The sequence below is a fragment of the Chionomys nivalis genome, chromosome 19 (assembly GCF_950005125.1).
Source record: "Chionomys nivalis chromosome 19, mChiNiv1.1, whole genome shotgun sequence".
Taxonomy (NCBI): domain Eukaryota; kingdom Metazoa; phylum Chordata; class Mammalia; order Rodentia; family Cricetidae; genus Chionomys; species Chionomys nivalis.
In genome coordinates this window covers 53,427,695-53,499,161 of record NC_080104.1, presented here as the reverse complement: position 1 = coordinate 53,499,161, position 71,467 = coordinate 53,427,695, and the positions used below count along the sequence as shown (strand labels likewise).

Genomic DNA, 71,467 nt, shown 5'->3' with positions numbered 1-71,467 from the left:
GCGGGCCTCAAACTCACAGAGATCCACCTGCCTCTGCCTCCCAAGTGCTGGTGATTAAAAGCGTGCGCCACCACTGCCTGGCCCCTACAGGCGGGTTTCCACTTTTCTGGCCACCCCAAATAAAGGAGGGAGGCTGAAGGAGCAGGGACATCTCAAGCTGAACAACTGTACTTCTTGAGAAATCAAGTTCAAGCTCAGACTCAGTATCCTTGGCCATTATATCGAGTTCATTTTTCTCCTCCAAATGTCCACCACCCCTGACTCATCACCTGAGAACTGGTATTTACCAAACAAAAGAAAACTAAATGTCCTCCTTGTCCCGGGACTCTCCCTGGCACACTCAGGATCAATCTCTGATGCTGAAAAGAAGTGTTACTGCTTGCTACCTACATGCAACTGTCCCTGATAGTTCTGGTATTCCTCTCTGTGTTCATAGTTACTGTCAGCATGCAGGCATTTACCCTGGCCTGCTCTCAGGGACCTAGTCATCAACCACAGCCAAGATGTGAGGAGCTACCCCAGTCACCAAGCAGAGCAACTCTCCCTACGCGTATGCACTATATGCCCTCATAAAAGGCAAGCCCCTCCTGTCCCTCTCTCTCTTTTCCTTCTGAGCTCATTCAGAGTCACCGCTCCCCCTAATAAGCCTCCCACCTGCCCAGGGATGACACCACCCACAATGGGCCCTCCCCCGTCAATCACTAGTTAAGAAAATGCCCAGCAGGTTTTCCTACAGCCTGGCCTTATGGGGGCATTTTCTCACCTGAGGCTCCCTCCTCGGATGCCTTTAGATTGTCACACTGACATGAAATCAGCCAACACAGCTGACCCCTTGTCAACTTGTCACACAAACACATCATTGTTGAGACACAACCCTTCCTTTCTTGTTCATCCCCGAGATCTCACATTAGAAATATAAGTTACTTTAAAAATCACGCAGTCTTTAAAAATTCAGACACATTAAAAATTCAGTCTCTCTAAAGGACCCAATCTCTTTTAAAGTCCAACGTCTTTTAAAATCCAAAGTCTCTGCAAAATCAAAACTGAATTAACTACTTTCTAACTTAAAGAGGGAAGAAGTTTAGGAAGTTCAGGGCACAGACAGCCACAAAGCAAAACCAAACATTAAAAGTATAACTAACTCAGTGTCCAATACCTGGATTCACTCCCGGTTTTCTGTGCTCCTTCTAGGAGCTTGGGTTCCTTCTCCAGCTCTGCCCTCTGCAGCACACACAGCTTGTCCTCCAGGCTCTGGCTGTTGCTGCTGTTCTTGGTGGCCATCCCATGGTGCTGGGATCTTCCGCAGCCAGGCTGCGCTCTTACCAGTAGCCTCTCATAGGCTCTCCTCATGGTGTCAGCCCTCAATGTCTATGCATGACCCCTTCAGTCCTGAGTCTTCACCTGCCCCTGAGGCTGCATCTTCACCAGTGGGCTCTTAGAGTTCCAAGCCTCAGCTGCTTTCCACGACCCCTTCATGCCTTCCAAACCAGTATCACCTGGGTGACTCTTACACTCACAAGTCCAGCTGCCGGCCCGAGGTACAGTCTTGGTCTTCTATGGAATACAGCATCTGTGTGCTGACTCTGCGGAAACACTGAAGATTTTAGTTCGATGATGCTGGTCGCTTCTGGATCGTTGCTAATTTCTCAGTTCCAGACGGCCATCAGACAGCAGCCAGCATCCCAGTAAAGCAAAGGTTCACTTCGGTAGCTTCAGTGTCTTGTTGATCACAGGTGAATCTTCAGCCCCAGCTAACCAGAACCACAGAATCTTAATTCAAAATAACAAATGGCCCTGATCGAGTCTTTAAGCTTCCCTCTGAAACTTCTCAAGCCAAACCTCTGTCATCTGCAGTGCCTCAACATTCTTATCTTCAAAGATCCAACAGAAGAGCTCACCAAACACTAAACACGCAATGGCTTTTTTTTTTTGTTTGTTTTGTTTTTTGTTTTTTGTGTTTTTCGAGACAGGGTTTCTCTGTGGTTTTGGAGCCTGTCCTGGAACTAGCTCTTGTAGACCAGGCTGGTCTCGAACTCAGAGATCCGCCTGCCTCTGCCTCCCGAGTGCTGGGATTAAAGGCATGTGCCACCACCGCCCGGCGCAATGGCTTTTTTTGCACAAAGTTCCAAAGTCCTTCCACAGTACTCCCCAAAACAACACGGACAGGTCTGCCACAGCCACACCTCACTATCCTCGTCCCAACTCGTCTTAGCCAGAGTTTCTATCGTTGTGATGAAACTCCATGACCCAAGTAACTTGGGGAGGAAAGGATTGATCTGGCTTAAACTTCCACATCACTGTCATTGAAGGGAGTCAGGACAGGAGCTCAAACAGGGCAGGAATCTGGAGGCAGGAGCTGATACAGAGGTCATGGAGGGGTGCTGCTTACTGGCTTGCTCAACCTGCTTTCTTATAGAACCCAAGACCACCAGCCCATGGGTGGCCCCACCTCCAATCTCTAATTAAGAAATTACAGGCTTGCCTGCAGCCTGATATTATTTTACAGACGTATTTCTCATTCGAGGCTCCCTCCTCTCAGATGGCTTTAGCTTGTGTCAAGTTGACATAAAACTACCCAGCCCGCTCCATCTAATTGCTGCTGGGTCGTTTGAGTTTTTCTTTTCGATTCAGAAGACTTGGGGTCCATTTCTGTGCTAGCTCAGCAAACCCTTGCCTTTCTTCAGTCACACGAACTCTCAGTATGCATCTGTCTCAGTCCCTCTCTTTGTATGGGGGATCAAACCAAGGACTCGGACACGGCAGGAACCACTCCAATACTGGGCCACACCTCCAGGGCCTGATGTTGTAAGACAGGATCTCCTTATACCACCCAAGCTGCCCTCAGCTCTGGATGGCCAGTCTCTATCTCCTGATTGTTGGGATTACAGGCAAGCACCCCTACATCAGGTTTTAGGTATACAGCCCCCCCTTTTCTAAAACTAAATTTCTCAGGAAAGTTCAGTTTCAAAGAATTAGTTTCACTATAATGTTTTTCAAACAAAATTTCCTTTAGTCATATCTCTCCCTCCCATTTTTACCCACCCCGGCTGCCCTTCCACCGCCAGCGGCCTCTGTTCTTTTCATTCACAGATGGCTTTTTTGCCTGCTCCCTATTTCTCAACCCCTCACTCCACTCTGGAGCCTCCTACCTACCGATCTGGTTTCTAGTCTCTGCTTTTCCTCACAATCCTTCATTTGCATGCAACAGGAACAAGAAACGAAGACACAGACACTGAAGGTTAGCATCCCCACGTGAGGAAGGCAATACAAGTCTCATCTGAGAAGCACTTATCTCACGCATATGACACTTTCCAGTTTGATCCATTTCCTGCAAATTCTGTTTCTCTTTACAGCTGATATTCTATTGTGTATGGATGACCCAGTTTCATTATCTAGTCTTCTATTGGTGGACATCTAGGCGGGTTTCTGGCTATTGTGAACAGAGCAGCAAGGAACCACACTGTAAGTGTCTCTGAAGTAGGCTAGAGAAGCCTTTGGGTACAAGCAATGACACAGCTGGGCTCGATGGTAGTTCTACTTTCCATTTTCTGGGGGAATCATCACACTGATCCCTGTAGTGGTTACACTAGGTCACACTCCCACCAGCAGTGAACAAGGATCCCACTTCCCCTAGTCCCACCACCTTTGCTGTTATTTCTTTATTTTTATTTTTTTTTAAATATTTATTTATTATGTGTACAGTATTCTGCTTGCAGCACCAGAAGAGGGCCCCAGATCTCACTACAAATGGTTGGGGGTCCCCATGTGGTTGCTGGGAATTGAACTCAGGACCTTTGGAAGAGCAGTCAGTGCTCTTAACCTCTGAGCCATCTCTCCAGCCCCTGCTGTTATTTCTTGATCCTATCTACTGGGGGTGGGGGAGGGCGGGAGAGATGGAATCTCTAAGGGGTTTTCATTTGAATTTCGCTGATGGCTAAGGCTACTTAACATTTTGAAAAATATTGGCCATTTGTGTTTCTTCTTTTGAGAGCTGTCTGTTCATTCCATTAGTCACTTATTGATTGGCAGGTATGTGTGTATACACACACACACATACATCCTAGAATTAACTCCTTGTCTGGAGCATACATGGCAAAGACTTTTTTTTCTTGTTCAAGAGGCTGTCTGGGGGCTGGAGAGATGACTCAGTGGTTAAGAGCACTGGCTGCTCTTCCAGAGCTCCTAAATTCAATTCCCAGCAATCACATGGTGGCTCACAACCACCTGCAATGAGATCTAGGCGCCCTCTTCTGGTCTGCAGGCAGAAATGCAGGCAGGACACTGTATACATAATAAACTTGAAAAAAAAAGGCTGTTTATTCTGCTGATAGTTCTCATTGATGTGCAAAAACTTTTCAGTTTCATGCACCCCATTTGTTGATTTTTAGGTCTATGTGCTGTGCTGTTGGCATTCTCCGGAAAGTTCTCACCTACACCTGTAATTTCCAGGTCATTCCTTATGCTCATTGCTTCTTCCCCCCCCCTTTTTTTTTTTGATTTTTCGAGACAGAGTTTCTCCGTAGCTTTTGGTTCCTGTCCTGGAACTAGCTCTTGTAGGCCAGGCTGGCCTCGAACTCACAGAGATTCGCCTGTTTCTGCCTCCCGAGTGCTGGGATTAAAGGCGTGCGCCACCACCGCCCGGCTTTTTTATTTTTTTCTTTCCCCCTTTCTTGTGCACACCCCTGGTTCAGCATTTCAGGTTTTAAATGAAGGCTTATTAGTTTAAAAGGATTGGCCTAATGGACAGTTCGTTCCATAGGTGTGCTATGGATTAATCAGCTTGCAAAAGTTCGTGATGGGATAAGATCAGGTTTAGTGTCAGGCTGGTGTTTGGGTTTTAGAAGTCACAGAGTAACTAATGTTTCCCAAATATAGTGCCTGGTGTGGTACCAGGTGTGGGACCCAGCGACATTCTCAGACCATGAACTGAGACCACCCAGGCACCACCCATGAACAGACCATCCAAAGGAAATTCCTAACGTTCCAACCATTGTAGATAGGATCATCTGCCAGCACACACCCATCACTTTTCACCAGGACACCCTAGACAAATGTTAGCCAATCAGGGGTCCTGAACCTTAGAAATCCCTCACCCCAACCTCTGCTATTATAAAATCCCCACCCCAGCTGAGCTCGGGGCTCTCTGATCATGCCAATGCCTTGGACACAAGGAGAGTCCAAATTTGAACTTGAGTAAGAACAAAGGCTCTTTGTTTTCACAGACAGGACTTGGTCTCCTAGTTGGATTTGTGGGGACTCCGCGATCTGGGTGTAACACCAGGCAGGCAAGCCCCAAAGCTCGTGAAACAGACGCTGTCCATCCTCGCTGTCCATCCTCGTTTCTCAGCTAAGGAAGAGAAGCTGGGGCTTGCACTCTCCTTCCGGGCCCAGGAAACCGCGGTCCTAAACCTGCTCCGGAATAAGCATGTCACCATTGGTGCTGGCAGCCCGGGGAGGTGGTAGATGCTGGCAGCCACAGTCTCCAAGGCAGACAAGGCTCCCCAGAGACTCTTCGCTGCAAATGCATGAGCTGTTTTAAGGAAGACAACGATGAAAGGAAAACAAAGACGCTGAAAACAAAAATGTCCTTGGTGACCGTCAGCTCTTGACTTTCAGAGCATCAAGAGTGACTCAAGCGTCCCCAGGGAGTAAAATCTCCCATGCTGCTTCCAGTTCTTGTTGTCCGTTTGAAGACTTCTTTCCTGTCCAAATAAATATTCCAGCATAAATTTCCAAAGGAGAGTTAAAATAGAGGTTGGGAGAGGTCAGAGTAGGATTCTGTTCTGAGCTAGTCCTGTGTGTGTGCAAGATTTGGGCAGAGGGAAGGAGTGTGTGTGTGTTTGTGGTGTTATATATGTTGCTCCTTGTCTGCCGCATACCCCTGCATTTGAAATTCTCCTTCTGTGGCAGCTTCTACAGCTTTCCAGTCAGACCGAGTTTCCTGAATGCACAGGGGAAAAGATTTTTTTTTTATATTATTTATTTATTTATTAAGTATACAATATTCTGTCTGCATATATGCCTGCAGGCCAGAAGAGGGCACCAGATCTCATTACAGATGGTTGTGAGCCACCATGTGGTTGCTGGGAATTGAACTCAGGACCTTCGGAAGAGCAGGCAATGCTCTTAACCGCTGAGCCATCTCGCCAGCCCCGGGAAAAGATTTTTGAAGAGGCCTGCTACATTTAAGAATCCCAACCCAGGGCTGGGAGTGTGGCTTGGAAGTAGAATGTGGCCTCAGCGTGTGGGAAGCCTGTCAGAGCTGAAACTAGAAAGACAAACCTCTCCTGCTCTCTGTCATTTATCAGACAAAGAGGAACTGGGGGCATCCTTGGCCTGCACAGAAGTCAGGCTGGGGTGTGAAGGAGGCCTCAGGGATAGTGAACTGGGAGTCTACAGCAGGAGGCGGCCTACTTCGACGGGTCAAGGGAGGGAGTGTGATCGGTGAGCGACTTGGTGTTTGGAATTACTGTGCTTGAAGTGCCTGCAGCCAGCATAGAGGAGAGAGCAGTGGCTCCAGGAAGCATTTCCGAACCAGAATCAGGGGGCTACGCTGAGCCTGAGAGCTGAGCTGGCTGTGATGACAAAGAGGGGCCAGAGAAAATGTGGGCACACAGGATGGAGGCGAAGAACTCCAACATCAAAGGAGTTGATTTACCCCCATTTACCCCTCAGAAGGCTGACTTTCCTGTGGTGATGTCCAGAGCCTTGTCCTTTGCTGTTCGCTCCCACGGGCCAGCTTCATGCCTGCTGCTGGGTGGGTGCTGGCTTGGTGGGGTGCAAGTGTAAACATTTACCCAAATTTGTGGTTCAACATCAGCCGCTGGAGGACTATTTCCCTTCTACCACACAGACCACAGGTCAGGCAGCAGCTACCTCCTGGGGCCTGCTGCATGCCCAGGCCTGGGGTAAAACCCCAGGGGCACAGTTCATGGCCCAGGGCCAGGAAGACCTTACCATCTAAAGGCAAAACGATTATGAAATACCAAGAACACATCAAAAAATAACCTGACAGGCGTTACCTAATAATAATATTTCTCTCCTACTTGAAGCCGCTCTCTTAAAGACATTTCTTTCAAAATCACAGCCCTGTCAGCCCAAGCCCCCTGTCTCCACCCCCTGCCAGGAGCTCTCCCTGACAGCTGTGAGCTGGGCTCCGCCCCTGACAATCAGCCTGCTTTTCACACAGGCAAGGCTCCCTTTCCTCTGCAGGTTAGAAATAGCTGCGGTGCCCACACCTGGCCTCCCCTCACTGTGACTGCCTCACAGAGTCCTCCCACCCTCGGGTGGAGGGGCCCCTCTGGTGGGTCTCAGACCCTGGGAAGGGTGGAAACAGTCTCACAGCTTCCCGGGAGCTACAGGCTGAGGACATGCGGACACCCGTGTCACAGGGGTGTGCTGGTTTCCCAAAGGCTATGGGCTCAGGAGCCAGGCTGCCCTTCCAGAGCGTCCTGTGGTCTCAGTCCAGGAAGATGGCAGGTGCAGCAAGCCCAGCTTGCGGGTGGACATCTCTCTCTCTCTCTACCGCACCCCACAGGGTCTGCCTTCTGAGCACCACTGTCCTGCTGTGCTAATCTCTCCTTCTGTCCTGAGTTCCCTGTGAGTCCATTGCTGCCCCCACCTCTGCCTTCCTGAGACTGCACTGGATCACTCCCAGCTCCCTCCCCGCAGACAGTCATTCCTTTAGGCCTGAGGGGAGAGGGGGGCAGACTGCTCCATACTGCCTTTGGGCACACCAAAGGCTGACTTGGGGGATGCTGTGGGACCCTGTAGCAGGCTGAATATGTGTGTCGTCCACCCCAAGGTCACATATTGAAATCCTATCCTTCAAGGGGCCTTTGGATGTAATTTAGCGGCACGAGTATTTTGGCTCTCACAAATGGTGTTTGTGAAGGAGAATTCATTTATTAACTATTATTCTGTTACTAGTCTCTGACCTGTCCTTTTCCAAGCTGTTCTTTCCCTCAGCTCACCTTATAAACCGGGATCACAGATCTGCTGCACACACACCGCAAACAGCACGTGGAGATTATCCTCCTCAGTATCACCTGGGTAGGGAAACACGTAAAGCAAATGGAGACCCCTTCCTGAGCACGGATAGTTTCCCTGAGACAGACAGAATGCCCCCAGAGATGCGGCCACCGCCTCCCTTTCTTTGGCAGGCCTCTGTGCCTCTCCTACCGCCAAGACAGAAGTAGAAGACTTACAGAGGCTCATTTGGGTTTTGGAGGCCGAACGTTTCTCACGGGTGTATTGCTCTGCCTCATATGCCAAGCGGCTTGAAAATCTTCTAGTTTTGAGTGGGGACCAGACAGGAGAAGGCTCTGCCATAGGCCCAGGCTGATGTCCAGGCTGCTCTTCCACTTGGGACATAGGAGCCACAGATCCAGTGGCGTTTGAAGTATCAGCGGCAGACAGGGTCGTGCAGGGATCGGAGGAAGCCCTGAGCCAGTGAAGTCCTGAGTGAATGTGTTGTTGACCTGGGCATTAAGGACAAGAGCCTCATCCCTATGGGATTGAGGGGGTCCAAGTCACAGGACCCCAGTGTTTTCCAATCCTTGTCATTACTTTAACTGCAGACACCCTTCCAGGGGGAAACTTAAACACTGTAAGTTAACTAGTGATGAGTCCTTGTTCTTGACTTTAGACGATTCTAGCCCCATAGCTGAACTGGAGATTCTATCTCTGAGCTCATTCTTTTTTAATCTAACAATGCTAGCACTATCCAGTCAATATCACTGAATTTCTTAATTTTCCAGAAATATCTAAAGCTTTAATATAGAATCATTAAATCCCTTGTCTGTCATAAGCGGTGAATCAGGAGTCCCAAGTCATTTATCTTATATAATCCATTAAAGAGTTCACCGTGCAGACAAGGTCTGCTCTGTTCCCAGGAGAAACTTTTCTACCATAGGCATAGTCAAATTAGAGTTAGCTCCCCCCGAAAAACTACTGGGTCTAATAGAAATATTGATCCTTACAATTCTATCCCTTAAGGACCACTCTTGGTATCAAAAAATCTGAATCAAGGTTCTCCGGAGGAGTTGAATCAATAATTGTGTGTGTGTGTGTGTGTACACGGGCTTGTGCATGCTTGCGTGTGCTAGATTAGTTCACACAGTACAGGCTGGGTAGTCTAACAATGGCTGTTTTTACATCAGAAAAGCAAAGACACTGGTAGCTGCTTTGTTCCCTAAGCTGCCTCACTAGCCCCAGTCTGGTGCAGCAGGCCCAGAGCATCCCTGGTGAGTCATTGATATTGAGTACTTGTGTTGGAAAGTCAAAGAAGCTGGCTTCGGAGGTCAGGATGCCAATAGAGGAGGCCCACAGAGGTGATGGACACACACTTACTCTAAATGAAGACAGCAAGGCATGGGCATACATTCCTTTTCTCTTGGACCTCTTTCTATCCGGCCACCAGAGTGGGTTTCTGTTCTTCAAAATTAATCCTCTCTGGAAATGCCCTCACAGACCTGCCTAGACATTTGTCTCATAGATGCCGCCTCTAAACACCGCCAAGTTCACAATCAAGCCAAACATGCATTAGTGTGCAAGTAAAAAAACCTAAGTTATTTTGAAGGGTTCCTTATACTCTCTGGTTACAATTTACTCCATGGTTACAATTCCTTTTCTTTTCTTTCTTTTTTTTTAAAAAATATTTATTTATTTATTATGTATACAATATTCTGTCTGTGTGTATGCCTGAAGGCCAGAAGAGGGCGCCAGACCTCTTTACAGATGGTTGTGAGCCACCATGTGGTTGCTGGGAATTGAACTCAGGACCTTTGGAAGAGCAGTCAGTGCTCTTAACCACTGAGCCATCTCTCCAGCCCCCCCCTTTGCTTTTCAAAGTTCCACATGGACTCTTGCATCCACCTCTCTATTTTTAGTGCTCTCGTTTAGGCTTTTCTCGCATCTCACTGCGGCCATTGCTGCAGGCCAGGAGTCCCCCCTTCCAGTCGGTTACCCCGCTTAGTCTCTGCTCAGAACATGTAGCGGTCAACAGCTATGAGACAGTTCAAGTACTAACTACCCAGAGTACCATTCACATCTCTAGCTCCCAGTGGAACCCAAGTAGCCTCCAATTAGATAACCTTGTCCTTGTTAAGTATTGTACCTGGTTGACTACGACTGTATGTTAAATATGTGTCTTAGTTAGGGTTTCTATTGCGGTGATGAAGCACCATGACCAAAGGCAACTTAGGGAGGAAAGGGTTGATTTGGCTTGCACTTCCCTATCACAGTTTATCTAAGGAGCACAGGGCAGGAACTCAAGCAGGGCAGGAACCTGGAGGCAGGAGCTGATGTAGAGGCCACGGAGGGGAGCTGCTTACTGGCTTCATCTCCTTGGCTTGCTCAGCCTGCTTTCTTATAGTACTGGGATCAGTAGCCCAGAGGTGGTCCCACCCACGGTGGTCTGGGCCCTCCCCTATCAATCACTAATTTAGAAAATGCCCTACAGGCTCGCCTACAGCTCTGTTTTATGGAGTCACTTTCTCAGTTGAGGTTCCCTCAGTAGCGTGTGTCAGGCTGACATAAAACAAACAAGCTCACTATGCATAAAGGAATCTTTCTTACTAAGTGGATCAATAAACACCAAGGACCAAGCCATTCAGAAGAGGGGATATGAAATATGACATATGAAAGAAACACAGGACACTCACTGTCCTCTGGGAACTTACGCTCTTATTGGAGAGAAAAGCTGAGGATGACAATGTGTTACATACCCAGAGACATAGAATCTCAACCCTGGAGGCTCTCAGAGAAGACTGAGGTGAGTCTAAGGGGGACTGGCGGAGGTTCCACAGAGGAGACATGATCCAGTCCACAAGAATGAGTGGAATCAGAGAGAGCAGCAGCTAAACAGCAGGACGCTTCAGATGTAAACGGCACCAAGTGCCAAGTACCTGCACTAACCTAGGGAGAAGGGGGGTTGGCCTAATGGGAATGGAAGATTGTATTGGGGGATCCACTGGAAGAGTGAGAGGGGGCCAGATAACAGACAACTTTCTCTAAAAGTCAGGAAAACTGAGCTTTCCCCAAATAAGGAAGCAGTCACTTGTTTGAATATTATAACACGTCAAACTGATATATTTGAAAAAGAACACAAGAATTTCAACTTATAAAGCTAAGACAATTAAATGATGATTTGATGTAGAAACAGCTACACTATCTCTCTCTCTCTCTCTTTTTTTTTGGTTTTTCGAGACAGGGTTTCTCTGTGGTTTTGGAGCCTGTCCTGGAACTAGCTCTGTAGACCAGGCTGGTCTCGAACTCACAGAGATCCGCCTGCCTCTGCCTCCCGAGTGCTGGGATTAAAGGCGTGCACCACCATCGCCCGGCTACACTATCTCTTATTCAAAGTGACTAGAAGCATTTCAAGCTTGAAACTTTTAATTTTTCTTTTAATTCCAAAAGAAAAATGATCTTGGAGTATTTCCCCCACATCTCTAAGATGAAAAAAGTCTGTGATCAGAAATGCTTCCAAGTATGAAATGTCCTGAGCCCCATTGCCCTGTTGACTTGGATTGCAGATCTGTAGATTAGAGACATGAACAGGTTTCCCTTTTAACGCATAAGGAAAATGTGCACAGAACCATTAACTAGATAAAGTCCCACAGCTACCCACTGGGGCACAAAGAACTGCTGACCCTGATGATCAAACAGAAGAGAATGGTACACAAATGATTCTGGGACGTGGTAGCTGCTGAGGATTGAATCCAGGGCCTTGTGTCAGACAAGTGCTCTGCCATGAACTGTGCCTTTATTTTTATTTGAGGTGGGTCTTGCTAGGTTGCCTAGGCTGAATTTCAATTCATCATGTAGCCCAGCTTGGCTTTGACCTTACTGCCCTTCTACCTTAGCCTCCCAAACAACTGGGGTTACTCGCATATGCCACCAATTATCTACAAGTAATTTGTTTAAAAATCAATGTGTCAGACTTTACAACAAATCTATGACCACGATGGGAGTGTTATGGTAAGAAAATTCACTGGAAGACAAACTTAAAAACAGTAGCGATTGCTTCCTAGCCAATGCAGCCTCCCAGTTAACACAGTGGTGCAGCGACGGATGCCGCGATGAAGTGGGCCATGCTAGACACAGAGAAAGCTGGGAAGGGACAGAATGCACAATGTTTCAAAGGCAGAGTGACAGTAACAGGCTGAAAGGGAGAACAAAGGAAGCAACTGTAGTGTTTGAATATGGGCAAGTCAAGAAGTGTATCGTAGGAGGAAGATAAATTCATTTTAAAGTACACCGAGTTTAATATAAACTCTATTCCAGGGGAATATAATAAGCCTCAATGGTAAGAGTCAGAAATGAGTCTTTTAAAACTGTCAGCTGGCAGAGTTGAGTCGTATATAAAGAAAAAACTTGAAAATACTTTAATTATACCTTGTGCCAACTGGATGGTATTTTTCTATATTTTTCCTTTCTTCTTACTCCTCTCAATCTCTGTTAGCAATTCTGATTTGCATATTCCTTTCCACGGAAAGAGATATGCTTAGGAAGTAACAAGCTGAAGTTGAAACATGCAAGAATTTAATCCAAGAGTGATTACCCAAAATGCATTTTGGCTTTTCTGGAACTTTGAGTTGCTTTAGAGTTGACCTATAGTCAAACAAGAAATCCAGTTCTAAGGCCTGTGACATGGCTCAGTGGCTAAAGGTACTTGCAACCAAGCCTGATGACCTAGTTTGATCCCTAGAACACACACACACAAAATAAATAACAAAATATAGGGTTCAGTCTTGGAACATCAGAAGTCATCCCTAGGGCTGAGTTTGGCTGTGATATTCTAAGCCTGGAAGCCGACCTTCTGTAGTGTTAATGGATTCTCACAGTCCATCCTCAGGAATCTAGAAGAGGGGGTCAGGAGTTCTCGCACTGTGGTGGGGTGGGTGAAGAGGCTGTGGGAGTCTGGGGTCCCTATCTGGGATGGGGCATGAACAAGTATGGGGCATAGGGTTATAATGCAGGACACCTGGGTGGGTGGGGCTGGTGGGAAGAGTCTGGGGTCCCAATATGAAGAGGAAGGGGCTGCCAACAGGTAAGGGATATGTGGTCCTTAGGCAGGCCATGGGATGTAAGGGTGGTGATGCGGGATTCTCCTCTGTATGCTATAAATGTTTTATTACCATTGGTTAATAAAGAAGCTGCTTAGGACTATGGCAGGGCAGAATAGAAAGAGGCAGAAATTCCAAACAAAGATAGAGAAGAGAAGAAGGCAAAGTCAGGGAGACACCCTGTAGCTGCTGAAGGAGACAGACAATCTGAAACCTTACCGTAATTTCACGAGCCTCATGGTAAAATATAAAATAATAGAAATGGGTTAATTTAAGATGTAAGAGTTAGTTAATAAGAAGCCTGAGCTAATAGGCCAAGCAGTGTTTCAATTAATATAGCTTCTGTGTGATTATTTTGGGCTAAGCGGCTGGGAATGAACAAGCAGCCTCTCACTACAGGGTGGCATTGGCAGTATGAGTCAGGTGTCCCTGCCTGGAGAGACCAGGCTAAAGGGGAGCTGGAGTGGGGTTCAGGACATGTGATCCTCAGTAGGGGTTGGGGGAGCACAAGGCAAGAGATACTCAAGCAAGCACAGGGTGGACAGAGTTGGTGGCAGTCTAGGGTCCATTCCAGGAGAAGAGATACAAAGGGTGAACCACAGGGGTGGGTGTGGTTGGTGGTAGGAGTCTCGGGTCCCTGCCTGGAGATGAACACTAGGAGTAATAAGGTGGAGGACTTGAGAGCTGGGTGGAACCGCAGGCAGCACAGGATCTCCTGGTGAATTTGTCCTTCTCTGCAGCTCTCTGCTCCTCCCCGGACTGTGGCTCATCAGTGCCAGCTACAGGATGGGTCTGGAGGTAAGCAGGTTGCCTTACATTGTCTGCCTCCGTGTCCCTCCTGTTCCTTTCTCAAGTTGTTCCCATAAGCAATTCTCTTATAGCACCAATAAAATTAGCTCTCAACCATATGAGTGTACTCAATGCTACTGAACTGTATACCTAAAAATGTTTAAAATGGTAAATTTTATGATATGTACTTCTATATACAAACCCCAAATATTTCAATGGACGGGGGTTGGGGGGAGAGAAAAATAGCATAGATTAGGTTTTTAATGTATTCCTCAGAATTCTGCAAGCTCGAAAGTCTAAGATCTAATGAACAGTGCCCATTTCCTGGTTCAGGGAGGAAGCTTTTGTCCTCCTATGGCATAAACAAACTCCATATGACTTCTTTTATACAGGTGCTAGTATCACTGGAGTCTCAGCCACCTAGACTTAGCCACTCAGCTCCCAAAGATAAGTGGGTAGAGCAATCAACGATAAAACAAGAAAAAGAGGTTGAATCTTCCAGTAGCCACATAGGCAGAAAAACAGCGGCTGTCTGGTTACACAGAGGCAAAACTGGAGGGGACCCTGTAGCTCAGGGAGTCCCACAGTACGGAGGATTGCATCTCTGGAGGCAACTTTTGAGTGATGCCAAAGAAATTTCTGCTCCTTCAGAGATAATTTCCAGTCTCAGGGGTTGAATAACTATTGGATTCTTGGACCATCTGTTCATAGACAACCATTGTTGGATTAACAGGACCACAGCGAGAGAGAGAGAGAGAGAGAGAGAGAGAGAGAGAGAGAGAGAGAGAGAGAGAGAGAGACATCAGTTGATTAGTCTAGTTCCTGAAAAGCACAGCACCAGCAAAAATTTTGTACTAAATGAACTTCAGAGGACCCTGCAACCACTTCCATTTTGACCAGAGGGACAGCACATTTATGGTCTAACAGAGAAATTCTCTGAGTGATGCTAAGCCTGTGATTGGTTCAAATGTAAGTCTTGATGACGCTGGTTGATACTAAGAAGCCAGGTCCAGATTGGTGCAAAACACAAGCCCCAGGGATTGATTGGTACTAAGAGACAAGGCTGTGATTGGTCTAAACAAACTGATGGTCTTGTTGACACAGCCACCCCTTCCTGAGCTGTAATTAGTCTGCTTAGGCTAGCTGAGTGAGTCAGCTGGGAGATACTCTTGGGTTACCCGATGACAGGCTTCTCCCCAGAGACTATTTCCCGTCTCTCTTCAGTGGTGTGAGCTGAGCTGATGATATGGGGGAAGCAGTCACAGACACAGATGACTTGTGGCAGCAGAGAGGCGGGTTCCTGGTGGCGGCAGACACATTGGTCCCAACTGACCCTGGCAAGCACCCTGAAGAGTCCCTACGACGGAAGCGGTCATCTGACCCAATACCTGACAGATGAAGAAACAGATTCATGGTTGCAGAGCAGATGGGCCAGGAAGGAAAAGGGCAGCGGGAGTAGAGAAATGGAAGGGAGAGCCTATGGAAGGATAAAAAGATGAAAGGCGTCAAGAAAAGAAACCGTAGGCATTTGTGGGAAGAGTTCCAGTAAGCTGTCATGTTTCCAGGGCCAAGGGTTTCAAAGAACCCAGACTGAGAGCTGTAACACAGGTCCCTGCCAAGAGCCCAAGGCACGAGAACTGGAACCCTAGAGGATGCTGCTTGCAGTAACTTCAGCCTACTGACTCCCTCTGCTCACCAAATCGGCCAGAGTCCAGCACGTGAAGAGCTTCTTGCTGTTGTAATGTCTAACGTGCTGAAGCAGAAACTGCTCGCCAGCTGGTGATTGACAGGACTCTCTTTTGAATCTGTGTGGTCTCCTGGATTTGGAGAATGATGATACTTTGGGTCTTATTAAAAGAAGCTGCCAGCCAGGCAGTAGTGGTGCACACCTTTAATACCAGCATTGGGGAGTCAGAGGCAGGCAGATCTCCTCTGTGAGTTCTACAAAGTGAGTTCCAGAATAACCGGGGTCGTTACACAGAGAATCCCTGTCTCGAAAAACAATACAAACTAAAAAAGAAGCTGCTTTATTTTTTTCTCTAAAGTTTCTACTGTAACTCTCACTCACTTTTCTATTATTTGGCTTTCTATGGTATGGCTTAAAAATTCATTTAACCTGCCTTCTCCACCATGAGAGACTTGAGGAAGAAAGTTAGCTCTAGGAAACACAGGGTTTTGGGGTACCAAGACAGTTCCCTGAGAACTTACCTCCCATTGAAAGAAAGAGTCCCATTCTTTAAAATCCCACTCTTGAGGTCAACCTCTGAGTATTTGGGATAGAGAAGACTCAATTCCAAGTCTCAGAAGACCCAAACACGTTTTCCTTGCTGCTGACTTACTGGCTTGGGTGGTAATGTGGTTTCATTTACAATGTCTGGAGCAAGGCATGGCAGCCACCTCTTTGTGCTTGATTGAGGACAGCCTCTGAGAGTTTATTGACTTCTTAAATATTTGTATGTCTTTTTATTCAGAGATTGGAGTCTTGTCTTTCTTCATATGACTCCATGGTATGGAGCACCAAAAATGATATTTTGAGTCAGTATAAAGGTTAGCTCATTTCTCTTTGGAAGGCTCCAGAGTTCAGTGAGAGCTATGGATTCAGTCTGTTGGACAAATATATCCAGTATCTATGCAGAAGGTTGTGTCCAAAGACCTCTGTGTTGTCACTATTGCATAGCCAGTATTGTGTCTTCCGAGGTCTAAAAAGCCATTTCTAGATGGTCTGCCAGATCTGATTTGCTGGAAAACAAAACAACAGCATCAAGTACTTGTGGGTAATTCTGGGCGTGGGGTCAGAGACTTGCAGGCATCAGAGCAGTGGGGATTTAAATCCAAGGTTTAAAGAGTTACATTGGGGGTTGTCAGAGTGTGCGGTCTGATATTTCCCTAGCGGGTTAGCAGTCAGCCAGCATCTGTCCTTTTGTTCCATCAGGATTCAAGACGTAATATTGTTCAAATATGGCGATTTGTTGCTCAAATATATTCTCTTCGGCTCCTTTTAGCCACTCCTAACTGGCTGCCAAGGCCAGGGCATTCACCCAGGAGGGCCATTGATTGCTTGGGTGATCTAAATCGTTTTGAATCAGAAACTATCGGTGATAGGCTCTTTCCTAGGAACTGCCAGGGACTCCAGCAGCTGCTTGTTGTTAATGTAGACACCGTCTAAATGCCTTTTATAGGGCAAGAGTGGACATTAATTGATGTTTGAGAGCTTTAAAAGCGGTTTGATGTTTTGTGGGCCAGATTAGGCACTCGAGATCTGTTCCTAATTAGAGCCGCTGTTACAAGTCTGTAATTATGAACCAATACTCTGTAATAGCCCACCATCAGCAGCAGTTTTAGCTAGCTACTGGTGGGCCTTAGGCTCTTGAACGCCGGAATCACCCATCTCCAGCTAGCTTCTAGGCTAAGCTTGTTGTGGCTGAAACCACTTGTTCCTTACAGATTTGTGCTTGTAGGGGAATCCTTTGTATATCTATATTCAGCGAGGGAGTTAAGAGTCGGGATGGTATTTTCAGGCCAAATTCTCAAGTCAAATTGGTAATTAGCAAGTTGCAGTGGGTCAGAGTCGCAGACCAAAAAGAATCTGCCCAAGTTCTGAGTCGTCAGTTTACTGAGTACATAGCAGCAAGGCCAATGACGGGAAAGTGGCCTGCTGGTAGACAGTGCGCTGCGGCGGCAGCTTTAAGAGCTATCCTCTTATATTTTTGGTTGTGAGCCTAGCCTTTAACGGCTGAGCCATCCCTCCAGGCACTAGGGGAGGCAGAGGCAGGCGGATCTCTGTGAGTTCGAGGCCAGCCTGGTCTACAAGAGCTAGTTCCAGGACAGGAACCAAAAGCTATGGAGAAACCCTGTCTTGAAAATCCAAAAAAAAAAAAAAAAAAAAAAAAAAAAGAAAGAAAGAAAGAAAAAAGAGCTATCCTGGTCTCAGTGCGAGTTCGCTCCCACGTGATTCACATCATGCAAATGAAGGCAGTACTGAATGGCTAATGTTTGACTCTGGGTGGGGGATGGATTTCTAGGGCTATAGCTCTGTGGTATTAGGTTATGGTTAATTTGATTGTCCGCGTCCAGTCCTGTGATCCTCTGTCAAATAAAACCAGGAAAGGGTGTGGGTGCCTCTGCAAAAGACACAAATTACTTGGATTTTAAAGTTTGTGGTAGGGGCTGAAACCAGCAAAACATTTATCTGTTAATGTAGCTGCCCACAGTTGAAATGGGAACAGGAAATAGACACGTATTCACCTAGCCCTAACATCTTTTCTTCTGAGGCCAAGCTCTCCAATTTGAATCACAAGCTGGGGCATGAGGGGGAGGTCTTTAATCCCAGTACTTGGAAGGCAGAGGCAGGAGCATCTCTGTGAGTTCAAGGATGGTCTGGTCTACAGAGCTAGTGAGACCCTGTCTCCAAAAAAAAAAAAAAAAAAAAAAAACCCAATAAAAATATTTTGAATTACCTTCTTAAACTAGACACTATTATAACTCACCCATTTTTCTTTATAAGAAAATTGTGTTTGTGTATGTATGTATATATATTGCATTTTAAAATATAATAGACACACTAAAATAGCACATATATATGGGGCAGTAGGTAATATTCTGGTGCACGTATGTATTACATAATGTTAACTCAGGGCAAAGATATTTCCCACTTCCTGGTAATAAAAATATTGGAGTTAAGCACAAAGTGTAGAAGGAAGGGGTCTCGGGTTAGAGCCCTCCAAGGACAGGGCTCTGGGGAGCAGAAGAAGAGAGAAGAGGGAGGGATCTCACTGTGGACAGCAGAGGAGATGTCACCGGGTGAGACAAGGACACACGGAGAGTTGAGGGGCAGCGTCCACCACACTCTCGGTGGGTTCCAGAGTCTCGCCCAGGCCGCAGATGCGCATGCTCCGCTGGGGTCTGTGTATTTCCACAGCTGCGACTCAAGAGCTTCTTATCTTCCAAGAGAGTCTTTGGACGGAACCCAATGGGAGTCCAGGCTGTGGGAGAGTCTCATCGGAGCAGATGGGCCAGGGCGGCCAGCAAGACTGTTGCCTTTGGCTGACAGCACCATCCTGGAAGTGGATGTCTTGTGAGTAGACACGGGGCAGACTCAGCCAATAGGCCTGAGTTGGGCAGCCAGCTTGTAGGCAGTTCCCCATATTCTCTGCCTTTCTGTGCTCGTTAGAGCTCAGTGCTGTTGGTTGCTTGGAGCATCCACAAATGCCTGGCACTCAGGTTCAGGGGGCCTGGGTTCTGGTTGCTCTGCAGTTGCTGATTTCCCCAGGATCTTGCTCCTTTGTGGCCAAACTGTCCTTCCCTGGGCCACAGTACTGTTCACTATAAGGCTGTTTATAGTAAATTACACAATCCCACTGGATTCTTTCAACAGTCTCTGATAAGAAGGTAGGAACTTAGATCTTTGCCCTCTTATCTGTCTGTCATGGTGAGGTACATCTGTAATCCCAGCTGTTCAGAGGCTTAGGCAGAGGACCACGTGAGCCTTGAGTTCGGACCAACTTGGGGAACCTAGCAGGACCATGTCTCATTTTGTTTCTTCATTGTTTGTTTGTTTAAGTTTTTTTGAGACAGGGTTTCTCTCTAGCTTTGGAGCCTGTCCCGGAACTAGCTCTTGTAGACCAGGCTGGCCTCGAACTCACAGAGATCCACCTGCCTCTGCCTCCCGAGTGCTGGGATTAAAGGCCCGCGCCCTTTACTTCCTTACTGGAGGAGGGTGGAGTGCTTGTTCCATGGGCCCCTGTGGAGGTCCCAGGATATTTGGCTGGAGCTCTTCTCACCTTGTACCATGTAGGTCTTGGAGATCCAAGATCTTGGAGATCAGGTTTTGTGCTAAGCATTTATTGTGTGTTTTCTCCGTTTTATTTTGGTCCTAGAATTTAGTGCCCCTACATATGCTACGTGTATTGCCTTTTCCCTCTGCCCTCTCTCCCACGAGACAGGAGGCTCCAGTGGGTAAGGTCTTTGGTGTTGTTTTTTATTGTTTAATCATTGTGTCCCCCAAGGCCTAAAATTATGTATGACTCAAATATTGGTTGAATTAAAACAATGGTTGGATACATTCTTGGTATGAATGTAAATTGGTGTAGATTCTCTGGAAGTACATTCAACAATGGTAACACTTGACATCACCTAACTTTGGCCCTAGCACCATGTAGTTGTGAATTCATCCTATACATGAAAGGTTCGTGTGTGTGCACAAGATCATAAGTGAATGGATGTTTACTGCAGCATTGTTTTCTGGTGGAAGACTAGAAGCAGTCAGCTTGTTCAGCAATATGGGGACTCACTAAACAAGCCCCTAGGTTCTTAGGTGAGTTCAAGAGAGGGTGCAAGGAAAGGCGCGGATGTCTACATGCTGGTACACACCAAGAGGCATACCACTAAGTAAGGAAAAAGAGCAAAAAACAGCATAGTGCTTCTTTCTGTTTGTATCCAAACATTAAAATAAAAATATATGATAGATTTTAAGAGATCTTTGATATATCCAGACTATTTCTAAAAGACAAGAAAAGATAGTTGTCTTTAGAGGAGGTCTGTAGTTCTAGGTTAGGGTGGGAATATATTAATATTAAGATGTACTTCACGCGCCAGGTGGCGGTAGCACACGCCTTTAATCCCAGCACTTGGGAAGGAGAGGCAGAGGTAGGTGGATCTCTGTGAGCTCAAGGCCAGCCTGGTCTACAAGAGCTAGTTCCAGGACAGCTAGGACTGTTGTACAGAGAAAATCTGTCTCAGTAAACAAGAACAAACAATCAAAGAGATATACTTCACAGCTAGGTAGGGTGGCACATAACTTTGATCATAAATCTTGAGGAAAGACAGGAATAATCTGAGTTCTGGGGGGGTTGGGCTGTATAACAAGATGTCATGTCAAAAAAAAAAAATCAAAGCCGGGTGGTGGTGGCGCACGCCTTTAATCCCAGCACTCGGGAGGCAGAGGCAGGCGGATCTCTGGGAGTTCGAGGCCAGCCTGGTCTACAAGAGCTAGTTCCAGGCTAGGCTCCAAAGCTACAAAGAAACCCTGTCTCAAAAAACCAAAAAAAAAAAAAAATATCAAACCAAACCAAATAAAACACAAACAAAAATCCAGAACAATGCAACAAAAGATATGCTCATGAACCTTGTGACTGAAGTATCTAAAGTGTGAACTTAATACTTCTTAGTATAGCAATACGTTTTTAGCATTATGGCAAAAAGTTTACATATAACAAAATTATTTATTTTACTCTTTCAAAATGTAAGCTCGAGGCGTTAAAGTCACGATATTGTGCAAACATGTCTTCAGTTGTGGGAACTTTCTCATGCCCTCTGTAAGCAATTATTATGGGCTATTTATGAAGTGTTTTACTTCCAAAAATTATCAACTGACATCGTTTTCATTTTTGTAAAAGTTATTCTAAAAGCATAACAGGATTAGAGTATGTGGTCGCATGCCTGAGGTTACACAGCTCGTACGTCATCGTAGTAAACATGGAGTTTATTATAAAGCAAGTTCTTAAGGAGACTCAACTTCTGGGACTCAGTGAGATGTCTGGTATCATCTAAGGTCCCCGTTTTACAAGTTACAAAACCAGCTCTTGGGGGTAAGGTGGAAGCCTGAGTGAAGGAAGCTTATCATTAGTAGGTCTCCCAACCCAAGGGATTCAGAGCCAATCACCAAGAGATGTTTTGTTCCCTGACAGAAAGTGGGGCTGAAGGTGTAAATCACAAAACAATCCCACACCAGTTTGGAATTATGAATAATTAAAGGGTTACTTATTTAAAGGGAAAACTTACAGATCACCGTCCTAGACAACAGCCCTCTGTGCAACCAGGAAAGGAGTCTAGTAGCCGGAAGTCGGAAGTGGAGCCCGACTCTGCACGACCAGGAATGGAGTCCAGTAGCTGGAAGCGGAGCCAGAAGCGAGAGAGCAAGAAAGCGAGAGAGGAGGGGGAGGGAGGGAGAGAGAGAGAGAGAGAGAGAGAGAGAGAGAGAGAGAGAGAGAGAGAGAGAGAGAGAGAGAGAGAGAGAGAGAGAGAGCTCGCAAAAGAGACCACGCCCAAGTGGGCTGAAGGAGCGGAAGGAGGTCCCGCAGCAGGGGGTGGTGGTGCGTGCCTTTAATCCCAGCACTGGGGCAGAGGCAGGTGGATCTCTGTGAGTTTGAGGCTAGCTTGGTCTATAGAGAGAATTCCAGGTCAGGCTCTAAAGCTACAAAGAAACCCTGTCTCAAAAAAAAAAAAAAAAAAAAAAAAAAAGGGGGGGGGACTTGCATTGCTCCTGAAGCATGAACTTAGTCGCCTCTGGTTTGGGGTATCTTTTACAAGTCCCAAGAACCTGTCGGGTGTAGTAGTAGAGAACGGAACTTTGCATCCTGGTTCTTGCTCTTGTCTATCTAAAACCACGCAGTAAACATTCAGGGAAGTTCACAGTGTCCATTTCCAAGAACATCTCTTTGGTTGTCTCTCTAAACCCACACTTCTACTTACGATCTTATGCACACGCGTGAACCTTTCAGGTAAAGGTTGAATTCATAGTTACATGTTACAAGGTCCAAACTGAAGCTATGTCAAATGTTACCATAATTGAATGGACCCAGGTTGGGTTCCCAACACTCATATAGTTCTTAATTTATAAACATGGGTATTTGGAATAAAAAAGTTGCAGTCACAGAATGGTATGAAACATATGTATGTATTTTAGACAGGGTTTCACTATGTAGCCCTGGCTGTCTTGGAACTCTCTAAGTAGACCAGGCTGGTCTTGAACTTACAGAGATCCACCTGCCTCTGTCTCCTGAGTGCTGGGATTAAATTGTACACCACCTTACCCCACCAATATAAAATGTTTTATTGCCATGACAAATTATGAGCCCCTCTGCACACTACTGTAAGATCTAGGGGGAGACGGTCTCTAGTTCTTGATCCATGTAGTACATCTCCAATGGGCTGGGGGTTGCTTGGATTTATATGTGCCATTTGGGGGAGGTGGATGAGAAGAACTGGATTTAGATGTGTTTCTCTTTGCCTGCTAGATTGATCACAGGCTTTGAAATTGATGGAGATTGTAGCTATCCCTCATTTACCGAGGACATATAATTCTCCCCCATTGTACCTAGCCTGGCATCAATTACATCTTCATTTACGTAACTAACTATAGCTCATCTTTTTTTTTCTTTCTTCCACGTCCAGTAAATTGGGAACTGCATGAACACAGCTTCCTGACTCACTGTTGTGTCTCTAGCCCCAAGCCAGGCTCGTGGCTTATGAAGAATTAGAGGAGCAAAGACAACAGCTTGTTTTATACACAAGGAAGTATAAGTCAAAGAAATCTTTTTTTTTTTTTTTTTTTTTTTTTTTTTTTTTTTTTTTTTTTTTTTTTTTAAAGAGAAATAACTAGGTGAGAAAGCGGGCTGATCCACCCTGGTCCAGACAACATTCATTCTGTGTTTCTGTTTCTTTTCTGCTTGGTTAAAAGTCTTGTCTAGGGTCTGGAGATGATGACTCATCAGTTAAAAGCACTGGCTGCTCTTCCAGAGGACACAGATTGGGTTCCCAGCACTCACGTGGCTGGTTGTGATTTTCTGTAGCCTAAGTTCCAGGGGATCTCACGCCCTCTTCTGGTCTCTACAAGTACTGCATGCACATGGTGAATATAAACATGCAGGCTGAATACCCACACCCATAAAATAAAAATAAATAGGAGGAGGGGGAGGGAAATGGGAAACGGGGAGCAGTTGGAAATTTTAAGTAAAAAAAGAATAAAAAAAAAAAAAGAAAAAAAAAAGACCATAAAATAAAAATAAATAAATCTTTTAAAAAAAATCTCGGAGCCTAGTCCAACTCCTTAAATTTATAAACAAGAAAGTGAGATCTAAAAAGAATGACATATCCAAGGTCACAGGGAGAGAGGCCCATCAAAGCCCAGCCTGATACTTAGTCTCCTGCCTCCTAGCCCAGGTCTTTCTCTGTAAAAGGCCTAGAAAAACAAAGCTGCACTGGCCTCTTGCCAAGTCCCTGCAGGAGGTCACACAGCCAAGAAGCTCCTAGAGTTCCTCTCTATTCTTAGCCTGAACTCCCAGTGACTCTGCTCTCCAGCCCTTTCTTCCTCTTCCCTTTGCACTTGGTTTGTTGTGGATGCGATTTGTGTTTTAATAAGTGGGGCTACGTGTAGGAAGCAGGCTTCAGCCAGTGCCGCTGCAGAGGCCCCAGAAAGAAGAAGCATGAGACAAGGAGGCCTGAGAAAATAATTGGCTTCCTTTCCTCTCAAGTGACCAAGAGCTGCTCTCTCTGTCGGTGGTCACAAGTGCCAACAAGGCTAAGCTGCCCACAAGGAGGTGAAATCACCAGAAACAAGTTGCGGGGAGGATTGGCCACTGGTGTTTACCTCTGAAGCCTCATTTTGATACAGACAAAACCAAATCTTCCCAACCTGAATATCTGTTTCAATTTTATTGCTCAAGTCTTCATCAGTGACCTTCCAAATACGAATGAAGAGCCCAGTTCTGGCTCAATTTTCATGTCTCAAAACTGACTTCTTTATTTGTCCCAACACTTGCTCTGTCCAAACAGAGGGCCAAAAGGAATTTAAGCTGCTCCTGGCCTCCAATTACTGAAAATGACAAATACCAAGAGAGGAAGGAAGAGATGACACCAGTGTGCAAAATGACCAACAAGAACCGCTCCATCACATTCAAATAAGGCAAAGGTTGCTCTGGGCGAGAGGAAGTCAAGGGAATTCATTAACAATGTGAGCCAGGCCTTATGTGTTTGATGTTTATTGCTGTGTCACATGTTACCCTCTGTTGGGTGTCACTGTCTATTACCACATAACAAATCACATTAATATTTGCAGCCTCAGACAACAAACATGTATTATCCAGCTTTTTCTTTGGTCAAGGATCAGCTACAAGGACTGGCCGCCTCTGACTGAGAGCATCTATCTCTTCAGGTTGTAGCTGAGTTCTCAGCATAAAGGCTAATTGTGGTTGAAGGGACTCCGATGTCAGGTTCACCAACATGGTCCTTTGTAGACCTTGGTGCCCTGATACAGACCTCCATATAGGACATTTCTAAAATGTCATTAGGGTGAGAGAAAACAGGTGAATGACTAGGATAGAAACCCTGGACCTTCGCTTGCCTCATCTCAGGACAGCTGCCTCCCACTATTGCTCTCCAGATACTCCCCAGCTTCCAGGAGTTAGAACGTTCACCTTCGTGGTGGAGTTGAGAGCACACACACACACAACTGTTATTTCATGAGATTTTGAACATTTTACCCTAGAATACACTTTGTGTTGGATTATTTCCCCTATCTGTAGGCGAATACAACCATTCTGAGCTGTGGCATTCAACAGAATGGGCGTTTTCAATGCTGTATATATTCAGGCTGTACCCAACTTGCAACGAGATTCTCATTGTAAACCAAGGAACCATCTGTGCTTCTGATTCAAAGAAAGTCACGAGGTCAATCCCTGGATGGGAAGGTGAGTACCAAGAGGCAGTGATCATTGGGGTCTGTCTTAGAGACTGGACCACATCTTGCTGAGTGACTTAGATTTAAATATACACACAGATGACAGAAAGATTGGAATGGGATATTCTTTTGTAATGAGGCAACTGAGGTTTCTCTTGCGGTGTGCCATGACTTTCCTCTCACCGTGTACCCACACGGCCTCTTCTCTGTGCACAAATATCCCCTGTGTCTCTCTACCTTCTTCTAAGGGAATGTGTTGTTAGGTCAGGGCCTCAGCCTTATAAGCTTATTTTATTTATTTACATGCTCAAAGGCACTCTCTTTAAATATCATCACACTGAGGCTCAGTGCTTAAAGATAAGAGTTTTTCCAGTAGATAGCAATTGGGCCTTGACAGCAGCCTCTAAGTGAGCATCCTGCTCTCTCATTCATTATCCTACAAGGGTATGATTATCCCATTTCTGCAGATGGGGTCATTGCTGCTGCTTCTGCTGGTTTTTTTTTCATTAATGGCATTCTATTTTGATTTCCCTTTTTTTGCTTATTTTTGAGATTGTATTTTAATTACATAATTTCTCCTTTTTTCCCCCCTCCATTTAAGCCCTCCTTCAAAGTCATGGCCTCTTTTTTCATCAACTGTTATTGTATGCATACATGTGATTTTTTTTTTTTTTTTTTTTGGTTTTTCGAGACAGGGTTTCTCTGTAGCTTTGATGCCTGTTCCGGAACTAGCTCTTGTAGACCATGCTGGCCTCGAACTCCCAGAGATCCGCCTGCCTCTGCCTCCCGAGTGCTGGGATTAAAGGCGTGCGCCACCACCGCCCAGCTCAACATATTTGTAGTGATATTACATCTGTATTTTAATAAATAAAGCTTGCCTGCAGATCAGAGAGTAAAACAGCCCCACTAGTCAGCCTTACAGTCCAGGCAGTGGTGACACACACCTTTAATCCCAGTAGCCACACTACTTTGCCATAGAAACCAGGCAGTGCATGCCTTTAATCCCAGTGGTGCACACCTTTAATCCCAGCTGTAGAAAGGAATATAAGATGGGCGGAGACAGCTCTTAGACACACAGTCCCATTCTGAAATTTCTGGAGGCAGGATCTCCATTTTAGACGGAAGCAGAGGTAAGAGCCAGTGGCTGGCTGTTTTGTTTTTCTGACCTTCATGTTGAACCCCAATATCTGTCTATTATTCACACTACAGTATTTGTAAATACATAAATATTCCCAAATGTAACCTGTTGAGTTCACATAATGTTACTTGTATGTGTTTTCAGGACAGACTGGCACTAGACAACCAGTTGGTGTACTTTCTTCCCTGGGGGCGGGCAACACGTCCTGCTCTGTGTAGGGCTAGGGTTATTAAACACACACACACACACACACACACGGAGAGAGAGAAAAAACAAAATCCTTCATATCATGACATTGTAGGACTTTTCCATAGCCTTCAAAAGTAGAGGTAGATTTGCCATCTCTTCCCTATTGATGGGGCAAAGATCAGGCAGGTTCCCAGGTCCTCTAAGCTTCTGGTCCCTGAGCCAAGCATTTTATGCTCTGATCTGCCTTTGACCCTAAAAGCCCACTTCTTGCTTTACTCTATAAAACTTAACAAACCTTCCAGGTTCTTATATTTGATTTTCAAAGCTACAAGTATCTGACTATGTCAATGGCCACGTGGATGGTCAGCTGTCAATGGTCATGTGGATGGTCACCTGTCAATCAGTCATGTGGATGGTCAGCTGTCAATGGTCATGTGGATGGTCACCTGTCAATCAGTCATGTGGATGGTCAGCTGTCAATGGTCATGTGGACGGTCAGCTGTCAATCAGCCATGTGGATGGTCAACTGTCCATGGCCAAGCCGTGTTAGGTCAATCACCTAGGGTTCTGTTTGGGTTAAGGCTTCATCTTAGCCCCTGACATCCATATACCCAAAGAGTCTGCGATATTTGGTTGGAAGAGTCACCTTAGCCCCTGGCATCCATATATCCAAAAAGTCTGGAATGTTTGGGTGGAAAGTTTCACCCCAAGCCCCCTCCTCTGGGCTCAGTCCAGACTCCACCTCTGAGAAAGACCGGCAAAGATGACCCCCTCCTCAGAGATGCTCAAGACCACTCCCACAGGGTATTTAAATGGTACCCTGGAGAACAAACAAGACTAGTTTTCCAGTCTTCCTTCCCCAGCTCCTCTCTGAGGGCTGGAAGGCCACCTGGGAGCGTTAGCATCCATTAAACTTGGGCCTTTTCTAATTTGGTTTGATTTGGTCTGATTTGGATTATTGCATTGGCAGAGAGGTTTATTGGGCTGCAAAAACTTTTCATCTGGAGGTTCCACCGAGGTGGCTACTTTCCCCACTGGCCCAGGGCTACATGTTGGGAAAACACCCTTCTCCCTCGCACCTGCTGTCCGCAGGGCTAAGATGGGCTTTGTCTGGGTAAATTCTGAGCTCCAAATCATTGCCTTAGAGGCCCAGGGCCTCATGTGATTCAGCTGTCCTGTTGAGGCCACAGCTGTGCCAAGCACCCGACCTGACTGGACAAGGGCCTGCCTCCACCAACCCTCTGCCTCCTGCCGCTCTTCCCCCACCTCTCACTGCAAGCTGCTTCCTGCACCAGCACCCTGTTTTGCTTGTGCTATCTGTGTCTGCTTCTACCAGCTGGCCCCAGCCTGGCAGCCCCCAGCTCAGAGGATCATCCAATTATCCCATTAGCCCAGCATGCCCTTCCTTCCTCTGAGCTGTTAGCTCCCCCATCTCCCTCTCCCTTTCCCAGGGCTTCTTGTAGCCTCTCTTACTATTTCCTTAGCCAGTCCTAAAGCTGAGTTAATCCCCAGTCAATAAGGGACACACACATCCATCCCTCCCGTTTCGCTGTGTAAGGAAGGACCGTTTTGCTCAAGACCAGAGTCACATGATCAGCTAATGGCTGTGGAAAGGAACACATAGACCTCTTGACATCATGGCTGTGCTTTCTGCTTTCTCACCATACCACAGGCGTGATCTGTCTCATCAAGTGCTCCTTAGGACGGTGTCTTGGATGAAGGAGATACTAACAGGAAGTAGCCCAGAGCCACAGAAGAGGAAGCTGCAGAACTGTGGGAGTTGTAGGCAGCCCTGACAGTGGCAGAAGTAAAGCCACAGGAAAAGCTCTCGTGGATCTAAGAATGGAGGGAGTGGTGGCTTCCATATGAGCAACAACCAGCAATTCTTAAATGAAGCCCAAAACCAGTAGGCAGGGAAGAGGCAGACAAAGGATGTGCCCCAGTTAGCTCACTGCCTACTGGCAGCCAGAAAAGGGGTGTCCACACCAGCCACAGTAGGCTTTTATGCAAAAAAAAAGGGCTGTGTGTGTGCTCATCACAGTTATTTGTCCCTTTGGCACCAGTCACGATAGTCCAGGGGAAATGAGTGTCTTCTAGTCCAGGTGGAAAAGACTTGGAGGACGTCTCTAGAGTTCGCTGGGACTTGAGACGGCAAAAGGTACCATAAGGATGGAAGCAGTGGAGGCCGGGGCTTTACCTTCAGGGGCAGAGTTCTGCTCTCGCAGTAGGCAGCTGCAACCGCTTTATAGTTTCATCAGATCTTTTGTGTTGGCGTACAGGGACAACATCTGGTCGGCTGATTGGACCTTGCACAAGGCAGCCAGCACACCGGGGAAATACAGCTGTCAAATGGGGAATCCAACTGCCCTCCCTTCAATATCTTTGCTCATTTAAAGGAAAAATCAATTCCAGGAGGCACGCTTAAAGGACTCCCCCCTAATTGATTTGAACAGTGCACAGCAGCGCTTTGTAAAAACAGGACTAGCGTCTTTTGGTTTCTGGAGTGTGAGATGCTGCTGCGGGGTAGCTCAGGGGCAGGGCCCTTGTCTCTCATCTATGAGGCTGCTTTCACTTTTGCCAATGGCTTCTTTTGTTTTGTTTTTTTATGACCTGTTTTAGGTGAAGATGTAGCTTATCCGGAATGTAGAAAGCCCCTAGTTGACAAAGACTTCTTATGGCATACCGTCTACTTTGGGTTCTACTGTATAATTTTTTTTTTCGAGACAGGGTTTCTCTGTGGTTTTGGAGCCTGTCCTGGAACTAGCTCTTGTAGACCAGGCTGGTCTCGAACTCCCAGAAATCCGCCTGCCTCTGCCTCCCAAGTGCTGGGATTAAAGGCGTGTGCCACCACCGCCCGGCCGTACAGTATAATTTGTACAAATAATTTGCTGACCTAACTCCACCACAGATGCCCACAATTAAACACCAGAACGTTACCTCAGTGGCACAGTGTGTTTAACAGAAATGGGACCATGGGGCTGATTCCCCAGCACCGAAACAAAGGAATCTATAGTCTGAGAGAAATTTGCTGACCTAACTCCACCACAGATGCCAACACTATATACATAATAAATAAGTAAAATTAAAAAAAAAAAAAAAAACCTCTATCCCCAGGCTCATTCAACAAACATTTACTGAGCATCTCCGTGTTCCAAGCATGAAGCCCCCACCTCTGCAGGGTCAGTGTCCCTAAAGACAGGGCTGACTGTTCCTTCCCAGACAATGACAGGATTGGATAATCAAATAACACTGTGTGTCTCAACTCAGCATTTCTGTATGAGACTGCTTAGACACCTCTTCCAGAAACCACATGCATGCTGGGTGCCGAAGGGCCATACCAGAATATTCACCACATCTACAGAGACAATTGAACACACACTGAGGTCTGAGGGCCACTGTCCTTGCAGCACAGAAGGGTTTAAGGACACCGCAAACATGGTCAGGCCGTTCCACTGGACATTGTCATCTGAGGTGCTGCCTAGGGACGCCTATCCCCAGCATGGGGTTGTTCATGCAAGTTAGCTACTGGGGAACGAGACTGCCTTCTCTGACAAGGAACAAAAAGTGTGGAACTACAAAAAACGCTGCCTGCCACCCCTGACACTCTGGTCAACTACAGATTGAGGTTCAGCCCTCGACCCCTGAGCTGTGCCTTCTGCACCTGAGGTTGGTATAAGGGGCGCAGCCCACACAGGCACTGCACTGGCGGTGGCCAGGGGCCTTCACGGACCATCTAATCTCTCTGACCACCATGCTAAACATAACACAGGACGGTCACGTGGCTCCTTTATACACATACCTAGGCAGAGAACTGAGAGACCTAATCGTAAGTCAGGGTCAAAACTGAAGCGGGACCCACGAGAAAATGGACAGAAATAAAAGACAGCAAGAGACTTAGTAGAAGGAATTTTCTGTAGTGACGATGGGTTAGGCGAGCCTGAGACCCACAGGGAAGGCCATCAGGAAGGGCAAGCTGGGACTCTTGGGCACTGGCTGGTGACCTGCCCCACATATATCTGTTTGTGGTAACTTCCATCATGCTATGGGCAATGTCTTCTGTTTTTGCCATAGGAAAGAGAGTCATTAATGTCCTTAAACCAAATCAAATGAATAGAATTCTAGAAACCTAAACATAAGGCAAAGAAAACCAGCCTACAAATTCCAATCCCAGAGAACCTAGACAACAATGAGGACCCTAAGAGAGGCATACATAGATCTAATCTACATGGGAAGTAGAAAAAGACAAGGTCTCCTGAGTAAATTGGGAGCAGGAGGACCATGGGAGAGGGTTGAAGGGGAGGGGAGAGGCAGGGAGGGAAGCAGAGAAAAATGTAGAGTTCAATAAAAATCAATAAAATTAAAAAAAAAATTCCAGAAGCCCAGAACCAAAGAGGAAAGCTCATCCTTAAGATTCCGTTCTCTGGGATTGCTTTCAGCATCAAAGTCTGTAGCAGTTAGACCCAGCCAGAGGCAGAACTCGTAGGGTAGATATTAGGAGACATTATGAGGACGTGAAGGGAGCGATAGTGGGGCTGGCTGGGTAAGCCTAATAGCTCCACAGAGGGCTGTCAGGGAGGCAGCTTGAACCTCTCTCCGAAGGCTGGAACTGCTGTCTACACACAAGTCCTTCCTCCCCACAGAAGGCTCAAGGATGCTCTTTATCACTGTAAACAGACCGAGTGAGGTCCACCTTGGTTTTATGGCATGATCTCACTCAGTCAACAGACTATAAACTTCAATCGTATTTGGAAGATACCTTGACACACTGCCGGACATGGTGGCACATCCCCGTAGTCCTAGCTACTCACAAGGCTATGACAGGATGATGGTTTGAACCTTAGAGTTCAAGACCAGCCAGGGAAACACAATGGGACCAAGCTTCAGGCAGGTTAACTCACCTCTTCCTGAGGGCGGCGTTCAGTCATGCTGGGTGCTCTCTGACTCTCACCTGCCTTTACCCTCTTCCCACTAGCACACACTTTCCCAAACTGACCCTCAAGGGGTTGATGGAACCTTGAGAATGGACCAGGATGGAGGAAAGGAGAACAGGCAGTGACACTCGGAATCAGAACTCAACCTGAGGTCTGCCTGGTCTGTGTGGCTTCTCGTAGACGCAGATGGCGAGTAGAGGTGGGAAGCTGGGAAGTCTATCAAAGCCGCTCACTCCCAAGCATACCCCCCTCCCATCCTCCTCTGAGCCTGCTCCTTTCAAAGGGCTGGATATGCGCCCCCAGCACCTGGGAATTTCTTAGCTTGAGGTAGAATTCGCACATGCAAAATGAAACTCTTTCAGTGTGTGCAATCCAGTTACATTTAATAGATTTTCATTGTTGTTGAATCATCTTTTGAATCCCAAAAACATTTCCAAGTCCCCAGAAGAAAATCACGTGTTCATTATTAGCAGTTATTCCCCATGTGCTTGCCCATTCAATCCTCCTCCTGACTGGATATTGAGCCCCACCCCACCCCCCAATTCCCGCACACATTTTAAAATTTAGCCACTTAACCCGAGCTAGGGGGTATAACCAGGTCTTCCTTCACAATGTTGGGTCGGTAGGTGGGTTTAACTGCTTCAGCAAGTTCCCGGGCATACATCTCAAGTCGCCCTGTCATCTGAAAACAAAAAGATACAGGCTGGGGAGGATTTAAAAATCTATTTGTCTTCCCGCAGGGCAGAGAATTTGGACTGCTCTTCAGTATCGAGAGGGAGGGGGAATGGTGTGGGGGGAGGAGAAGAGGAGTGGGGATAGGGGGAGGGGAGTGGGGGGAGGGGGAAATATTTGGGAGGAGGGGAGGGAAATGGGAAACGGGGAGCAGGTGGAAATTTTAATTAAAAAAGAATAAAAAATAAATAAAAAGGAAAAAATATATATATATATAAAAAAAATCTATTCCTTTTTTTGCCACCATCTCTGGCCACTAGGGGGCAGCCACAGAGCAGAAACTATATCCATCCTGCTGATCGACAGGGTTATTTCAGACAGTAATAAAGACAAGTAATTGCCTTATGACCTCAGCATGGATGCCAGTGAAATTCAAGGATGCGAGATGACTCACACACCCCAGCCCAGTTGACTGGAGGTGTGGTCAGGCCTGAGGCAGGATGGAGGAGAGGGGCATGAGCTCATACTGGCACCCCTGGGAAGGTTTGTGTCTCCAGAAAGGATCTAAAGAGAAACTACTCCGCTTCCTGCTCCCAGAGGTACTTGGTAAAAGACCTGGCCACGTTCGTGGCTCCAACTTCTGATTGAAATGGAATCCTGCGTTCAGCCCAGCTGCCCAAGAAGAGGACAGGGAGGTCAGAACTTCTCATGGGCAGTACCTTGTCTGTCCAATGAGAATCTGAGTCTCTGGAATACAACCAAGGACTCGCTCTCAGGTCAAGTTGGGGAACAGAGTCCAGAGTCCGCATCTGGGCTCCTCCCGTCACACTTGGCAAAGCCATTCAGTCACACAGAGGGGGACATGAATTTTCTCTGTGAACTGCTGGAGGCCAGTGTAACAAACCTTGCAGTCAGGAGCCCTTCCAGGGGTCCTGGCCTTGGCCACCACTGTCTCATCCCAGTGGGGCAGGCACTGCACTCCCAGCCTGCTGACCATAGGCAGCATTGGAGATCCTAAGGCCTAGGGACAGAAGAGGTTTGCCCAAGGGAACCGAGTAAGGCGGAGTCAGAGCCAGGCAGAGACCCTGTGACCCGGTTCCCACTATTGTTTCAATGCCTAGACTGGAGCCTGGTCGCAGGCAGAACGAGACAGGAGCATTTATCTCGTGACAAGTGCAAATGCCTGGAAAGGAAAAAGGATTACAGAAGCCAGCCCACTGTTTTCTCTAGACATGAAATTGAGATTAATCTGTGTGAGGGCGCCTAGGGTCTAAATCAAATGAAAGGGGAATTTATTGATAGCCCCTGCTTGGGCATCATCCACCCAGGGATCCTCCCCACGCAGCAGAGTCCTGGCCCTCTGCTCCGTGGGGAGCTGGAGCCTCCTTCCAGCTGCCTGCAGCGGGCAGAAGGAGACTTGAGGACCCACCTTGAAAGTCCAGAAGTCATTAATCTGCTGGCAAAGGTTGAGGTTGAGCTCAGTGACTAGCAGCCCATCTTGATTACGTGAGAGGCCAGGGGTCCGGCTGCCATCGGGAGCTGCCACATAGCTTGAGCCGTAAAAGTAGCCAAGGTCGTGGTGAGCTTTAGGGGACAAGGGAAGCAGCCACGAGTTTGTACATGGTGTGGGTTAAGAAGGAGGGCAGGCACGAGGCAGGATAGCAGAGAGAAAGCAACCTGGCATACCGCCCCCGCGTCTGCCGCGTACCAGTCTCCCTCCTCACGGCTTCCAGTCTAAGAGAAGGTGGCATAGCGTTCCGTTCACATCACTCTCCCCTGCCCCGAGAACGGTTCAAGGCCACCATAGCTGAGTGAGGTGGTCCCTCTAAGACAGATTCCAGGACATCTCTGCCTGCCAATCATTTGGACTAATCTAGGATCGGAACTCGGTAAGTTTGGAGTGCACCTGGGCCCTCAGATGGAGGGATCGTGAAACAGTTCTGTTCATCCTCTTGTGTCTTTCTGAGAGGGGCCCACCGAGTCCGGTGTGAAATACCCTGTTGGTAAGTGAAGTGGCGCTTCTGGCTCACATTCTTGGCTAGAGAGGCCAGACCTCAGGGTGGAGGAATTCTAGCAGTGGTGCATTGGTAATTGCCTTCAGTTCATAACAACCTGAGGACCCCAGGTCACAATCTATGCTGACTCAAGGGACAGCATCAATACAGTTAGGGAGCAGAGGAGAGTCAGTGCCCCGTTCCTAGGCACCCAGTGAGCAGGCACAGGCTGTGGAGCAGACCCCGACCAGAGAAAGTAGGTGGAGCAGGGGAGATGAGGCCCAGCCACTGGAAGGTTCATGAACATACCTTTCTTTCCATCTCCAGAAGTGAACTCATTGGGGTAGCGTTCCTGTGAATTAAGTGCAAGGCTAAAATAAACCTCTAGGTGGCAGCACCACAACAGTCTTTCCAGATCACCCAGCCAGCCCAAGAGCGACAAGGGAGCCCAAGCAGGTACCAGCTAAAGGGAGGCATTGGTCTGCACTCACTGGGCAATCAGCAAGCTTTGGTAAATGTTCAGCAGGCCAGTGCTGCGCCTTAGGAAGCCAGCAAGGAATGCGACAGGCAAAGCAAGACTTGATTTTGTATTTGGGTTCATAATCCTGGAGCTGGGAGATGCTAGGTACCCACAAGTCTCAGAGCTGGGATATGAATGTGAGGTCAGCCTGCCTGCTGGATCAACACTCCACCTTGTATAAGACAGGGAAGAGAGGAGAGGAGCAGAAGGGAGGGCAGAAGAGAAGAGGGGAGAGGAGAGGCAAGATGAGAGGAGGGGAGGGGAAATTAAGGGGAGGGGAGGGAAAAGGACAGGCAGGATGAGAAGAGACCAAAACCCAGAAGAAAACTACCAGATGAAGCCATTTTCTCCTGGGACCCTACAGTCTGTGGCATGCGTGCAGAGAGAGCAAAAAGGCAGGTGAAATTTCCCAAGGCCATCAGCCAGTGCACCCCCTCCTTAGCTGGACCTCAGATGCGCGTACCTGACCCACACGGTTGATGGCACAAGTGAAGCAGTGATTGGCAATGGCTGCATTCCTGGCTTCGATTGGCCACAAGGACTCGCTGTGAGAGGGGGAGGGGAAGGCAGATTGGAGCCGCCTCGGCCACTTGGGTGCATGCTCAGCTCTGAGACGCAGCCTGGCTGGGAGCAGAGCTGGGCATGGCACCAAGTCAACACTCAGAAAGCCAAGGCAACACTAGTCCAGGTGACACAGGAGGACCCTGCCCACCTGAGCTAGCTGGGACAAGCCTGAAGACAACAGATCTGCAAGCTGGCCATCTTGTCAACACCTTGCTTAACCAATACCAGCTTCCTAAGGAAAGCCAGCTAGGTAAAGGCAGAGCCCACACTGCCGTAGTCCACTGGGGGTCAGACGGCCTTTACCCTAAGTCTCAGTCTCCCCCCAAAACATCTGAGTGAGATGATGTAGCTTGAGAGGTCATGAAGATGAAGTTCCACATCATAGTTGTTCTGCGACTGTCATGTCCACCCTTGTTATTCTTCCCAGGGAGGCCATCTTCTAAGTCAAACTGAAGGCTGGTAGGTATCAGAGAGGAGCTATGGGTTTAGGGAGCTAATGCATGGCCCATGGGGGAAGGCTTGGAAATCCTGATACAACATAAGGGTTTGTCTAACACTGTACTTAAAAAAAAGGAAAACCAGCCACTCATACAAATAATCATATGTTACTTTAAGAAAATTTCCCAGAATCCCACCAGCCTAAGAAACTAGTTGCTATCATTTTTTCCATCCTTCATATGACTACCCTTGCATAGACACACACACACACACACACACACAGCATCCTGAGCACACATAGTGAGACATCTCCTATCTTCTCAGGGCTCAGTGTTTTAAAATCACCACGCTGCATTATCTTCACCATGGCCCATTTTAGTGACACTGACCCAGAGAAGAAACAGCTTGAAATTTCCTGACCCCTGACCTTTCTGTGGCTGCCAGCTGCTTTGTCATGAACACCATCACCACCATCATCACTCACATCTCACGCGTCCCTTTTCTCTCTTTGACATCACTTCTTCGGGCCACAAGAACAACTGTGAAAGGGCATGAACTCACGCCATGAAGTTTATCCCATGAAGCACCCTGCTCTTCCAGGGACCAGGACCAGAGACTGGCTTTTCTACCTCCCCACACCCTTGAAAGCTGAAGGCTGGGCAAATCTTAGCCAAGGAAGGAGAAACCAATCACTTTTCAACTCAGCTGCTGTAGACCTAAGGAATTATGTGCCCGTTACACTGGTTTACTTCTGTTTGCTTCACTGGAGCTAAGAAAGGTTCAAGATAACAGATTGGGGAGGGTCTTTGCATACATAACATGAGGTAGCTCTCTGGGTTCACCCGGAAGCCTTGCACACCCATGTGTCCAGGAAGCAGACGTCAGGTTCTGCTAGAGAAACCTGAGAGGGGAGATGGAGTTCCCCAGATGTATTTAAAATTTTTTGTTAAATTTTATTTCCTTATTTTGTATGTGCACATTTGGAGCTGAGGAGACAACTTGTGGCAGTCGATCCTCTCCTCCCACCATGTGGGGCCTGGGGACTGAACTCAGGTCCTCAATCTTGGTGGCAGACGCCTTTACCCTCTAAGCCATTTTTCCAGTCGCTTTCCGAAAGTCTTATACACAGCTGGTGAAGGGGGGATACTCCACGAGGTGGCCCCAAGGTTCCACTAAGACCTAGTGGACGGACGAGTAATGACCATCTTGCCTTTCAACTGACAATGGACAGTTAGCTGCATTCAAAGCGCCAGGATACATATTTCCCAAGTGGAAAACCTGAGGGGAGACCCAAAGTATGACCTTCGCCCTTTGGCTCCAAAGCACCCTTCCTAGACCCAGCCCATACCTCCATCTGCACCTAACATAAGCAATTGGATAGCTGAGTTCTAGGTTTTTAGGGGCCTGCTGGGAAAATTCTGAACGTTGGAGGGATGTTCTTCAAAACATGAGCACCATGCTTCAAAGCGAAAGTAAATTCAATGTTGCTTCTGACATTTAGAAGACATTGAATACAAATCCATTGAGAATGTAGAACTTTTCCCATGACCCCAACCCTAGTGGGACAGAACATAGACATCGTAGCCAGAGAATTAAAGCCAGCACTTCCTGCTGTACCCATCCATCATGCTCTGGAGGAAGGCAGTTCCAGGTTGGAATGTTTGTACATAAATTCCTAGAGTTCTTTTAACTTGCGACGGTACTTCAGAATCGCCTGGGAGATACACTTCTGGGGATATGTATGAGGATATTTCCAGAGAGACGAGACTGAGCAGCGTTGCACCCTTAACCAAACTTGGGCAGTACCATGCCATGGGCAGTACCATGCCATGGGCTAAAGTCCTAGAAGGAATTAAAAGGAGGGAGGAAGAAGGTGGCTGAGCAGCAGCATCTCTACCTCCTCCCTGTAGATGCACAGCTCACCCTCCTACTGTTGTGCCTTCCCTGCCACGGGCTGAACCATGGAACCATACGCTTTTTGAATAACCCTTTTTTTCTTTTATTTACTTCTTGTCTGACTTTAGGTCCCAGTAACAAGAAAAGTAACTATTCAGGTCATTGATATTGAAAGTGGGGCCTTTGCTTTGTGAAACCTGGCTAAGGTGTTCATGGGCCTTTTGAGGGAATGCTGAAGTTTGGACCAGAGATACTGGAGAATGGTCTAAGGAGAATTAATGGGCCATTTCGGTCAGAACTGAAAAGGCCTGAATGCTAATATAAGTTCAGATGGCTAAGACTCTGTTCATAAAGTTCCTCTTAGGGGAGCACAGAGAGTCTATCAGGAAGTAGGGTAGACACCATTTGTTTTGGATTCTGACAAAGAATGAGGCTCTATTTATGCCAATATACTTGAGCTGGAATCTTGAACATAGCCGAATTCAAAACACATTTGTCTGGCCAAGGAAATTTCAAGATAGCATAGCATTCAGGCTTTGGTGTGGTTACTCCTTTCTGCTCTTATCCACATTTACAGTGAGAGAAAAGAGATTGCTTGAGGAAAGGAGGAAGACACAGGTGTCTTGAGGGCAGAATCCAGCTTGGAAAAAATCAAATTTATTTGAAAAGAAAGATACTGAATTGAGAATGCCCTCAGAAAGGGCATTCTATGCTGGAAAACCACGGCTTTAGGAAGTGTTTCTCCAGATTAAGACACCAGGCACATAGAGGCCACCGTGGCTGTAGTATAAAGGGGGTGGGGGTGGGGACAGGCTACATCTCAAGCTAGCAACAGATTCTGGCAGCCTTGTTTACATGGTATTGGTTTCTCAGGCATGCACATGAGAAAGTTACAGGGTCCTGATAGCTTACATCAAGATTTCAGAAAGCCACGAAAGCCAGGCAGTGTGTAGCAGGGTCAGATTCCTTGCAATGGGGGCTTTTAAAGGCAATGAATGAAGCTATGAAACCTAAGTTGCTATGGAGACCCCAGGACACTGGAGATTTTGGGGCTGTGGGCCATCAGTGGAAGAAATCTGCAGGCATGGGAAAGGAGCTGGCCCAAGAGAGAACTACATGGTCGAACTAAAAGGGTGGGCTTACTCAAGATTGTAGGAGCCCAGGTGATGCCATCAAGAGCCTCAGAAGCCAGACATGGTGCTTTAAGACTTGGTGGTTATTTCCGCTGGACTTCAGTCTTGCTTGGTCTGACTTTTCCTTATTAGGCTCCCTTTTAAAATCAGAATGTTGGGGGCCGGAGAGATGGCTCAGCGGTTAAGAGCACTGACTGCTCTTCCAAAAGTCCTGAGTTCAATTCCCAGCAACCACATGGTGGCTCACAACCGTCTGTAATGAGGTCTGGTGCCCTCTTCTGGCCTTCAGGCATACACACAACAGAATATTGTATACATAATAAATAAATAAATATATTTAAAAAATAAAATAAAATCAGAATGTTTGTTCTGTGACATCGTATATTGGAATTGGGATCCTCTCCCCCACCCCACAGAGATTCATAGATATCTTTGAGCCTCAAAAGAGACTCTGGATTTTTGAACAATGTTGGAACCGTTGAGGCAACAAGGAACCACAGTATGAGATAGGACTAGGGCCCGAGGACCAGCAGTGCAAAATTGTGAGTTAAAAGTCATGTATTTGAGTGTGAAGTACAGCAAACGGACTTATGATGGCTAATCTGCATTGTCAGCTTGGCAGGATTTCGAATCGCCTCAGACACATTCTCTGGGTGAGCCTATGAGAGCATCTCCACAGATATTTGAGAGGAAAAACGACCCACCCTAAACCCTTAGCCTTGCAAGTCTCAAACCGTGAGCTGGGCTCCTAGACTAAGTAAAATATAGGAAATGAGCAAACCAGATGAGTGCCATCACTGATGTCCCTTTGCTTCCTGAGTGAGATGACCAACTGGCCACCTCAAACTCCTCCTCCCTTCCCCTTCATAATGTCCTAAACCTTCAAGCCGCGAGCCAAAATAAACCCTCCTCTCTTTGAGTCTTGTGAGCCGTTCATTCACGGCCATGAGAACACTGACAAATAGACGTGTAAACCTCCCAACACTTAGCTTAAGTAGAAGGGAGACACGGCACAACCTCAGCCATGTGGGCGATCTCAGCCAACTCTCTGCTTTGCACTCCTGCTCATGCGCATGCGCTCATCTGCTGCAGCCCTCAGCAGCACAATCTCAGCCAATTCCCTGCCTTGCACTTCCGCTCATGCGCATGCGCTCACCTGCTCCAGCCCTCAGCGATGCCACGACAAAGCAGTCTGACCTCTATTAGAGATGAAGCTGGGGCTCAAACACTTGCTGTTACATATTACTAAAGGGAACCTTTCCACTGGTTAAATCAAATCTGGATTATCCTGTGCCTCTGGGCAGTGTTACTCCCTCTGGGCACTACTCTGGAGGACTGCCCTTCCTTCCAGGCCTGGCAGAGTCAGGGCTCAGGATTCTGAAGACCCTTGTCCAGAGGTCATGGTGGCCAGGCACCCAGTGTGCTCCACTTAGAAGTCAGGCTTTGAGATTCCAGACCGTCATGCAGGAGGGTGGTTGTATTATCTTTGTCTCAATGTTCAGAATCCTAGCAAAACTTGCTGCCAATGGTAGAATGGCTCTTTGGGGAGATCAGATTATGCAATGGTCACGTTGAGCACTTTTTCCCCCCTAGTGAAAAACTGGTTCAATGTGCAACAGCCAATCAATCACAGGGTGGTTCAGGGCGGCGATTTAGACATCCTGATGATTGCACCTGCTTACTATATTGTAGCAAAGCCATGTCTGAACCCCACAGGTTGACCCTGGCCAGGCCTGAGGTGGTGAATGAGGTCCAGAAAGCCCCTCCCCTCATATCTCCCCCCAGTGACCTGAGTTCTCCAATGGTGGCTGAGGGGTTGAAGATGATCTCTGCTCCGTTGATGCTGTACATGAGCCAGTTGAGGGGATGGTGCCGTCCGTAGCAAATGTTCACGGCAATCCTGCCAAACTGGGTCTGGAACACGGGGTGGCCCAGGTTTCCCTCCATGTAGTAAGTGGACTGAAAAGGACAAAGAGCTCTACGTTGGTGCCTCAGAGTGGAAACAGCTCTGCTTTCCTCAGCCTCGGCAGAAGTGAGTATCACCAATCTAAAATTAACATTGGGGTGTTGACTCTCTTTTATGTTCCAGAATTGCAGTGTTAACACACACACAACACCCAGACACAATAACAAAGCAACCCCAAGGGGGACAACAGCCTAGCACTTCACCCACTATTTGCTTTGTGGTAGATCACATGACTTCCAGGAGAACCTATGGGAAGTTTTTAATCACCGTACAAGAAAAGGTTGTGGTCAGGTCAATGTTAACGTGAATGACCGACCTCAGCTCCTTACACAGAATGCTAGAGGTGAAAAGACCCAGCCAGGGCAACTCTTCCTGTTTGGAAACTGTGTGTCACTTGAATTGGTTTGGGACTTTCCCCACTGATGAGTAAAACACGCCCTCCACACAGCAGCCTGGTATCCTGCCAAGGGTTCCCTGTAGGACAAACAAATGGGAACCTCCTCTTCCCTGCCTGAGCCCCGAGGCTGCCACTTCAGGACTTGATGGAGATCTAGTTGAAGGGATGCTAGAGGGCAGGCTGGTCCCAAACAGATCTGCTCCTGGAGATTTTGGCTTTCTCTCATTAATTTCAAAACTGGCCAGGTTATATAGCAACCAGGATAAGGACCCTGAGCAGATCCTGCTCTAGTCAGGCCAGGGGTGTCTGCAGGGAGCTAATGATTAACCACGGGGTAAACAAGGAGGAGTGTGTCTGCCCCACCCCACCTCCAGCTGCTTCTTAGAAACACAGGCTCTTCTGAAGATGGCTTCTCACCCTGCTGGCCAGCCTGAGAGCAGCGTAAACCCTCAATCCAAGGATGCAGTGTGGATGCTAAAGATGGGGGTGGCACACCCCAAACTATTGATCCTCTTGAAAAGTCATGTTCAAATCCAGATTTAGTATTCTAAATTATGTAGAGTCCATTTTCTTCTGCCAAATGCCCTCGGCCACCATCCCACTACTTGTGAGTTGGTATTTACCAATCAAAACAGTCCCTCTCTGAGAATTCTTCACACCAGTGAGCCAAAGGAGTCCTGTGTAACCACGGCTGTACACAGACATTCAAAGACACCTGAACACGTGCTGAGATACCATGTAAGTCACAAAGAACAGCATCCACTGAAACTAGGATTATATCACAGGAATAATCTCATATTTGTGCTCTCTTTACTCGCATTTTAGCTTATGAACCAATTACCTCAAGGGAATATTGCAGAAGCTCAAATTAAGTTCCTCCACACGCATATGATGTATGTATAAATCCCATGCTACTGAAAGGTTTTGGGGCTCTAAGCACCTCATGTCCATATGATGCAGGGCAATGCTATCAGACTCTCTGGACCCTACAACGGCTCTGCCCTGCAGCGTCACGTGCCACAGCCTCTGGCACAGGATTCCTCCCCGAGAAAGGCCCACGGAGCTCTGATTGGTACTCACCTCATTGAAGTCACCCACTCTGGGGATGTGGTTCTTCCTGGTCTTTCCCATGACCACTCCTGAGTTGGAGATCACCACAGCTGTGTTCCACAGAACTCCCCCGTGATCGCGATCTCGTTCCAAAATTGGAGACACCACCACCATATTGTGCTTCTTTGCCAGCTGGGGGAATTGAAAACCATGAAGTTCCTCTTTCAGGTGAATTATTACTTCTTTTTTTAAACTGGAGAGGAATTTAGCGATGTTCCTAAATAATTAGACTTGGTTTTTGGCTACTACTTAAAGCAGTGTTTTTTAGAAAGTATTAAATGTCAGTGTTGTCTTTTATTTATTTATTTATTTATTTTTGGTTTTTTTTGAGACAGGGTTTCTCTGTGGTTTTGGAGTCTGTCCTGGAACTAGCTCTTGTAGACCAGGCTGGTCTCGAACTCACAGAGATCCGCCTGCCTCTGCCTCCCAAGTGCTGGGATTAAAGGCGTGCGCCACCACCGCCCGGCTCTGTCAGTGTTGTCTTGATACCTAGAGCTGGTTATCAAGAATAATCAATAGCCAGATATGGTGGCACACACTTTTAACTCTAGCATTCATGAGGCCAGCCTGCTCTACACAGTGAGTTCTAGACCAGCCAGGACTACACAGTGAGACCGTGTGTGTGTGTGTGTGAATTTGAACAATCATCCTTGTGCAAAGCTGGGATGAGACTATAAAGTGATTTAGGCACTCTAGGAAATTAGTGGAAGTTCCTTAATATTAAACAGAGAATTGTGACACAGTACCATTCATGCATATACTGAGAAGGCAGGCACTCAGTGAGACAGGTCTATGAACTGATGAACCCATATTCAGAGACACACTACTGCTTATCATTAACAGCCAAGAGGTAGAAGCAGTTTTACTCTCTGCCATCAGACGGAGGGCTGAGCAAAATGTGGTGTCTGAAGACAATGAGATTTTTATCCACTCATGTAATCCAAGGAATTCCTATCATATGCTAGAAAACCAAATGAACCTTGAGAGCATTATGCTAAATGACATCATCCTGTGAAAAAGCAATATATAAAGTTTTACCTATAAAGGAACCCTAGAGCAATGAAATTCACAGACATAGAAGGTGAAAGGTGCTTCTCAGGGGCTGGAGGGGAGAGACACCAGGAGACTCTCTAATGGTACTGGAGTCTGATGGTCTATGGCACAGCAGTGGGGACACATAGGCAAAAGCACGGGGGATAGCAAGTTTTACATTCTTCATACAATGAATTGGATTCTTGAGCTATCATACCCAAGGAGAGGGCACAAAGGCTGGAAGAGGCCATGTTGGGGGATGTGGTGGTTTGAATAGGTGGCTCCCATAGACTCTTGGGTTTGAATGCTTGGGCTATAGAGAGTGGCACTGTCAGGAGGTGTGGCCTTGTTGGAGGAAGTGTGTCACTAGGGGGGTGGGCTTTGAAGTCTTATATGCTCAAGCTATGCCCCATGTGGGACTCAGTTCTCCTACTGTGGCCTGTGGATCTGGATCTAGAACTCTCAGGTACTTCTCCAGTACCATGTCTGCCTGCATGCTGCCTTGCTTCTTGCCTTGATAATGGATTAAACTTCTGAAACTGTAAACCAGCCCCAATGACATTCTTTCCTTTATAAGTGTTGCCATGGTTATGGTGTCTCTTCACAGCAATAGAAACCCAGACTAAGACAGGGGGTGTACTGTGGAATGGGAGGGGAAGCTTTGGATCAAGATACATTGTATACACGTATTAAACTGTCAAAGAATAAATGGAAGATATTTAAAGCTAAATAAAATGGAGTCAGGTATGGTAGCTAACACCTGTAATCCTAGAACTTGGCAGGCTGGGGTGAAGAGAATTATGAGTTTATGACTAAGTTGGGTAAAATAGTGAGCTCCAGGCTACTAAACCTAGAGGAAGACCCTGTCTCCAAAAGGTTTGATGAATTATCATTATTCTTCTCATCTGTACCAAGATACCTTGCTGCTGAGTCTATTTTGTGCTCTGATACCAAGAGTGGTTCATAGAGAACAGAGATTTGTCCTTGGCGTTCTGGGCCCAAGGAAGTCAGTCCAATAGCAGCAGCCCGCAGCTGCTGGGCCTCTGTGTGGAATCATCCGAGGGTGGGGGCGAGGGAGGAGGAAGAGGCTGAACTTGCTTTTGTTAAAAGAAAAACACTTTGGAGCTAAAGAAAAACACTCACAGGAGCTTAATCCTCACGACCTGACCACCATTATCATATGCCTCCTGACAACACTCATCTTACATATTTCTACCTCAGCAACTTCAGGGAACACATTCAAGGCCACAGCAGGCACTAAATTCTTTCTGTCTCCAATACGGACATCAGGACCTGTTGACTGAGCAGCTTCAGATGGTCACTTGTCCTCCACACCACCTAAGCCACCATTACCTGTGACCTCAATGAAGGACGTTGGTCCCTCTTGATGCTGACAAGTCTTCCTGGCAGGAGCTCTAACCACACTCTCCCTCAAGCCCTCATCTAGGCTTATTGATGGAAACAGTCCTCACCCTGGCCCCTTTCCTTTACCACAACAATGAATCAATAGCTCCATGAGAGGCTTTCCCCTTAGCTTGAGAGAACAGATGTTTAGAATCACCATTTTGTCCTGATAAAAATCAGCGCGGCTACGGCTCTGCCCCAGACTCTCTTAAGCACAGGGCAAAGTCTGAATGAAAAGAGAAACAAAAGTGTTGCTCTTAGAGCCCAAACAAGGACTCATCGCCAGTAATCCCTTGACTACACGGGCTTTTCTGATAATGGCTTTACTAACATATAATTCACATGGCACAGAATCATTCTTTCAAGGTGTAGAAATCACTGGTGTTTGGCATATTTCCAGAGTTGTGCAATTGTTTCAACAGGCTGAATTTGGCACATTCTGATCGCCCCTCATGGAATCCCTGCACCCTACAGCAGTCACTCCCTTCTTTCCTCATCCTTGTACCCTGCTTTTCCCCCTCCTGTCTCCAGAGATTTGACTATTGCGGGCAGTTTGGATAATTGGGATCAGACCACGAGCATCACAAGGTTTTCATCGGGAAAACTGAAAACCAGTTCCTACACCATGAGACAGACCGTGTATTGACGCTTTTGCTGAGTTACACAAACAGCAAGCGGGGCGGACAAAGGTCTAGAAAAGATAAATGTCACTTATCCCTGCGTGCTAGCGCTGCCATTTGCCAGATTTTCCATGAAGTCACTCCAAACCATCCCTCCCTGGGCTGCAGCTCTGCCTGCACATAAAGTCAAGGAGAGCTCTTGTTGCTCTGAAACCAGGAACTTGAGCGAAAGGAGACCCCGCAGCAAGGAAAGTGTCGAAGTCCCAACTAATCTCATTTGGCCAAACAAGCACAGCTGCATTTTCCACAGTGAAAGGGCACATCTGACAGCTGCGGTTTTGCTCACAACCTGCGTGGGTTTGCCCGCCACCACCCCTGGGGGGGCACAGTTCATGTGTCACCTTCTGACAGAACCTGGTGGTGAGCCCATCCTCTGCCGACTCAGCAAATTCTGTCCAAGGCAGTTTCTCGCGGGTACAAAAAGCGAAGGGCATATCTAGGAGAAAGAGAAAGGTTAGCAATGAATCCTATGTCCTCAGCCTGGAGCAGGTCACCACTGGGATCTTTCTTTTCCTGGGGACAGGGAGACTTCTTCAGAAATAAGCCGTTCGATGATACTACAAGAGTTGGAAAACTACTGGCAGGAGGCGCATGCCCAAGATAAAGGCAGCACCTCCACGATCTCTAGCTAGACCCTGCCAGGGCTTTAATTCTGTGGAAATATTTTATTAAACTGTGTTTTGTTGGTTTATTTGGTTGTGTTCTGCTATGTGTACGGGGGGGTGGGTCTTTGGGCAAACTGATCATTCTAGCACTGACTACACCTCCACATATCTGTTTTATCAGTGCTCAGGATTAGACCCAGGGCTGTATGTATGTTGGACAAATGCTCAACCACCGAATCACATCCCTAAACCAAAAGCCACTGGTTTGTATTTGCTTAGTTTTCCAACGCTGGATACATACACATATACAGCAACAATACAGAACGTGTGTCACCCCCATGCATACGATGCTCACAACAGCATTTCCAGCATGTGGGTCAGAGGGATCACACAAGGAGAAGACCTGGGGCTCTCAGCTGTGTGTGATATTGTTATAGTACCCGGGGCACATCTGAAGCACGCAACAATGCAGTTATCTTTATATCTGCCATTGTGGACACAACCTGATAGATGGCCATGATTAACTATGTCTTTCTTGTCCTGGAAGCAGCGTGGTGGTAGGGCACCTATCCAGTATACTCGAGGCTTAGCGAGATCCAGACTCTCCACTACAGAAATGCAATTGTTTTTCATTACTAGTCATGCTGGATGTCCTGCCGCATGTTTCCTGGGAATCCTGGATCCATCATCTCTTCGCTGTTCACATTCTCTGCCCATTGCCCTGCTTGTTCGCTACTGAGCGGTTTGGTTTGTTGTTATTTGTTTGTTTTTTCTTGATTTGAAATACTGTGTATGTTGACTGGGCCCACTCGGTATGTTTGTTTGTTTGTTTATGCTTTGTTTTTTGAGACAGAGATTCCCTGTGTAGTCTCAGCTTTCCTGGAACTCTGCAGACCCTTGAATTTATAGAGCCCCACCTGCCTCTGCCTCCTGAGTGTTGGAATTAAAGGCATGCACCACCCTTGTCTGCCCGCATTCAGTACTCTTTAGCTTCCTGTCTTACAGAAATCCATCTTCTTTGTTTTAAATTGACTAACTGAATGGATGTTTCCCTAGATGTTTGTTGTTGCCCTTGTGGCTCCAAACTGACCCATTTTCAAGAAATATATCACCTCATGACATGACCTGGTTATGTTTAGCATCAGTATAGAGTTTGTGGCCTATTTAGGAATCACAACAATGGTCAGTGTTGGCCAAACATGGTGCCTACCATGGGAACGGACAGCTCAAAACGGATCATGCAAAACTGGCGTGATCCTTTTCTCTTCATATCAAAGAAAGAGACGCCACAACTTCACATGTCTCCCCATCTCAGTAAGCCTGATCCCAAGGCCACAATGAGCAAGCTTGCTACCAAAAGCACTGTCAGCCACCCAGATACACAGCAGGCAAAAGATGTCATCAACAGAGTCCAGGAAACCTTGGTTCCAGAATCGAGATTCTCTGAAGTCCTTTCAGTCCAGACAAGAGAACTATTTTAAGGAAGCCAGCAAGAAGAACTGCTAATAACAAAAATATTCCCTAATGACCATTAATTCTCAGCTTCCAGAACATAAGAAGTGACTTAGGCGTCCCCAGAGAACAGCATTTCCCATGTTGATTTCATTTCAAGTTGTTACGGGTTCCAGATTTCTGTTTCCCTTTGAATGACTTCTTTTCCTGTATACATAAATATCCTGATACAAATAAAATTGCCAAAAAGAAGATATTGAATGGAAATTAAAGGAAGCAGGGGTTACAAAATCCCAGTAAGGTTTTTCAACTAGAAAATGAAAGGGTTTCACATTCTCAGACCTAACATTGAGTCAGTCTCATGACTGAGATGTTACTTTGTTCTTCAGAACTGCTGGCCTAGAGCAAAACACATTGATTATACAAGACAGAGTGCAACATACCCAGAACCCCAGGACTCAGAGGTTAAGGCAGGATTGTCCTGAGTTTGAGGCCAACCTGGGCTACATAGAGAAATCCTGTGTCAAAAAAGCAAAGAGAATGAGATAGTTTATGGTCTTGGAAGGTGAACTAGCTACCTTGTTATTGCTGTGATGAAAATATCATAACTTACAGGAAAGTTGATTTTGGTTTACAGTTCTAGAGGGAAATCCCATGATGGTGGGGGAGGTACGACAGCAGGTAAGCAAGCAAGCTGGGAGGTCACATTTCTGTTCTCACCCACACATAGGAGAGAGAGAGAGAGAGAGAGAGAGAGAGAGAGAGAGAGAGAGAGAGAGAGAGAGAGAGAGAGAGGAAAGTTAGGAAGTGGGTCTAGGCTGTAATTACTCAAAAGCTGTCCTCCAGTGACCTACTTTCTTCATTAAGGTTGTTCCTACCTTCTAAAGGTTCCATTGCCTCTCCAAACAGCGCCAATAACTGGGGACCAAGTGCTCAGCTATCTGAGCCTTTGGGGACATTTCTCATTCAAATCACCACAGATAGCCATACTATTTAGGACAGAATACCAAAACTGCCTTAAGGAGCCTCCAGGGTCTCCCAAAGGAGGAAGCATCTCTGCTTGGCATTGATGGTTGAGCAGGAGTTCCTGAACCAATAAAACAAAGAGTTAGTTAAATCATCCAACAGACGTTTTAGTGCTTTCTGTACATCAAGGATTACTGTAGCCACTGAAGATGGGCACACAGAATAGGGATCTTCCCACTCCCCCAATGTAAGCAATGGCTTCATGTAGCTGAGAGTCTAATGGACTCGTCAGACGTGTCAAACAAGAGTGGAGGAATAAATATAGCAAGAGCAGGGAAAATAACAACCACCGCCATGACCTTTGTCTTCTTTCTCTTCTTGGAAGGAGAGTAGATTTCTTTCTAGAGAATTTGACCAGTCAGAAGGAAGTAATTCAGAGACACAAACATTGAGATTACCTATGCCAGATCACCCTAACCAGCACTCAGGGTAAGTCTCTCCCAGAAACTCGTATTTGAGTTTCAACTCATGAGCCCTCAATCTTTAAAATATAAGCTGATGTATGAAAGGGGGGAAGCTTAGAAAAAGTAAGAACCACAGAGATACAGAGATAGAGATAGTTAGGAGAGAGACAGAGAGAGAGAGAGAGAGAGAGAGAGAGAGAGAGAAGCTTCGCCCACTCCCACTCTCTTCCTGCTGTTCTTCTGAAGAGGTCTTTGTCTCTGTCTCTCTTCCTCACTTCCTTACCCTTTCCCCTTCTCTCAATAAACCCCTTACCTAAGCTCCGTCTGCATGGCATGTTTGTCCCTCATTCACCATTGGCTCTCACAAACTGCAGAGGTTTGAACCCACCTGCTGCCAAGGCCCCTTCCATGCAGAAATTATAGCAGGTTTAATAATGAGCTGAATGGCCAGTGGCTAGGCAGGAGAGGATAGGTGGATCTTCAGAGAGACAGAGAGAGAGAGGAAGCAAGAGGAGGAGGAATCTCAGTAAGTGAATTTTGAGAGGAAACTGAGCCACGTGGTAGAACATAGGTTATCCCAGCACTCGGGAGGCAGAGGCAGGCGGATCTCTGTGAGTTCGAGTTCAGCCTGGTCTACAAGAGCTAGTTCCAGGACAGAAACCAAAAGCTACGGAGAAACCCTGTCTCAAAAATCAAAAAAAAAAAAAAAAAAAAAAAAGGGGGGGGGGTTAATTTTAAGTGCTCATTGGAAGAAAACCTTAAGCTAAGGCCAAGTTTTCATAATGAATAATAAGTCTCCATGTCATTATTTGGGGTTGGTGGTGGAAAGGAAAGTCTGACTGCAGTACCAAGAGTGGGTTATTGCTATTACGGATGCTGTTTTTATGTGGATGGCTTTTGGGACTCCAGACTTGGAAGATTGGGGCTGAGAGCAACATGGACTTGGAAGGTCCAGCTCAAGGGGTTTTAGAGGAGAAAAATATTAACAACGGGGCTAGGGAGCATACCTGGGATATTTTAGCAAAGAATGCGACTGTTTTCTGCCCTTCTATGAGCTCGCCTGGGGAATAAATTTAAAAGTAATGGACGCCTTTCTTTGGTAGAGGAGATCCTAAGACAGCACATACTGACTCCGTCATGTGGCTGTTAGTAAACACCCTAGGGCGAGTCTACATCAGAGAAGAGAAAGTGGGGCAAACAGAAATATAAAACGTCCAGTTTGAAAAGTAAAGGAACAAAGTAGAAGAAAAAGGAGAAAATTCTGGAACTAGGCTAGAGACAGACCCGAATGGAGTTTATCAGGTAGCAAGGATAAGGAGGGGGCAGAGACACACTAAATGAAAATTTTAAGAAGATGTTCTTTTAGCCTTTAGGCTCATCAGCTCAAACTAAAACTCAAAATAGCATCACATACAGTAAAGCTCATGGCACCAAATAGCAACTCAGTTGTTTATCTCTTTATTTTGGAAAGAGATGACAGCCAATTTCCCCCAAAGACCAGTTTCAGAATCATGCTCTTCCACCCTCAGCAAAGGAAGTACTTGAAGGATCCCAGTGCTACCCACTCAGGTACTGTCTCCTCGTCCCCAATTAACAAGGAAAGTGGCCGTGACGTGGCCGGTCCTTTCTCCCTTCTTTGTTTCTGCTTTATGTTTATGAAGTCAAACTTCCTGCTCAGCTCATCTGAACCCTTCCTCTCTAGCCTGATTCTAGAATAAAATTAATTTTGAAACTCTAAAAAAGCTGGTGTGGTGGTGCACACCTTCAATGCCATCACTAGGGAGGCAGAGGCAATGGGTCTCTGTGAGTCTGGAGTCAACCTGGCCTACATAGAGATTTTCAGGATAGCCAGGGCTATATAGAGAGACCCTGTCTCAAAAAATAAACAAAAACCAAAAATAAACCTCTAAGATTATTATTATTATTATCGGCAAGGAATAAGAGAATGCAAGAAAACATAGAAACACCCCAGGATCTATACTGAGAGATGCCTCCAAGCATTTAGAACAATAGATTGCAAAGGGCACACACGATGGAAAACCCTCACAAACTAGCAGTATTAGCAAAACCAAAAGACCTACAACCTGCCAGAGAAAAGTAAGCAAACCAAAGACAACGAATGGCTCCTAAATCTAAGCACCTTTGAGCCCGTCCACAAGTACGAGGTGCTAGAGGCCAATGGAGCAAGGAATCCAAATGTGTGAAGGTAACGAATTTCTTTTTTTGTTTGTTTGTTCGTTTTTCTTTCTTTCTTTTTTCTTTTTATTTGGTAACGAATTTCTAACCCAGAATTTGAGATCGATTTAAACCAGGCAAGTTGTGAAGACACAGAGTTCATGCGCGCAAGGATCAAGAGGCTTATCTCGAATGGGAATGCGAATGCCGCTCCTTCTTGGGGAGCCTTGCTGTCGGTTGAAGTAAACAGAAGGGAAAGAGTTACTCCTTCACAGTTAAGGCAGAGCCGCGCGCTATCTCTGAGTGGCCAGCAGAGGGGGCAACTAATTCAGACCGAAGCCATCCGAAGCCTGTGGATTCTCTCTGGTATGGAATTGATAGACTGCTTAATGTTTCTAAAAAAAAGGTTCAAGGGATTTAGAAACTGATAGAAAAAGTGTAAGCCAAGACTTAGATGTAGAACACAAGGCAAATTTTAGGGGAGACAAAGTGAATCAGGACAAAATGGCTCGGCCGAGACGGAATGGGGTGAGCACGGGAAGGTGTGCGCACGCGTATGGAGGGCGGCTGTGTTCATCACGGTAAAGGGCTCACAAATGATGCAAACTGAAAAATCAGGGAACTGGAGAGATGCCTCGGTGGACAAAGGAGCTTGCCTGACAGCCTGGGTTCAACCCGCAGGTCCCACATGCAGGAGGGAGAGAGCAAGCCCTGCAGGTTGTCCTCTGACCTCTGCGTGATGCATATACGTGCGTGCATATGTGTGCGTGTATATAGACATCACATATAAATTTTCGAAAAGCTGAAAATTAAGAAGTAGCTACAAAAACCAGAGGAAATTCCCCCGGAACCCACTGAGTGTTGAAAGCATTGTCCGGGAGAATACTTTTTTTTATTTTTGATAACAGATTAGGACTCATTTTATTTCTCTGACAATTAAGACATAACAGATAGCATGAAGAAAAGGTACATAGTACTAAACTATAAACAACAGAAGACTCTGTTTTACATAAAGAAGAGGGCTCTGAGCTGCCACAGGAGGTGAGGGAGACTAGCTGAAGGAATTCACAAAAGCCAAGTTGCAGGGTGTGGATGACAGTCAGGGAGGGTGTACTTAGTCTGTGCAGAGCCAAGCTTTGATTCCCTGGGGCTAAAAGGGAAGAGGCTGACACTGTCAGTACCTGGTGGTTTCACCTGGATCCACCATGAGAGAGGGAGGGAAGGGACAGCGGCTTCTTGGTTTCTAGTAGTGTTAAATACATTGTCTAGGTCAGCCATCCTGGCACATGCTTGAAATCTCAGCACTTGGGAGGTAGAGGCGGGCAGATCTCTGAGTTCGAGGCCAGCCTGGTCTACAGAATGAGTTCCAGGGAAGCAAGGGCTACACAGAGAAGCTGTCTTTAAAACAAAACAAAACAATCAAACAAAAGCCGCCACCACCGCCACCACCAAACAGACAGAAGGAAAAAAAAAAGAGAGATCAAAAACAAAAAACAAAAACCTCAGGCAGCAGATAGTCTTGAGATAAAGCACATTGGTTTAAAGGTGGTTGAGAAAAAAATCATGACAGAGACTTACTCCATGCTTCCTGGAAACAAATGATATTGACCCCACACATGGCAGCCACCTCCACAATAGCCTCTATACGTTTGTGGAGAGCAGAGACCTGGCAAGTTAAAAAGCAAGGATTAGAATATAGCCAGTACTATTGTTGAAACAAAAGAATTTACCCAGATGCAGCTAGAACAGTAAAACTCCCCATGTGACCACCAGAGAAGAAGAAAGAAGGGGATAGGAGTTTTAGCGTCTGTTACTTTCATCAGACCCAAACCTGCAAGGTAGATGGAACGAAAGCACCTCTAGGCTCCCCCAGATATGGACTCGGCCCTTCTCCGCCCGTCATCTCTCTATACCATCATCCCCTATCCCACCTTCCCCTACCCCCTTGTGATGGAGAACCAGCATCTTTCTCATGGTGTTGCTGAACAATGTGAATGAGTATGGCTGTAACTTCCAGTACACAGAACAGGGGTGTATCCATGTATAGGGACAAGGGACCCCTACACACACACACACACACACACATACACACAGCCCACACTCTAGACCAGCTGCATCAAGGTTTCACCGGACCGCGCTGCCGCTCCCGCTAACCTGGAAGATCTGGCTTTTTGGTTGGTTTAAATCTTAAGTCAGCCGGGATGTACTCTGAGCCAGGAGTGTGCATCCTTATTCCACCTCACCCTCTCAGCTGTCCCATGACAAACTCTCTCTGCTGTCTGTGGGCAGTACAGGCCCTACTGTGGTACTATGGTTCTTCTGCTGTTTGTCACTCAGAGGACACTGCAGACTCCTTGGAGGGAGGGGACGGGAGGCGGGGAAGAAAAGATACTTGTCATTTGTGTCCTGGCATAATGTTTGGTTCCCATAAGACAGCCAGGTATGTTTGCTCAAAAAAAAAAAAAAAAAAGTTGGGGGTGGGGGGCAGGTGGAAACCCTGAGAAGGAGTCTTTCCTGTGTTCTTAGTCTTCCCAGGAGGCTATGAGCTCCAGTCAAGCTCAGCACCATCAGCATGCAAAGTATACGTCTAGGTACAGTGGGGCTGGGAATGTCCCTTGTCCCTACAGCTTGACAAGCTGGATGACAAATGTGTTCACAAACAACAAATCCAGGGAGAAAAGTGAACTGAGGATTATCACATCTTGTGTGTGTGTGTGTATTTGTGGTGTGCGAGTGTGTGTGTATCTTTGTGGTGCGTGTGTGGTGTGTGTGTGTGTATTGGGGACCAAACCTATAGTTTTACATACACCAAGAGAATGCTCCATCCCCGATTTATGCTACTCCACTTGTACCTGTCCTCCTCCTCCTCCTCTTCTTCTTTTTCTTTTCTTTGTCAAGACAGGATTTCTCGTTAGCTTTGGAGCTTGTCTAGGAACTCGCTCTGTAGACCAGGCTGGCCTTGAACTCACAGAGATCCACCTGCCTTTGCCTCCCAAGTGCTGGGATTAAAGGTGTGCACCACCACTGCTTGGCTCCCTGTCATCTTTTAACAGAACTGGGAATGTGACTCTGCAATAGTGCTTGCCTAGTAGGCCGAGTCCCTGGGCTGTTTCTCCACTACCTACCAACACACGCGTGCGCACACACACACACACACACATACACACACACACATCCTAGACTTCAAGCGACCTAAGGTTTCCTGCAGAATACTTCAGAATTATCAAAGTGTCTGGAGAGTACCACGATAGACAAAGCCAAAATTCCAGCAAAACCTTCTCTTTTGATACAGCTATGACAAGCTGTATAAATAAACCACTGGCATCTGTGACATGATATTTTAGAGAACTGTAAAATATTACCACATCGATATTTTAGAGAAATGTAAAATATTACCACATCGATATTTTAGAGAACTGTAAAATAGTACCATAACCATAAAGGAATGTCTACCATACTTTCATAACCTGTGGGACTTTGGGTAAACAGACATCTAGGCATAGTGAGCTCCTGGCTTTACGATAAGCAGGAAAAGACACAGGTATGACCCGTCAGTGCGTCCTGGCAGAGGCGGCCCCGGGAAAGCATGCATGCTGGGGAGCCAGCTCGAGCTCCAGAGGGGCACTTTCCCAGTCGGTGAAGGAAAGGAATTTCAGGTCAGGGGTGGTAGAAGTGGCCGAAGGGTGATGGAGATGAGGAGGAGAGGAGAGGAGAGAGGAAGAACAAGAAGAGAAGAGCTAGGCGCAAGACGGGAAGGAAGAAGAAAAGACAGAGAGAGGAAGCTTCCGGCGCGAAGGTTACACGGACAAGATGGTGCCCCCAGTTCAGGTCTCTCCGCTCATCAAGCTCGGCCAATACTCAGCCCTGGTCCTCGGCATGGCCTATGGCGCCAAGCGCTATAGTTACCTAAAGCCCCGGGCAGAGGAGGAGAGGAACAGACTAGATGAGCTGAAATGCATTGAAAGAGAACGGGCAGAAGCTCAAGATGTGCATTGTTAAAACAAAGACCGCACCTGTTCCGCCACAGGGGCAGATGTGGGGAGTGGGATCCTGTTCTGAACGAGCCCCACACGCACGATCTGGGGGCATCTCTGCTGCTCCTTGGCTGCCCCGAAGGCGTATCCCTTCAGTTCAAAGTTTCTCTCTGAGGCAGTTTCTAAAGCTTTTCTGGGCAGATCAAGATTTCTGAAAAGGCAAGAAAGAAGAGAGAGAGGATTTTGAAGTGTCTGATATATTACCCCCCTACCCCGACCCCTGGGGGATCAGATGTAGAGTGTGGGCTTAGCATGTGTGAAGCCCTGAGTCAGATACAGCACTGACAAAAACCCAGGCCCACCCCGCCACCTCTCTGTAGTTGCTTCTCAAAGAAGAGCTGTGAAGTGTCTCTTTTGGAAAGCCTTCAACAGGGCCAAGAGACCTGTGGATCGCTCAGGCTGGGATATGAATGAACATTGCTACCCTGTTGAGAACTGGGGGACCTAACATGCAGGAGGCCTGGCAAAGGGAGGAAGTGCTATCCATCAACAGGCTGGTGTTTGGAACTACAGGGCGAAGACGACAGCCCCAGCGGCCAACCCAGATAGGAAGGAATTGGCTCGGGGGTGGGGGGTGGGGGTGGGGTGGGCTGGGGAGGGGGTGGGGAAAGCGTTTGAACCGGGATCAGAGGGCTGTGTGGATCCTAGGGTTTAGGCCATCTGTGCTACCAGAGAGGGGCGATGGGGCTCAGGAGGAAGGCTGGGTGGAGGCCAGGAACTGCTAAAGGAAAGAGAGGCCCTGCCCTCATTGGCCCCTCGGGAAGCTGAGTTTCAGGAAGTCAGCCTGGAGCCTTATTCTCTGACACTCCTTCAGCTAGTTCCATGCCTGGTACTGGTGGATGCTGGGTGGATGCTGGGTGGGTGCTGGGTGGGTGCTGGCTTGGTGGGGTGCAAGTGTAAACGTTTACCCCAATTTGTGGTTCATCATCAGCCGCTGGAGGACTATTTCCCTTCTACCACAGAGACCACAGGTCAGGCAGCAGCTACCTCCTGGGGCCTGCTGCATGCCCAGGCCTGGGGTAAAACCCCAGGGGCACAGTTCGTGGCCCAGGGCCAGGAAGACCTTACCATCTAAAGGCAAAACGATTATGAAATACCAAGAACACATCAAAAAATAACCTGACAGGCGTTACCTAATAATATTTCTCTCCTACTTGAAGCCGCTCTCTTAAAGACATTTCTTTCAAAATCACAGCCCTGTCAGCCCAAGCCCCCTGTCTCCACCCCCTGCCAGGAGCTCTCCCTGACAGCTGTGAGCTGGGCTCCGCCCCTGACAATCAGCCTGCTTTTCAAACAGGCAAGGCTCCCTTTCCTCTGCAGGTTAGAAATAGCTGCGGTGCCCACACCTGGCCTCCCCTCACTGTGACTGCCTCACAGAGTCCTCCCACCCTCGGGTGGAGGGGCCCCTCTGGTGGGTCTCAGACCCTGGGAAGGGTGGAAACAGTCTCACAGCTTCCTGGGAGCTACAGGCTGAGGACATGCGGACACCCGTGTCACAGGGTGTGTGCTGGTTTCCCAAAGGCTATGGGCTCAGGAGCCAGGCTGCCCTTCCAGAGCGTCCTGTGGTCTCAGTCCAGGAAGATGGCAGGAGCAGCAAGCCCAGCTTGCGGGTGGACATCTCTCTCTCTCTCTCTACCGCACCCCACAGGGTCTGCCTTCTGAGCACCACTGTCCTGCTGTGCTAATCTCTCCTTCTGTCCTGAGTTCCCTGTGAGTCCATTGCTGCCCCCACCTCTGCCTTCCTGAGACTGCACTGGATCACTCCCAGCTCCCTCCCCGCAGACACTTATCCCCTTGGGCCTGAGGGGAGGGCAGGCCAAGCTGCTCTATCCTGCAGATCTGCATCTTGATGACCCCTTCTATTTTTCTGGTTACCATCTGGAGGCTCTCTCTTCCATCCTGCTCTTCAAAGCTAGACCCCCCATCCTCCTACCCTGCACTTGCCATTCAAGAATTTCAAGCCTCTAAGAGCAAGGGCTTGATTTGGAGGAGTCTGTGGGACACCGTGTGGACACTGTGAACAACTGAAATCGTGTCCCCACCATCATTTGAAATACTGAAACCCTAGCCTCTTGGAGGGCCTAGAATACGACGAGGCGATTAAAGTAGATCCCCTACAAATAGCATTAACACTGCCATTAAAGTCCAGGGTAATGTGGCTTGCCTCTTGACCACACATCCACAGAACAAGAAGTCACCATTTACAAATCCAGAAACGGGCCCTCTCCAGACTTTACACCTACCAATGAGTCTCCAGTGTTATGAGGGAATATATTTTCCTGAAAGAGCCACCCACTTGATGATGTCAAAGCTCAGGAAAACTATGATGGGCTCTGATCATCCATAGCCCACGAAGGAACGGAACCCAGAAAATGAGTAAACCCCCAGTTTACTCGGGGGTCTCAGGGTGCACACAGCTGTCTGTCCCTGTAGTTCAGTGGTCCTCAACCTTCCTATGCGGAGACCCTTTAATATAGTTCATGTTGTGGTGACCCTCCAACCATAAAGTCATTTTGTTGCTACTTCCTAACTGTAATTGTGCTACTGTTATGAATCGCAATGTAAACATCTGATATGTGACCCCAAAGGGATCGCGACCCACAGGTTGAGAACCACTTCTGTGCTTGTTTTCCGTTCCTCTGCCTTTCTTGCTATGAAGAGCCTCAACTCCCCTCTCCTTACCCCCACTTCAAGGAAGAAGGCCTGTTAGTTGTCATTCTGACTCCAACCCACACTCCTGGGTCCCTCTCTCCTTACTAGGGCCGAGGCAGACCTGCCTTCAGGGCCCTAGGCTTCTGCTTTCTCAGCAACCTCTCGTGTAGGGAACTTCATCTCTCTTCCTGTGCTGGTTCTTCGCCGTTCGTTCTTTCAATTATTCAACTAGAGCCTTGGCTCAGAGGAAACATGTTTGCAGAGGGGGCAAATCGCAGCCCAGGGGGAGGAAAAGGAAAAATAAGTCTTCTCCAAGTGTTGGTTCCAAACCTCAACAGCAGCCAGCGCTCTTAATCTTTGTGCATCCTTCCAGAGAGCTTCAGAAATGCCAGATGTACTGGCAGCCTTCTGCATTTTCGGTTCTTCATCTTGCCTGTTTTACTTGGTAACACAGAGGCACGTGGGCATAACTATTTTTCTATCAGTGAGGACTGCATGGATTACTTCAGCTCCCTGTGACTGTAGTGGACCTGAAAAAGTCCCATCACCTTGTGACATCCTAGTTGTCATGACATTATAATACATTATATTACTGGGTTTGTCGTGATCCTGATATCAGCACATACAGTAGAGCCAGTCTTAAAAAGTCCAGCATATACAGTTATGTACAGAACATCATACTTGATCATAATAACCAATAACTGTGTTACTGGCTTCTGTAAATGCTTCAGTTTTAAATTAGAATAGACCATAACGGTTAATATAAAGCAGGACACTGTATTGCACCAGCATAATATCTCATATTCATAATCCTTCCTGAAGGCATCAAGTGTCTATGGTAAAGGGCTACAGCTTAGGTCAGTGGTCCCTACTTACTGTGCTGGCTGCTTCTTAGTATCTTGATGCAAAATCTAGACATATCTAGGAAGGGGAAATCTCTATTGATGGAGTGCCTCCATCAGATTAGCCTGTAGGCAAATCTATGGGAGTAATTTCTTAATTAATGATTTATGTGGGAGGGCCCAGCTCACTGTGGGTGGTGCCAATCTTAGGTATGTGGTCATAGGTTCTATAAGAAAGCAGGCTGAGCAGGCTGTGATGAGCAAGCCAGTAAGCAGCTCCCTTCCATGGCCTCTGCTTCGGTTCCTCCCTCCAGGTTCCTGCCTTTAGTTCCTGTCCTGACTTCCTTCAGGATGGACTGTTCTTGACTGTGCTGTATGTGCTGAATTAAACCCTTTCCTCTCTCCATTGCTTTTGGTCATTATTTTTTTAAATACTAATTTATTAACTATTATGTATACAATATTCTGTCTACACGTGTGCCTATAGGCCAGAAGAGGGCACCAGACCTCATTACAGATGGTTGTGAGCCACCATGTAGTTGCTGGGAATTGAACTCAGGACCTTTGGAAGAGCAGGTAATGCTCTTAACCGCTGAGCCATCTCTCCAGCCCTTGGTCATTATTTTTATCACAGAAATAAAAAGAAAACTAAGACATCTAGCATGTGCCAAGCCTCCTAAATTCCATTCCCAGCACCACATGAGAAAAATCTTAAGGGGAGGGAACAGATGGGAAGGGTATAGGGGAGGACGGGAGGGGAGACAGGGAATGGAGGGAGGAAGGAAGAAGTACCATGGCAAAGGATTGGTTTACACCATCTAGGTTGGTGTAAGTACCCTTTGCCAAGTTCACAGAACCACACAATCACCTAAGAATGACCTGTTCTATCGCTAAATGACATTCCTCCCAGGACGCACAGACCCATCACCTTCACCAGTGATGGTTATTGGTCTCTTCCATTTAACGAACAGAAAAAGGCGAGTGTGTGGGCGCCTGCGCAATGGCTCCCTCATCAGGGAGCTTCCACACATGCTCTCACCTTGGCCCTTTATCTCTTCAGTCCCATTCTCGGGCTCCCACTCCACGTCTTAGGAACCACCCCGCCTTTCCATCATTTGAGTTACAACTCTGCATCTAGCAACATCTCTGTGCCTTCTGAAGCCACTTCCCTGTCCAACCTGGAGTCCTCCCACCCACTCAGCCTTACCCAAAATGCTCTGCTTCCTCTGACCTCTTAAACACATAGGTCTTGAGTATTCCTTCCGGTTTTTTCCCCCATGTTGCACTTGCTCTTTCTTCCCCTGGAATGACCATCCAAACACAGTTCCCAAGTTCCCAGCCATCCCTGTGAGACACACTGCCATACAGCAAATGACCACTGATTTTCCACCTGAGATCTCACACATGCCTATAGGAGACTGAACACGTTCGTATCTCTTTGTATGTTTTTAGTAAATCTAGTTTTTCCATGGCGTGCATTATTGGACACATACTTGGCTTTTAAAATTAACTGTCACAGATGAAGAAACTGCATATTTTTTCTAGTCAAAGTGATCAAGCGATTGAGTAAAACATCAATAATGTTGCATCCGATTTTTTTTTCTTTTGGTGTTTTGAGACAGGGTTTCACTGTAGCTATCAAGCCTGTCCTGGACCTAGCTCTTCTAGACCAAGCTGTCCTCGAACTCACAGAGATCCGCCTGTCTCTGCCTCCCGAGTGCTGGGACTAAAGGCGTGCGCCACCACCGCCTGGCACTTCCTGCCATTTTCACTGAGTAAGATTCCCGTTTTGATGACTTCTGGGGAACAGTGAATCTGTTTGCTCCAACAGTTTCTATTCACCAAACAGTCACGACAGATGCTTTACCACCGTTGCTACTACACCCAGAGGTACCAGGCAAAGCTGTTGGCAGTCTTCTAATGCGGTCCCTATCACGGCTGACCAAAGAGTCCTGCTTTGGCTGCCAAGGCTTCATTCTGCTCAATATGATATTCCTGGAACCTCATGGATGCCCTTCGTGCTGTTCTTTAATATTCTGCAAGCTACATTCTGAACATCCAGGTTTCACATCTCCTGGGAAGTCTTTGATACAGACAAGAAAGTGGGTTTCTGAACATGTACATTCCCAGGAATTCCTAGCATGCAAGAAATCCTGAGTTTGGGTCTCAGCGCCATCAAATCAAACAAACGACAAATAACACCCCATCAAGGGCAGAAACTGCATATTACCAACTGTCTCTTGCTTGTCCTAGGCAAAAATAAGTGAGCGGCAAATGCTGAAGGGATTAGTGAACGCTCTTCGGTTCTGTTCTCTGAGGATCTCATCTGTTTGGTGTAGGCTTTCTCACTTGGCAAATATTTAATAAGCATTGTCAGTGTACTGGGCACAGCAACAAATCTGGAGATACTGCGATGCGGGGAAGTAGCTGGGTACAAACCAGCCTCTGAAGAATGAACAAGGGTTTAAGTAGGAAGAGTTTTCTGTCTTCAGGGGGGAATCTGCTCACAGCCAAACCTCACCCAAGAGCAGGAAGTGAGCATGCCTGTTCACACCTTAAGAGATAAAGTGTGAAAAAGGCTGCCAGGGAAACAGAATCCAAGGGAAGAATGGAAAACAAGAGAAGGGCCTTGTTCCACTAATGGGAGTCAGGCCCCAGGGTTAGGGCCTGGCAGTCACAGGCTAGCCCTAGTTAGCATTTTAGCCTCCGTTATTATTTTACCCTACTCTGTGTTCTCCAAACGCTGATACAATCCCTCTCACTTGGTAGTCCGTGGCCTGGCCTCCCCCTACCCAGGATGTATACCAGTCACTTCTGGGGGAGACATGTCTGTCTTCATAATGCCCCTCAATTTTACCTCTGATGCTAACAGTGCCAATTCCACAGTTGCTCACTTTGCCCTTAAAGCAAAGCAATTGGGCCATTCCTAGGAACTGGGGTGGGATACTCCTTGTTTTGTTTAAAAACAACAACAACAAAAGCCTTCTTTGGAAGTCTGGATTCTATACTTCTCATGTGACTAATTTCCTGCTGTTGTATGGTTTTCTACGGGGCTGTAGAACGACAGCTCTGATACGCCTGGCAGACCACTGAACTACACTATCCACCCTCATGACTGACTGGTCTTGCAAACACCATAGGAAGTGGAGCATTTTGGGGTCACCTAGCCCCTCATAGCTTACGGAGAGTTGTTCTTTGGTGGGGGGGAGGTTGGAGGGTTTTTTTTGTTTGTTTGTTTGTTTTTTGGTTTTTTTTCCAGAATGCCAAAGAAGTTGTTCTTCCACACACTTGCTATGTTAGATTTCGTGGATGAGGCCTCCCTGCAGGTACTCTAAGGTTGCGGGGAACCACTTGATTTCATTAATTCTCTTTGGCTGATCAAGGTCCTAATATAAGGTCATGGGCCCTTGGAGAGGTCACGGAGCAAACAGGCTGGATTGAACACTCTGCTGTGAGCAATGGGGTGGAAAGAGGTTTAGCAAGGTTCAGAGTCTACGTTTCATTCTAACAGCCGAGAAAACCCCGGGTGCAGGGTAAAAGGACAAGGACATGGTCCTCTTAAAGACAACTTTATGGTTGCTCCAGAAAAACGGATCGAAAAGAACATCCAGGAGGGGGTCCTTTGCCCAGCTCTGTTTTACTAGACGCCCAACAAGCACACTACTCTAAAATAGAAGTCTGGGGACCCACTGCCAGCTCGCCCATTGTGGGAAAGGTTGTGCTGCCTATTCTCTTGGCTTGACAGTTCGGAAGCTTCTTAGCTAGTTTGGTTGAGCAGGCCTCCACCTCCAAGACGCTAGGCCCCAGCAGGAAGGAGAGATCAGAGGACTCTAGTCGGAGGCTCTGGACAGAACCCCAGAGAGGAAGCTGGGAGCCGGGTCAGAGCTAGGAAGTTACAGAGAGAGCTTAAAGAGACAAATTCCCGTTCTTCCTATTTTGTTTTACACACGGGTGTGTGTCAGGTGGCGGCAGTGGGGGGCCGTAAAGCGGTTTGTAAGGGTCACCCTCTAAGGGCTCTTTCCTTACAGTTTGGTCTATGACCTCTGCCAGCCCCCACAGAGCCACTCTCAGCCCAGAAACCCTCCCCAGGTCCACACATGGTGGCTACGATCCCACCCCCGTCCCACCCCCAAACTCTGAATCCCTGACCTAGTCTGCTTGCCATAGAGAATTCGCTTCACCTCGCCCAATTCATCAGGCGGCAGATGCTTTTCCAGGCACTGCTCCAGGGACTGCCACTCAGGTCCCGCCATGGCTAGAGGCTGCAGGTTCTCGTGTCCTACAGGAATAGAATGTTCTGCCTATGGGCCCCAGGATTGGGAGGAGACGACCGTGGACTTCTGGCAGCTCTTCAACTGCAGTGTATTGGATTCTCAGGGGGGAGGAGGGCCCATGAGCAAACAACACTCGTCTCACGCCTCTGCTGACAGCAGCCAATCCGTGCTCAGGGCCTTCAAAGTGAAACCACCCCATTGGCTCACCATGGGGCGAGTGCCAGACTTGGCCAGACTTGCCTTCTGGTCCAGTGTGGGTCACAGCTGGAGGCTTTCCCTGCATGCTTTCCCTAGCCTGGCTGTCCCCTCTCTCCTCTCTCTTCCTTCTCTCTTGCTCTCCCTCATCCCTGGAACTCACCCTCTCCTGCCCCAGGTATAGTTAGAGATCTTTGATAGGCGGTTATCGGGACCTGGGCTGAGGTCATTTGACTTGGGTCTTATCCCGCAGAACAGTACAGTTTCCTTTGAGCCACAGGTCCCGGGAGTCAGGCAATGTGAGGCGGGTATCCGGTACTTCCCTGGAGTCAGGGCTCCAGGGGACTCTCCTGTACTCCGATGCGGCTTCAGGATGTCTGCCTTCTGCAGTACGCGTGCCCTCGTGGGCGCTTTGCCAGCTGCATTAGACTTTTCTCCCAGATGGTAGTGGTGAAGGCCCCTCCTGCTGTTCCCTGTACCGTTTACAAACCGTTTCCTGTGAATTATGAAAGCCCGGCCAGCTTTGCTCCAGACCGAATGGTGAGGGAAGCAGCCCCAAGACGCTAATTTAGTTCTGGGGCCTGGGCAGCTATCCTGTTACACAGGGTCATCTGTTGCTTTATCTGTGAACCTGCAAGGCTGTGACCACTTCACAGCCTTGCTGGAGTTTAGCTCCGTGGTGGGAGAGCACCCGCTGCCTCCTTGCTACAGGCCCTGGAGTGAGAGGGTGGAGCTTAAGGCACTTGGTTTACCACTGCTTTGATATTATCTGACGGTTTCCAGTCTCTTCCTTTGCCAGAAACTCGGAGCTTTTGTGTGTGAGACTTCACAAAGTGTAAGACAAAGACAGGTGAGAGGTACCTTGGTTTGAAGGAGAGAGAGAGATAAAGACAGCTGTCCGGTCCCACAGAGGCCCCACACTTGCATATTCAACCAACCTTGAGCAAAAAATTTCCTCCAAGTTGTGCCCATTTTCAAAGATGTTTTTCTTCCCGCTATTCCCTAAGTAATAGCCTTTCCATTGGGTTAGTATTCGTCTTAGTCAGGGGTCCTATTGCTGTGATGAAACACCATGATCAAAAACAGGAATGAAAGGGTTTATTTCACTCCTGATTCCATAGACCAGTCCATTGTCAAGAGCAGTGAAGGCAGGACCTCACACAGGGCAGGAGCCTGGAAGCAGGAGCTGATGCAGAGGCCAGGGAGGGGTACTGCTTACTGGTCTGCTCCTCATGGCTTACTCAGCCTGTTTTCTTATAACTCCCAGAACCACCTGCCCAGAGATGGCACCGCCCATAGCGGGCACTCTCTTAAAAGTACACAGTGATGGCTCACAGCAAAGAACTGGGCATAGCATCCTTCAAGGTTAGCAGCCTTCTGTATCTTCAGGACCAGTCTTTAATGGGGTTTCTTCCAGCCTCACTTGCAAAGCTAAACTGTCTTGTTAACGAGAAATAACTATCTAGAGCAATGACAGAAAATGCTCCTTATTTCCCACCCGAGGACTCTTAAATGTTCGTATCGCATTTTGGAATTGCTTGTCCATTGCTTTACCCACTATTTTGCTAGGGAATGGCTAGAAGTCTTTGTGTTTCAGATAGTGTAGAAACTTCATCGAGTCCCATAAGCAATGGCATCATGACGCATTGGGCTTGTTGGTAATGACAAAACCCACAGCTGCCACAGGAAAGGGACTGACCGCACCAGGGAGGGAAGGTCTGTGTTCTGACAGTAAAGACTTTGAAGGGGAGGAGGGGCTAGTGGACAGTAAAGACTTTGAAGTGGGTGTGTTGTCCAGAACACGTACCTTGTCATCTGCACCTTCCATTGCCTTTAGATATTTTTTGTAAGTGTAGCTTGTAGGAAACACTAATGATGAAGATGACTCGCAGATGGAAATCAGTTCTGTCCGGTGGAGATGCAATTGTTGATTGTGCTGAGTAGTTTCGTATTCACCATAAATTACTCTGTATGGTTTCAACACCCAATTACATGCGAAAGACAAGGTTACTCAAGGCCATCTATGTGCCGGGTGTGTTCATTACATATTTAGTTGTTATCTCTAGAGCAGTGGTCCTCCACCTTCCTAATGCTGTGACCTGCAGACTGAGGACCACTGACTGCTCCATGGGGAACCTCCCACTACCCAATAGGACACATCCTTAGGGTACCTGACTGCTAGCTAACTGGGATGAGCTTAAGTACAAACTCTTTCTAAAATGAACGACACCTGAAAGAAATTAAAATATAAAAGGAAAACCTTAGACAGGTCAAAGGAGGCTTTCCCAAGTTGGATAGGCATAGAAAATGCTCCTTTCCCTACTTGTTGAAGGGTTACGTCTATATAGAAAACAAATTAAAGTCAGGTGAAGCGGTGGTAGCTCAGGTCTGTAACCCCAGCAGTGGGAGGCTAAGGTGGGATGATTGATACTTGGGGTTAGCCTGAGTTACACAGAGATATGTTGTTTCAAAAATATAAACACACACACACACACACACACACACGCACACACACAGAGGCTAGCAAGAGTAATCAAGTAGCCTGTTCTTCCTTATTCTATCTGCCACTTACTTCTTTATTTTTATTGTTTTTTTATTTTATGCCTTTGGGCACTTCTGGGTACACACTGCATGTATGGCCAGGCATCACGTGTGTGCAGTGTCTGCAGAGGCCAGAAGAGGGCGTCAGATCCCCTGGAACTGGAGTTACAGACAGTTGTGAGCTGCCATGGGGGTGTTCGAAATTGAACTCTGGTCCTCTAAGCCTGTGAGTGCTCTTAACCACTGAGCCATCTCTCCTGCTCCTGCTAAGTACTTCTTAAAATCAGGAACCCAGTTTATAACAAGGGTCATTTTCACGTGTTTGCTGTCACTAGGCCTTTACATCCTTCTATAGTCTTTGGGCTAAGCTTTGTGTCTTTGAGACTTAGGTGTTTCTTGTTTGTAACCAGTATTCAGAAATGCAAATGTTGGGCTAAAGATTGCTTATGTTCTGGAGAAAATGATTAGGTTGATAATTCAAAGAAAGAAACACTTTTTGAAAAACTAGCAAATGATAAAATATGAAAATTTTGCCTGGCAGTAGTTGTGCACTCGGGAGGTAGAAGCAGGTGGAGCTATGTGAGTTCGAGGCCAGCCTGGTCTGTGGAGTGAGCTCCAGGACAGCCAGGGCTACAGCTAGAAACCCTGTCTTGAAAAAAGAAAAAAACAAACAAACAAATCAGAAAATTATTTTATGTGTATGTGTTATATGTTAAATCAAAAAATATGTTCATATTTAAAAGTCATTAATGTGATGATCAAAGCCATCTGAAAAATAAGTGAGAGCCCCGAAATTAAAAAAAGACATGAGCCCAAATACTTTGCAAGGTTTAAATGACTCAGAAAAAATTAAGTAGAAAGAACTTGTTCATAGTTGTTTGTTTTCAGAGGTACGCTCGCTGGAATTGGTTTGGAGCTTCCTATGTAGGCCAGATCAGCTTCAAACTAGCAATCCTCCTGCCTCAGCCTCATTAGTCTGTCCCCGGATGCCTGGAATTATATTAATTAGTTTAATAAAAGCTGCAGGGGGCACTAGGTCCTTGTGCTCACAGAGAAGCACTAGGGAAACCAGGAATGTCAAACACACAGGGTTGTCTCCTCAGATAGAGAGATGCCCAGAAGGCTGGGAGCAGAGCTAGTCAATAGCCCTGGTGACCTTTGTGCTAGCTGTGTGCTCAGCCACACCTGGTTCTCCCCAGACCCTTATCATGAGCTCGTTTTTCTCAGTCAGTTTAGAGAGCCTGTCTTTATGGAAGATGTCACGTGTGCTTAATCTATCGAACCCATCTTTATGGAAGATCGCATAGACTTGACAAAGAGGTTCAGTACAGTCGTGTCTTAAGCTCTGTTGTGCACATGGGATTGCATTGGTTGTACCAAGAAACTCCTCACAGCCCCCCCCCCACAACTGTGTTGTGCTTAAATGCACCAAAATAAACTGCCTGGCATCAGACTCTCTTTGAACCAACACCTCGTTGAACCAGACTACCTTCTTATCTCACACGGTTCTTTACTCTGCTGGCTGTGGTGGTTACATACTCCACAACAAGCATCTGCGTTTCTTGGTGAACAAAATATGCATATCCTTTATGAATTTCTTGCTTAAATACTGCAATGCTAAAAACACCAAAAAGCTATTCCCCCAGATAAGAAAATACCTATAAGCAAATTTAGTCAAGGAGGTGAAATACTTCTTCATTGAAAACTTTGGAACATTGAAGAAAGAAATTGAAGAAGGGGACTGGAGAGATGGCTCAGAGGTTAAGAGCATTGCCTGCTCTTCCAAAGGTCCTGAGTTCAATTCCCGGCAACCACATGGTGGCTCACAACCATCTGTAATGAGGTCTGGTGCCCTCTGCTGGCCTGCAGACATACACACAGACAGAATATTGTATACATAATAAATAAATAAATATTTGAAAAAAAAAAGAAATTGAAGAAGGTGTGAAAAGGTAAGATGCCCCCCTTGTTCAAAGAATTAATATTTTTGAAATAACCATGTCACTGAAAGTGATCCACAGATTCAGCACAGTCTCTCCCTCCATCAGAGTTCCAATGACAAAGCCAGAGAGATGGCTTAGTGGTAAAGACACTTGCCACCAATCTTGATGACCCAACTTCTATCCCAGAACCCACACTGTGGAAGATGAGAACCAGCTTCCACAAATTGTCTTCTGATGGCTTATTAATACATTTACTAGTCATTCTTATTGTTTTGTGTGTGCTTATACATATGGGCACATACGTGCACGCCACCGCAAATGTGATGAAACCGAAACCTTCTCTGACTTCTGTACATTCATGGTTGCCACACACAAATTCCAATGTGTACACACATATTATACAGCCACACACAAATTCCAATGTGTACACACATGTTATATAATCACACACAAATTCCAATGTGTACACACATACAGCCACACACAAATTCCAATGTGTACACACATGTTATATAATCACACACAAATTCCAATGTGTACACATATATTATACAGCCACACACAAATTCCGATGACATTTTTCACAGAAGTAGAGAAAAAAAGTTGAAAAATTCATGTGGAAGCACAGAAGGATACTAAGGCAATTCCAAGAAGAAAAAGCATCATTGTTAGTATCAATACCTGACCTTAAATTATACGACAGAGCTGTAATGATTAAAAACTGAGTGGTACTAACATAAAAACAGGCACACTGGCCAATGGAGTAGAACAGAGGGCCTAGAAATAAACCCACACAGCTATAGCCATCTCAAACTTTACAAAGGTGTCAAAAATATACATAGGAGAAAGACGGCCTCTTCAAATGATGGTGCTGGGAAAAGTGAACGTTCATATGTACAAGGGTGAAAAATTCCCCCTCACCCTACACGAAAACCAACTCAAAATGGATCAAAACTTTATTGTAATGCCAGAAGTCTTCTTGACAGTTCCAGAGGAAAACAGGCAAAACATTCAAGATACAAGTATAACCGAGAAGTTTCTGAAAAGAAACTCCACCATCACAGGAAATAATCCCAAGAATTGACAAACTGGATTAGATGAAGTTAAAAAAAACCCTGCATAGCAGAGAAAAGAGTCATCAGAGGATGAAAAAACCCTCAGAATGGGAGAAAAATGTTGCCAATTACATATATCACACAGGGACCTACTATCCAACATATATAAAGTGCAGAAACTAAACACCAAAACCAAATCATCCATTCAAGTAATGGGCAAATAAGACGATAGGCAGTTTTTCAAAAGAATACAAATGGTGATTCATACTGAAAAGGTGTTCAATTTGCTCAGTCATCAGAAAAATGCAAATTAAAGCTGCTTTGAGATTCTGTCTCACACTGGGCAGAATGACCACCATCAAGAAAACAAAGGCTTGCTTATAAGAGTCCCTTCTCCAACTCCATTCCCTGGAAGCTCCACCTCCTGGTGTGCCCCAAGGTCCCCCTCCACCTACATCCCTGTCTCTCCAGACTGATTCTTTGTTCGACTGCTTTCAGGAGACCCTCCTCCCAACACTTCCACTCCCTGGGGACACCCTGTTGGTGCTAACTCAGTCCCTCTACTTTTTTCCTACAGACCCTCTCAGGCCTTTCCCCTCCACCATCTCCATTCCTTTCTGACACCCACCTACCCACAGAAGCACCCTCTAATCAGGGCCACCGCAGCTGCCACACTTGCCTAGAGTCCAGACACAGCAACAGCCAAAGAGTAGAGCATCCACTCAATAAAGACCAGACCAGAAACGGACACCAAGAAACACCTCAGACATCATGACTACAGACACCTAGACCCAAAGACAAAAACTGCAAGCATGACCAGCCAAGACAATATATATGCCTCCACCAGATGTCAGTAAGCCTTCTGCAATAGCAGAAGACACCCAGAAATGCTCTAGAGCTCTTTGAAGCACAAGGCAAGGACTTCAAAACAGCAATTATGAGTATGTTCAAGGACATGAAAGAGGATAGGAATAAATGCCTTAATGAAGTGAAAACACAAATGGTTCGATAAAATAATGAAAATAGTTCAAAACATGAAAGTAGAGTTTAACAAATAGAATCACGGAAGAAAACACAAATTGAAATAAAACTGGAAATGAAAATTTGAGGATGTCAAACAGAACCTCAGAGGTAAGCCCTGCCAATGGGGTACACGACTCAGAAGAAAGGGTCTCAGGTGCTGAAGACAGAGTAGAGGAAATGGATACCTCAGCCAAAGAAAATATCAGATCTAAAAAACTCCAAACACAAAAAAAACATCCCGGAAGTCTGGGGCACTGTGAAAAGCACAAATATGTGAATAACGGGCATAGAGGAAACAGAAGAAACCTGGGTCAAAGGCTTAGAAAATACTGTTAACAAAACCGTAGGAAATAAATAAACCAACCTGTAAAAGGAGGGGCCTATCAAAGTGCAGGAAGCACATAGAACCAAATAGGACTAGAAAAGAAATTCCCCGAGACACAGCATGAGCCAAACACTAAATGTACAGAGGAAAGAATATTAAAAGCTGCCAGGGGAAAACATACACAAAAACAATTCACACCTGACTTCTCAATGGAGACTCTAAAAGCCAGAAAGGTTTGAACAGATGTTCTGCAAAATCTAAGAGACTGCAGATGCCAGCCTAGACTACTCTAACCCCCAAAGCCATTCATCCCAGTTGGTGGGGAAAGAACAGCATTCTAGGATAAAACCAAATTTAAGCAATATCTCTCTGCCAATCGGCCCTCCAGAAGGCTCTCTAAGGAATCCTTTAGTCTGAGGAGGTCAACCACACCCAAGAAGACACAAGCAATAAATGATCCCGGAATAGCTCACTGAAAGAGGGAGGAAAATGTCCCAGCACAACAATAAAATCGCAGGAATCCATAAAAACAGCTCATTGAAAACTCAGTGTTAGTGGTCTCAATTCCCCAATAAAAAGGCACAGACTGACACACTGGATTAGAAAACAGGATCCATCTCCCTGCTGCATCCAAGAAACACACCTCACTGTAAAGAACAGACATTTCCTCCTGGTAAAAGGACGAAAAAAGATATTCCAAGCAAACGGACAAGAAGCAAGCAGGTGCAGCTGTTTTAATATTTGACAAAATGGACTGTCAACTAATCAGAAGATATAGGGGAGAACACTATACCCTCATGAAAGAAAAAATTCACCACAAACAAACAAAAACAAAAATGGAGGGCTAGATGGATTCAGTCCAGAACACTACCAGACCTTCAAAGAAGAATTAACGGTTATATCTTCAGATAATTCTGCAAAATAGAAACTGAAGGAAGATTTCCTAATTCCTTATATAAATCCACACTTGCCCTGATAACAAAACCACACAAAGACAGAACAAAAAAGAATATTATAGACCAATATCCCTTATGAATGGAGATGCAAAATTCTCAATAAAATACTTGCAATCTGGATCCAAGAACACATGAAAAAGACCATTATCAAGCTCGTCCATGCCAGAGATAGAGGGATTGTTCAACATACCTAAATCAATAAATATAATCCACCCTATAAATAGGCTAAAGACAAAAATCACATCTCATGAGATGCAGAAAGGATATTTTACAAAATCTAACATCCCTTCATGGTAAAAGTCCTGGCGAGGCTAGGCATACAAGAGATATTGATCGACAAATAAATGCAATCTACAGCAAGTCCACAGCCATTCAATCTAAACAGAAAGAAGCTCAAACATTTCCACTAAAATCAGGAACAAGACAAAAATGTCCCTTTCTTCATACCTGTTCAATATAATGTTTAAGTCTTAACTAGAGCAATAAGACAGCTGAAGGAGATCAAAGGGATACAAATAGGAAAGAAAGAAGTCAAAGTATTCTTATTTATAGATGAGGTGGTTTTATACATAGAAGACCCTAAAAACTCG

General features: G+C 46.6%; 2 protein-coding genes across 2 annotated transcripts; one reads left to right on the top strand and one right to left on the bottom strand.

The window, feature by feature from the left end:
* Window positions 1–32,123: 32,123 nt before the first annotated feature.
* Upb1 (beta-ureidopropionase 1) lies at window positions 32,124–62,903 on the bottom strand. The gene is made up of 10 exons (XM_057751615.1): window positions 62,715–62,903; window positions 55,051–55,222; window positions 52,616–52,703; window positions 45,717–45,811; window positions 42,230–42,391; window positions 40,576–40,745; window positions 35,219–35,300; window positions 34,545–34,587; window positions 33,671–33,825; window positions 32,124–32,251 (listed from the first exon to the last, which is right to left on the bottom strand). Exons 1-10 carry the CDS (start codon window positions 62,816–62,818, stop codon window positions 32,141–32,143), a joined length of 1,182 nt encoding a protein of 393 aa, XP_057607598.1. The 5' UTR covers window positions 62,819–62,903; the 3' UTR covers window positions 32,124–32,140.
* Window positions 54,848–55,036, top strand: LOC130861963 (ATP synthase subunit e, mitochondrial-like). Its single transcript, XM_057751336.1, has one exon. It carries the CDS (start codon window positions 54,848–54,850, stop codon window positions 55,034–55,036), a length of 189 nt encoding a protein of 62 aa, XP_057607319.1.
* Window positions 62,904–71,467: the final 8,564 nt, after the last annotated feature.

Excerpts from the sequence above, each read along its gene's own strand:
- LOC130861963 (XM_057751336.1), top strand. The coding sequence starts at position 54,848 with ATGGTGCCCCCAGTTCAGGTCTCTCCGCTCATCAAGCTCGGCCAATAC.
- Upb1 (XM_057751615.1), bottom strand. The coding sequence starts at position 62,818 with ATGGCGGGACCTGAGTGGCAGTCCCTGGAGCAGTGCCTGGAAAAGCAT. Across the intron at positions 33,826-34,544 it reads TTCTGGAGATGGAAAGAAAG|CTCACCACGACCTTGGCTAC; the intron begins GTATGTTCATGA and ends TGTCCCCTAAAG. Across the intron at positions 32,252-33,670 it reads ATGACTTCTGGACTTTCAAG|ATGACAGGGCGACTTGAGAT; the intron begins GTGGGTCCTCAA and ends TTTTGTTTTCAG.